General features: G+C 46.3%; 1 protein-coding gene across 2 annotated transcripts; it reads left to right on the forward strand.

Annotated features, from left to right (window-relative positions):
- Positions 1-355: 355 nt before the first annotated feature.
- Positions 356-55,917, forward strand: ATP6V0A4 (ATPase H+ transporting V0 subunit a4). 2 transcript variants are annotated; one of them, XM_054033595.1, is made up of 21 exons: positions 356-521; positions 3,180-3,374; positions 6,042-6,120; positions 9,595-9,689; positions 12,510-12,635; positions 13,035-13,129; positions 17,761-17,887; positions 18,618-18,700; positions 27,394-27,487; positions 30,383-30,595; positions 31,301-31,451; positions 31,747-31,886; positions 32,494-32,651; positions 34,145-34,238; positions 36,952-37,070; positions 40,268-40,484; positions 42,057-42,164; positions 43,918-44,052; positions 45,812-45,929; positions 48,800-48,971; positions 55,383-55,917. In XM_054033595.1, the coding sequence occupies exons 2-21, from the start codon at positions 3,258-3,260 to the stop codon at positions 55,474-55,476; spliced, it is 2,535 nt and encodes an 844-aa protein (XP_053889570.1). In that variant the 5' UTR covers positions 356-521; positions 3,180-3,257; the 3' UTR covers positions 55,477-55,917. The 2 variants fall into 2 exon arrangements, with proteins under 2 accessions (XP_053889570.1, XP_053889580.1); XM_054033605.1 differs by having other exon boundaries at positions 3,192-3,374.
- Positions 55,918-56,994: the final 1,077 nt, after the last annotated feature.

The raw sequence follows: 56,994 nt of genomic DNA on the forward strand, positions 1-56,994 counted from the left end.
CTCTCCTTGTTCCTATTTGATCTCCAGTATTGTATCTTTGCCTTAAAGCTGATAAAAAGAGATGTGTGAGAAACAGCTTGAAAGTTTTCTCTGTTTCCTGGGGATTGCTATTTCTTTAACCAATATTTGAATGAGCTTTCATTGTTTTATACTTCTCAGAGTACAGCACTTTACAAAAGTTCATTTTCGTTTGAGAGCACCTTGGAGGTGCAAGGAGGCATGGCCGATTTTGTTATTAATCACAACACTCTGCATGCTGACAAAACAGCCAACTCTTGTCACAGATCTGACATGAAAAATTTAGAATGAGCCAGACAGCTCCTGGTCCATTTCACTCTGTGATTGTTTTAGGACAAAAAGGTTCTCTTTTCTCTGGTCTAGACCAGTTCAGCCCTTAAAAGAACTAGTTTCTAAAGATATGTTAAAGAAAGAAAAGTTTACTTCCGTCCTTCATTTGCTGCTCAGTCGAGTTGGAAGTAGTTCCAGAATTCTTCAAGCTCCATAAAGAGCAAGTGATCAAGGTAAGAACGGGCATTCATATTACCTAACACGAGAATTCTAGCTAGCTAAGCCAAAATGCAACATTTTCATTGTTGTAGAACTACCATTAGAATTGTTAAGACTTGATCGGCTGTTCTCCTCCCAGCCCCGCTAAGGAAGCAGCCTACATAAAGTTTTTTGGTCATTGACCGGATGACACACATTAATATTCTTTTTAAATCAACAACTAACTCTTACAACTATATCTAAATGTGTGTACATTCTAACTATAACTTAGGAGATCACAAATGGAGTAACTGCGGATGATTGTTTAGCTATCCCTTTGTGAAACTGAAGAATTTTGAGGAAGAGAAAACTGACAGCAACTCAGATTGGGGCTATATTCCATATTAATTAAATAATGACTAAAGTAAATGAGAAACTTCTACTATGCTCATTAGAGCTGGGCAGGAAATAATTTTCCAGTCTGAAATCTTGAAAATTTTCACAAATCAAAAATCTGATTTAAAAAAAAAACCTCACTTTGGATTGGGTCAATCAAAACGTTTCCTTCTGAAAAAATGTTAATTTGAGAACGGATTTCAATCTTGACTTTTTTTAACCTTTAAAGTATATAAATTACCTACAATTTCAAAATGAAAGATGTAAATTTTGGTTCATAAATGTTGAAATGAGCTGTTTCAACAAATTGGAAACTTTTCTTTTCAAATCTTTTCAAATGGGGAGATTTGTTGAAACTGAACAATTTAGGTTTTGATGATTTGTATTTTCTGATGGAAAAAATGTTTTATTGTGAAATTCCCAACCAGCTGTATTGCTCGCATCCTATCTCAGCCATGTGAAACTGACAGACGATATATATATATTTTTAGCAAGTTATTCATTATCAAATGTTTTGTTTTTCTATACCTTAAGCTACTTAGTGAACAGGTACAGTGAGTGATGCAATGAAAGCTCAGAGGAAAAAGGATATGCATTGACTCTCCATACGAATTATTAACTTCATTGGATCTCCATAAATCAGGCCATTTAACACATTTTGTAAAACTCATCTATTATTTTTAGGGTGTTTTTTTAATGTCTTTGGTGCTTTAAATAAGAGGTGATTTGAACACCTGCAGACCTACTAGGAATAAGCATTGCAAGATTGGGTTGAAAAAGAGAGCAGGTTAGCCATGGAAATAATGTATTCAATTGCATGTTTCTTCTGGCCAAGTGATTGCTATGTTTGTGCATTGAAATTAGCTGATTACATGCATGAATGATCAGTGACATGATTATCTGCAGTTTGCATGTGCAGTTACCTAATGTAAATAGTGATAATAGCATGCACAAAGCAAATGAAAAATTGCATATACATTTTGCCTATGTCATCACATGTGCCTTATTTTGAAAATAGGCCCTTTGTGAAAGCAAGCAAGCAAGAAAGAAAGCATTTTATAAAACCAAATATTAGTATGACACATTCTAAGAAATGTTGATTTAAATTTAAATGAAAATAGATTTCCCTTTTATGATGTAAATAGTTCCTTGCTGTGTTTGCAATTGTGTTAGGAGTGAAACTGACAGGAAACAGATCAGTCTCCCTTACCTATCTATATTCAAGATGAGTTTAATGGAACAAGATGTCAGGCCTGTTGGCTCATCACTTTTGTGGACAGTACTGTGAATTTCCGTTTCAGCATCCAAACATGTTAATCACCCACGTTTGGGTGATCTGAAGTGTCCGGATCCTACACTGGGCACAGGGAGAAGAGGAGAGGGCAGGATTCACTCACCTGTTTGATGTAGAAGACCTGCAAGACTCACCTCCTATGACAAGCATGCACCCCTCCACACCCCACAGCTAAATTTCCACCCTGCCATGATGATGACTCTGCAGGAGACATGGCTACTGCCCTCAAGAGAGGAAGAAACACTGTTGTGTTTGTTGTGCTACAGCACTTCTTCCTCCCCTGCAGGTTGTGCTGTGTAGAGAGCCCTCTCCGTGCTGCTCTCCTCCCCAGGCCCACTCCTCACGCAGCTAGCGGGAGGAGGAGAACTGGAGGGACTGTGAGGAGACAGAGGATTAAAGGTGGGAGAGGTGGACCGGGCTCCCTTTCTGGATTCTCTCTCCCTGATTTTCTGTCTGGAGAGTTGTGAGGTGTAAATAGGGAGAAGCAAACTAGATGCCTAAAATTCATCCAGTCTCCCAAATGTGTTAGTAACTCGGACAAAGACCATATATTTTTATATACAGGGGTACTGACCTTTGGCTGCATTCTGCCCCCTTTTACGCCACAGGAGGGCCATGAAAGTGATGGGGGAAGCAGTTGGATCCTCACTATAAAGGGGAGGGGGGTTTCTCCTGCTGTCATAACAGTCCTATACCCCTTGCCCCCAAGCTGAGGGCTGTGTCTGGGTGGGCAGGAGGGTGCATGGCTGAATGGCTCTTTGTTCTGGCTGCAGAATGGCCTGGAGGTAGCTGTGGAAAGCGACTCCAAACAAATTAACTTGATTAAAAAGAATGAATCGCAATTAATTGCAGTTTCTTGCCATTAATCACGATTCATTTTTTTTAATCATTTGACAGCCCTAATTTTTACCGAAGGTGCAGATCGTTTTCTGGGTGCCCAGCAATTAGCTTTCATTGTATTGGCTTAATAAGCCAGCATTTATACAGCCCTTTACATTTTAAGGTTTCTCACAAGGCAAACGAGGCAGCGCCACCACCTTAATTCTCCCATCAACACTGGTGCAGAACGAGAGCGAGCGAGATGGCGTCGATGTTCCGGAGCGAGGAGATGTGTCTGACGCAGCTGTTTCTCCAGGTGGAGGCTGCCTATTGCTGCGTTGCAGAGCTTGGCGAGCTGGGCCTGGTCCAGTTCAGAGATGTAAGTAGTTACGAGAGGCTCTCGGGTAGGAATGTTGGGATATCGGCTATTAAAGGGCCACTATAAATGTGGTTGGGTCCTAAAAGATGGACCTGCTGGGACAGTGGATTAATCTGGAAGGCAGGGGCACTGCAACAATTTGTATAGTGGGGGTGCTGAGAATCAAACCGTAAACCCCGTCTATAATGGAAACCACTTCAAGCCAGGGGGTGCGGCAGACCCCCCTGCATCTCTAGTTCCAGCACGTATGCTGGAAGGGCTTGGTATAAAGACTGTAAATACCTGCCTTGCTCTAGAAAGGAAGGATGGCCTTGGGGTTAAGGCAGTGGACTGGGAGATGTGGGTTCAATTCCCAGCTCTGCCATAGACTGCCTGCAGGACTTTGGGCCAGTTACTTATTTTCACTGCACCTCAGTTCCCCATCTGTAAAATGGGGATAAAAATATTTCCATTTGTCTGTCTTGTCTATTTAGATTGTCAACTTGTGGAGGCAGAGACAGTCTGTCTATATACAGAGCACATTGAGAATCTGATCTTACTTGGACCTCTAGGCACTACTCGAATACAAATACAGTAAAACCTCAGAGTTACAAACACCTCGGGAATAGAGATTGTTCGTAACTCTGAACAAAACATTGTGGTTTTTCTTTCAAAAGTTTACACCTCAACATTGACTTAATTCAGCTTTGAAACTTTACTGTGCAAAAGAAAAATACTGCTTTTCCCTTTTTTTTAGTAGTTTACATTTAACATAGTACTGTATTGTATTTGCCTTTTTCTTTTTTTTTTTTTGGTCTCTGCTGCTGCCTGATTGCTTACTCCGGTTCCAAATGAGCTGTGTGGTTGACTGGTCAGTTCATAACTTTGGTGTTTGTAACTCTGAGGTTCTGCTATAACAATAATTACTCTGAGTTTACTGTTACACATAATACTCTTCCTTTCATTGACTTTCCAGTTGGAACCCATGTCATGGCAGGACAATCGTTTGATCGGATTACCTGAACAGTGTCACTGTCTGAAAATTGAAAGCAAAGGTTTATTTAAATGTCTGTTTAAGGCCAGATACAGTATGGTAAACAGCCACAGTCTGAACTATCTACAGTAAAGGGGGTTTCTTCTGAGAGAATTATAGTATCTTGTAAGGGGAGGCATTTGGAACTGCTGGAGTCCAAGGGTGTCTACTACCCTTCAATGCAGTCTGTGGCCACCCTCGCCCATAACTTAAAATGGAGATACGATCCATAGAGATTACATCCAAAGAGCTCTATCATAACCAGAGCAGAGACATCTTGGCTCCAGATAGAGCATTGCTTGCTGGGAATTGTAGTCTCTATAGTAAAGATGAGCAATGCAATATCTCCATGTGATGCCAATTATGCGTGATTGAAGTATATGCCCAGTGTGGTGCTTCTGCAAAAATCTAAACCCATCAAGGAAGATGCTGCTCCTCCAGTTCATCAGCTAAATCTGAGCCTGATGCCAGAAGTTAGATTCAGCTAAGAAAATCTGAACCATTTCTCTGCATGCCAATTAGGCATCATTTGCATATCCTTAAAGTCAATCCCTCTCACCCACCTAAATCACATGGTTACCCCTGGTGGTTTTCCAAAATGGGTATCTACAAGAACATTGTTATAGGAGAGCAAAAACTGCAGCATGAGATTTATCTGTACAAGGAAGAGACTATGAAGCATTTATACATGCTTGAAACAGATTTATTGGTACCTGCCAGTAGTGAATGGCATAGCGACTGAAATCTCCTTGGTGAATTAGCAGACCAAAAGGGTCTGCTATGGGACATGGAAAATTCATGAGTATTTTTTCTGCAGTGGTGCTGTTGGTAGCAATGGTGGAAACTGTACTGCAGACAGGGGGCAGTGGTTAATGTCTTCCACCGGTGGAGCTGCATCAGTGCAGATAAATATTTAGTAATTTGCTTAGTGTAAACAAGATATATGGAATGTGCCTCACAAAATTACACCCCAAATAGTTTCACCTGTGACATTGGCATGTACATCCTCAAACAGAGGTTTGGTTATTTAAAGAAATGAGAGGAAAGAGGATTCAGAGTTTTGTTCAGGAAAATAGCAAGTCTTCCATTGCTAGGACACCAGTTCATACCTAAGTGAGGTCAGCAGTGGTGGAGAATAATTGTCTGATGCCTGTTCAGTGGCACTGGTGACACGAGATCAGGGATCTTGATTCAATTCCTCAGCGGCAAGTGGCCCATTGCACTGTAGGGAAGAACTCTCCTTTGTCAGGATAATGGGCAGGCTGTCTTGAGTGAATCATTGGCTGAATTCTGTGGTCCCTGTTATGCAGGATGTCAGACCAGATGGTCCCAATAGTACCTTCTGGCCTTAAAATCTATAAAATCCAGGAAGTCTTTTCTACGCCAGCTCAGACCTTTGACAGCCAGCGAAGCCATGACTGAATGCGCCAAGGATACCAGTCAAGGTTGAAGCACAGTGATTGTCTGAAGAAGTTTTGTATTCCCATTGTTTGTGTGGTGCCTGTTGTGTGGCTAGGAGGCTACAAGGTTCAGTAATATGCAAAGGCAGCATCTTTCACCAATGCTAATATACAGTTAAACTAAAAGTCACCCAATTGGCAATCTACATTCAACCCCTGGTTTGTTTGGTTTTTTGTTTGTTTTTTAATTTCTAGTTGAATGTGAATGTGAACAGCTTCCAGAGAAAGTTTGTAAATGAAGTCAGAAGATGTGAATCCTTGGAGAGGATCCTCCGTAAGTAGATGTTTGTACAACGCTACCGGCTCTAGAACAATCGTAATCTAGTATTTCAAAAAACAAAGTGTTCTAGCTAGCAAAATTGAATGGAATTTGTTCTAAAGATGGCAAAGATTTCATCAGAAAGTCTTTGTAGTTTTCATCTGAAGGCATTGATGTATTTGCATGCACCAATTAAGTGCCACTATACTACTGGCGGGGGGATGGCGACGGGAGTGTATATATCACATCTATTTTGCATATGGGTAAAGTCAGGAGAAGAGAGGTTAAGTGTCCTGCATAAAATCACATAACAAGTGGGCTGGAAATGGAACCCGGGGTCCTGATTCCTAGTCCTGTGTTCTAACCATTAGACCATACTTCCTGCAGCAAAGCACATCGTCCCAGCAAGAGATTTCTTTAAAAAGCCGGCAGGCAACAAAAATGTTTTTTTTTAAGCTGTTTTTTCTTAAAGTCATCATTTTTATGGGGCTTGCTAGGAAATGGTATTGATTGAAGTGTCCATAGGATCCTTAAAATTTCTACTTTTCTATGGTGTGAGGGGGAAATAATGACACTCACTTAGCATTTATAGTGCTAATCACCCATTGATCCCCACACACCTTGCAAAGGTGGGTAAGCACTATTCTCCACATTTTACAGGTGTCTATATTGAGGGCCAGAGAGGTTAAATTTCATGTCCAGTGTCTCACAGTGGGTCAGTGGCACAGCTGGGGATAGACCATAGGTCTCCTACCTTCCAGCCTGCAGCCATATCCCTTTTGCAAGAGGGCCCTGGATACTTAAGACAAGTGCTGCTTGCTGGGGATTAGGAGAGTGAAAGCTGCTGTTGGCTGGGGATAGTTTTTCAGTTGGTGTTAGTTGTAAGTGGGGCACATGGACAGGGACAGTATAGGAACGTGTGTTAGGGCTTGCTGTTCCTTTGAGCTATTTAAGTCAGCGGAACTGAAGGCATTCAGCACATTGCAGGGTCCGGATTTTGAAGGGCGTGCAAACAAAAAGTCAGTGGCTAAGAATATAGGGCTAGATTCACAAAAAGACATAGGTACCCTAACTGCTATTTTAGGTGCCTAAATCCCAGAATCAGGCCCCACGAGGATTCACAAATCCCCGGTCAGCTGCCACTGAACGCTGCAGGCAACGAAACTCATTTGGTGCCTACATTTTTGCATTAGGAGTTATCTCTGCCCCTGTGTTTCTGTCTCTGAGCACGCACACTGCTGTCTCGCTCTAGACATCCAGATGCCCAAGCCCCAGTGTGATGCGTGAACTGGGGGAAGATCAGCCTTCCTTCACCCAACTCACCTGTGGGGCCCAATCTGGTAAGCAGGCCCAGAGCTCACCTACCAGACTTGGCCCCTGCTGGTGAGCTCTCACAAAACAACTGGAGGGGTTGGGAGGAGGAGCTCCCTCATAACTTTTAGCCCAGTGGCTAGGTTGGTCACCTGGAATGCGGGAGACCCCTGGTTCAAGTCTCGCTCCAGCTGAAAGGAGTTGGTATTTGAACAGGGATCTGCCATCTTTCAGGTGAGTGCTCTAACCGCTGGGCTATGGGATAGTTTGATATGGGGGTCCCTCCATTTCTCCTGTTGAAGCTGTTCCACTTGCCCCCTAGCACCAACAGAGAATTCCAAGAGAGGGTGTCACCTCCCTCCAGCTTGGATTTAGGTGGTGAACTCCCTGAGAGGGGTGGGGCAAGGACACACCCCTTGCTTTGGCATCTCCCATTGGCTAGCTCAGGCGAGGAGCTGCCTAGCATGCCAGCTTTTGTGAATCCCATTCTCAGGTGCCTGTCTCATTCCTTGTCCAGGAGCACGGGCACCAAACCCAGGCTTTGTGATATCAAAGCGAGGAGGTGCAAGGTTCAAGGTGTCTAAATAAATCTATTGTATGAAATGAAACACAGGAAAAATGTAGGCTGGATAGCAGGGAACATTTGCTACAAGTGGGATCTAGTCTATTGCAGTATATTCTCCTGACATACTCCTGGGGGAATTCTGCATTACTACACATGCACATAATTAATGAGCCCTGCAGATTTCTAATTTTTTGTGCAGAAAAAAGCTTCTGCCAAAATGTTGTTGCAGTTCCACCTTTTGCACACCAGAGGGCGCTGTGGCAATAGAGCAAAGCTGAAGCTCCCCAGCATTGTGGGAAGGAGAGAGAGAGCTGCCTTCTTCACAGAGGGCTAGGTCAGGAGACAGGCTATGGGGAGACAGACAGCGCGGGGTGCTGGGGGGGTCAGATAGGGGTTCATAAGGGCTAGTGGGGGAGGACAGACTGGGACAGGGGCTGAATGGGAGTGGAGGTGCAGGGCCACATGGGGACAGGGGGAGGGAGTGCAGAGCTACATAGGGACACGGGAGTGGCTGGGTGGGGGCACAGAAACGCATGGGGACAGGAGGTGCAGAGCTACATAGGGACAGGGGGTGGCTCGGTGGAGGCACAGAGACACATGGGGACGGGGGGGGGTACAGGGAGACATAAGGACAGGGGAGTGGCTGAGTGAGGGCACAGAGACACATGAGGTCGGGCAGATATGCCTGACTGAATGGGAGAGGCTAGGGGTCAGGCAGGGTCTGCATGGGGGAAGCTCCCTAACAATCCTCCCCCCCTCCAAAAAAAAAAACCTTGTTCCATACTTTTCCCACCCATACACAACAACCCTACAAGTTCACACCCAGGCTCCTTCCCAGCAATGTACTTCCTCTCCCTCAGTGTCTCCGTTACCTCTGACTCCCCCAAGCCTTTGCACTTCTTCTGAGGGGTGCGGGAAATATGGTTCTGTACTGTAGTTTAAATGAATTATTACTCAGAATTCTGTATTAATATGCCTAGTAAGGAATCTATTTGCCAAAAACCATTTCCTTAATCTTTTTTGTGGTCTGTATTGTTACAGACTTACTTGCTGATAGGTATTTTGAAATAAATGACCAAAAATAATTGAAACGGGTGTGATTATGTTGTGTTATTTTGACAAATAAAATATGCAGAATTTTGTGGAAATTTGAAATATTGTACGCAGAATTTTAATTTTTTGGTGCAGAATTCCACCAGGAGTACTGAGGGAGGTTGGAGTAGCCTCACCCCTTGAGGATTTGAAACTGTTCTGGAGAAGCCTCTGGATACTATATTGTAAGGAACAGCAGGCTGGAGAGCAGGCACAATGAACTAATGATCATTTTCCACTGCCGTGTCTATGATTAGGTTAGCTTCGTACTACAGTCACGATTCCCAGGTGTACTCAATTATCTCCTCTGGAGAAGGAGCAGCTTCCTTGCTGCTGAGGGAAGCTCCAGGGAGCCAGATTCTTGGGTGTCGAAGAGTTCCACAAATATTTGGTGAATCTCCTAGAATAAGTGTCAAATGACATTTGAATACTGTGATCATATGTCATGTCACATTCGGGTCACCACCGCAGGCCCTGTCAGTGACCCCCAGGGAAAGCCTAACAGTGCCTTTTCCGTGCAGGCTTTCTGGAAAGTGAAATGGAAAATGAGATTGTGATCTTCAAACCTGAAAAGTATCCTGAGACCCCCCTGCCTCGAGAAATGATTGATTTGGAGGTACAAAATTCTACCCTGCCTCGGGGACATATGGAAAAAGATTGGGCAGGGGAGGCGTGAAATTACATATAAACCCACATATTTAACATATCAGGAAAACCATGTGGGTCCCAGAAGTGGAGGAAAGTGACTCACCAGTGGCAAATTCTCATGAAAAAACAATGAGGAGTAGTTGTGGCACCTTAGAGACTGACAAATTTATTTGGGCATAAGCTTTCGTGCACTAAAACCCACTTCATCGGATGCATGCAATTGAAAAAAACAGTAGGCAAGTATATATACACAGTACGTGAAAAGATAGGAGTGTACCGTATTGTGTACAGTAACGCCTCACTTAACGTTGTAGTTATGTTCCTGAAAAATGCGAAATGACGTTAAGCGAATCCAATTTCCGCATAAGAATTAATGTAAATAGCGGGGCTTAGGTTCCAGGGAAATTTTCTTTGCCAGACAAAAGACAATATTATATATATATATATATATATACACACACACACAAACAGTATAAGTTTTAAACAAACAATACTGTACACAAAAATGATGATTTTGAAGCTTGGTTGAGATGGTGAAATCAGAAGGTGGAAGAGGGTGGGTTATTTCCCAGGGAATGCCTTACTGCTAAATGATGAACTAGCAATTGGCTGAGCCCTCAAGGGTTAACCTGTTGTTGTTAATGTAGCCTCACACTCTACAAGGCAACACGAATGGAGGGAGGGGAGACAGCCTGGCAGACAGAGACACACACCATGTGTGTGTGAGAGAGATGCACATTGCCCCTTTAAGTACGCTGACCCCACTCTAAGTACATTGCCTTTTTAAATAGACCAGCAAGTTGAGAGGGCAGCTGCTGCCAGGAAGCTCCCTCCGTCCTGAGCCCTGTCATGTGTGTCCCCTGCCCCCGCTCTATGGAAGATGGGGTAAGTGGGGTGCAGGAGCAGGGGGGAGGGGGACACCCTGGCATTAGCCCTCCTATTTTCCCCCTGTACAGCAAGCAGGAGTCTCCCGGGAGTAGCTCCAAGGCAGAGGGCAGGAGCAGCACAGGGCAGTGGGGGGAGGGACAGCTGAACTGCCGGCAATTGGTAGCCTGCTGGGCGGCTGCCTCACAGAGGACTTAGGGAAACGGGGAGCCGATGCGGGGGCTGCCGGTCCACCCTGGTTCCAAGCCCCCACCAGCTAGCTGCAACGGGCTGCTTTTCCTGCAAGCAGTGGACAAAGCAAGCAGCTGTCAAATGAGCATTGCGTAACTTTAAACGAGCATGTTCCCTAATTGATCAGCAACATAATAACAAAACTACGTTAACTGGGACGACTTTAAGTGAGGAGTTACTGTATATATACACCTGCCTACTGTTTTTTTTTCCACTCCATGCATCTGATGAAGTGGGTTTTAGCCCACGAAAGCTTATGCCCAAATAAATTTGTTAGTCTCTAAGGTGCCACAAGTACTCCTCGTTTTTGCTGATACAAACTAACCCGGCTACCACTCTGAAAATGCTCATGGGTTAGCCATGTTATTCTGTAGTTGTGGCACAACCCTGTGTAGTAGATTAATAATACTGTATTTATATATCACTTCCCAGACACAGATTGGAGTGCTTTAGTACAAAGGGGAGTTTGCATAATGATCCCCATTGTTACAGGGGGGAAACTTAGGAACAGAGAGGTTAAATAACTTGCTCTCTCACATACCCAGTTAGCGGCAGAAAATCAGACTCCTGACTTCCAGTCATGTATTTTCTCCACAGAGTTGATCAGAGACAGAATTTATTTATTCCAAGCCTCCTGGTGTACTGGAAGGGTCTTCTGAGGTTTAATCCACGTGCTCTTCTTTTTTAAAATGTTTTGTGTCTATAGACTTCCCCTTTTATACCATTTGTTCCCTACTCTGTTTTGACTGCCAGCTAGGTTAGTAGAAGCTTTTACCAGAACACCAGGGCTGCTTGCACTGACATGAAACCTGGTGCTGTAACCACTACATTCAGGGCTGGATTATTTCTTCTTGAAGAGCTGACAGATAGGTTGAAACATCTGACTGTTTTAGCACATTGACTACAGCTGGGATTTTCAAAGATCCTAAGGGAGGCAGGCAGTTCTTTTAGACCCCTTTGAAAATCCCAGCAAAGGCCTATTCATGACCTATTCCCAGTCATGAAAACCCCCATGGTTTCATAGCAAAGAATAGCCTTTTGCCATGTTACTTTTGTCTGTGGAGATTAGCAATGATGATTGGAGGAAACCTGATATGTTGAGCATTGGTAAATGGGTACCTCAAAGATTTAGATCCTATTCTGCAAGGGTGCCATGAGCCCTCTATCCCCATTGAAGTCTGTTGTGAAATCTGGGAGTTGAGGCTGTTCTGAACCTCGGAGCTTGTATTCAGCACCTTGCTGGTTTGGGCTATGATGTGTCCTAAAAGAATCCGTTGACTCAAAAGCACAGAATTTGTCTGCTCTTAGTCCAACTGGAAATGAAGTTTACAAACTGATTGGTTTTAATCAAGATTGACCGTCACTGTTCGTCTGAGACGAGACCATGATCTATCTTCACGTAGAATGATGGTCTGCTGGCTTGCCTAATTTAGTGCCTAAATATAACTTTGAGTCACTGCATGTAACAGAGAGGGTGGCAGGGGGAAGGTCAAAGGTTTGATAGCTGTGTACATATACCTAAACAGACGATGCATATTTTAAAATGTTCATTGCACAATCATACGTGTCTGCCCATATTATTTTACAGTCCTTTTGACAGGGATGTGGCAGCCTGTAAAAGGATAACTGGGCCTGTCTTGCATCTTTCCTGTTTTGTTTTGGTTGTAAACAGACAGTTTTGGAGAAACTGGAGCGTGAGCTGCAGGAAGCCAATCAGAACCAGCAAACCTTGAAACAGAATTTTCTAGAACTGACTGAACTAAAACATCTCCTGAAGAAAACTCAGGACTTCTTTGAGGTGAGAGTTCTTCAGATGTGTTACTATCTGTCCACTTTGTCCTTCTTTCTTTTTCGCAGAGGGGTTGATAAATTTTTAAGTTGTTTATGCTTTTGGCTTTATTTTTGAGGGGGGTTAAAAAGACTCCAGATTTTCTTTATTGCAGATTTGAGGTCAAATTTTCCAAAATGCCTTGGTGAACCTAAGGCTCATTGGGTCTCAGGCTTCTCAGTGCCTAAATCTCATGGGCCCCTAAGTCACTTAGACACTTGAAAATTTGACACTTGGTCTAGCTCTCCGTAGAAAACTGTCTTCAGACAAACAATAGCAACAGTAAAGATGTCACAACAGTTAAACCTATTGGAATATGTTAGTGTTTTTAAAATAATTTCAAAAGAAAATGATGATTTCTGCTTTCAGACAGAAACCAATCTACCAGATGATTTCTTCAACGAAGACACTTCTGGTCTGTTGGAATTAAGAAGTACTCCGGCTGCAGTGGCTGCAAAGTTGGGGTCAGTGTGGCTATAGACTTATAGCTTTAATAAGGCCAGTGCAAATATACCCTTCCCTTTTACTTCCACCAGCATTAATAAGCTGGTTTCAGCACCGTGACCCAGTCTTAGGCTACGTCTATAAATCGATCTCTCGGGGATCGAATTATCACGTCTCGTCGGGACGCGACATTCGATCCCCGAATCAACGCTTGTACTCCACCAGGGGAGGTGGGAGTAAACGCCGTCGACGGAGCCGCGGAGGTCGATTTGCCGCCGTCCTCACAGCGGGGTAAGTCGGCTCCGATACGTCAAATTCAGCTACGCTATTCGCGTAGCTGAATTTGCGTATCTTAAATCGACCCCCCCACCCCCAGTGAGGACGTAGCCTTAGAGGTTTGCTGAATTCAGTTCCTATCTTCAAATAGATTAGTACAGGCTGCTTTTCAGTCTCTTAATTGTAACTCATTGATTAAAATGAAAGCAACATTAGTGTTTTGAAGGAGACAATAGATGATTAAAAAACTGATCTTTATGGCTCAGAGTATTGCTAAATGGGATGGACAGCCTTTCAGCTCCAGGTCACTGGTTCAAATGTGCCTAGTGACTGAAAATCACTGCCAGCTGTTGAGTGGCCTCTGGGAAACTTAGTGAGGAAAGTGGAGGGGAGCATATATTCTGACAAGTGAAGTGTTAAAGTGCAATTAGGCAGGCCAAAAAAGAATTTGAAGAGCTACTATCAAAAGACACAAAAAGGAATAGCAAAATTTATTTTAAATACGTCAGAAGCAGGTAGCCCACAAAACAATCAGTGGGGTCACTGAACTATCAAGGTGCTAAAAGAGCACTCAAGAAAGTCAAGGCCATTGTGGAGAAGCTAAATGAATTCTTTACATCAGTCTTTACTGCGGGGGATGTGAAGGAGATTCCCGCACCTGAGCCATTCTTTATATGAGACACATTTGCGGAACTGTCTCAGATTAAGGAGTTATTAGAGGAGCTTTTGGAACAAATTGATAAATTAAACAGTAATAAGTCACCAGGACCAGATGGTATTCACCCAAGAATTCTGAAGGAACTAAATATTAAATTGCAGAATGTCTAACTGTGGTATGTAACCTATCATTTAAATCAGCTTCTGTACCAGATGACTGAAGGATAGCTAATGTAACACCGATTTTTAAAAAGGCTCCAGAGGTGATCCCAGTAATTACAGGCCAGTAAGTCTAACTCCAATACAGGTAGATTGGTTGAAACTATAGTAAAGAACAGAATTATCAGACACATAGATGAACATGATATATTAGGGAAGAGTCCAATACGGCTTTTGTAAAGGGAAATCATGTCTCACCAATCTATTAGAATTTTTTGAGGTCAACAAGCATGTGGACAAGGCTGATCCAGTGGATATAGTGTACTTGGACTTCGAGAAAACATTTGATAAGGTCCCTCACCAAAGGCTCTTAAGGAAACTAAGTAGTCATGTGATAAGAGGGAAGGTCTTCTCATGGATCAATAACTGGTTAAAAGATAGGAAACAAAGGGTAGGAATACATGGTCAGTTTTCACAGAGGAAAAAGGTAAATAGTGGGGCCTCTCAAGGATCTGTACTGGGACTAGTGCTGTTCAACATATTCATAAATGTTCTGGAAAAAGGGGTAAACAATGAAGTGGCAAAGTTTACAGACAATACAAAATTATTCAAGATAGTTAAGTCTAAAGCAGACTGCAAAGAGTTACAAAGGGATCTTACAAAACTGGATGACTGGACAACAAAATGGCAGATGAAATTCAATGTTAATAATGCAAGTAATGCACACTGATAATGCACACATAATCCAACTATACGGACATAATGATGGGATCTACATTAGCTGTTACCACTCAAGAAAGAGATCTTGGAGTCATTGTGGATAGTTCTCTGAAAATATCTGCTCAATATGCAGCGGAAGTCAAAAAAGCGAACAGAATGTTAGGAACCATTAGGAAAGGGATAGATAAGACAGAAAATAGCATAATGCCACTCTGTAAATCCATGGTATGCCCATACCTTGAATAATGACTTCACTTCTGGTTGCCCCATCTCCAAAAAAATATATTAGAATTGGAAAAGGTACAGAGTAGGGCAACAAAAATTATTAAGGGTATGGAACAGTTTCTGTATGAGGAGAGATTAATAAGAATAGGACTGTTCATCTTAAAAAAGTGACAACTAAGGGGGGATATGATAGAGGTCTATAAAATCATGACTGGTGTGGAGAAAGTAAATAAGGAAATGTTATTTACTCCTTCTCGTAACACAAGAACCATGGGTCTCCCAATGAAATAATAGCCAGCAGGTTTAAAACAAACAAAAGGAAGTATTTCTTCACACAACGCACACTCAACCTTTGGAACTCGTTGCCAGGGGATATTGTGAAGACCAAAAGTATAACTGGGTTCCAAAAACAATTAGATAAGTCATGGAGGATAGGTCCATCAATGGCTATTGGCCAAAATGGTCAGGGATGTAACCCCATACTCCGGGTGTCCCAAAACCTCCAACTGCCAAAAGCTGGAACTGGACAACAGGGGATGGATCTACAATAAATTGCTCTGTTCTGTTCATTCCTTCCTCCCGAGTCCCGCTGCCCGGGGGTGAGAACAGCCAGCCACCGCCTGGCCCCGCGGGCCGCCCCCCTCCTCGCCCTACCACCCGACTGAGTCCTGCCTGCTCGGGGCCAGGCCGGACTGTTACTCACCCTGGCCCCACGCTTCCCCTGCGTCTCCCGGGCCTCCCTCCAGCACTTGCGGAGGAAGGGTTTTTTTTTTTGGCCCCCCCCCGCCCCGCCCCCCTCCCCCCCCCCGCATTCCTTCCAAATATCGGGACCGTCCCGATATTTCCTTGTTTGTCCCGCGTCCCGACCGACATGCGGTCGGGACACTGGACAAACAAGGAAATGCCCCGGAGCCTAGAGCCCGGAAGTGCTCGCACCCCCCCCCCCCGCCCCGACTCCGCCCCCTCCTCCCCCGATTGGCTCCCTCCCCGAATCCCCGCCTCTTCCCCGGGCTCACCATTCCCCCTCCCTCCGCAAGTGCTGGAGGGAGGCCCGGGAGACTCAGGGGAAGCGCGGGGCCGGGGTGAGTAACAGTCCGGCCTGGTCCCTTGCAGGCAGGACTCAGTTGGTTTGGTAGGGCGAGGAGGGGGGCGGCCCGCGGGGCCAGGCGGCGGCTGTTCTCCCCCCCGGGCAGCGGGACTCGGGAGCAGCCGCTGCTGTAGCTCCCACTGCTGCGGGGGAGGAAGCGGCCATGGCGCTCCGCGGCTGCGGCGCCTCCGAACCCCCCGAGCCGGGGCCTGCTGCGGGGACCCAGCAGCGCGCACGCTGGGCCCAGCCCCTGGCCAGTCGCGTCTGGGCTGCTGCCCAGCTGGTGCTATCGTGCGGCGGCCCCGGGGTGGAGGCATCGGCCGCCCAGCCCCGTTCGTTCCCCTGTGGGACGGGGGGGCTGGGGCCGGCTGCCCCCACTCCAGGGCCGCCGCGGGATAGCACCAGCTGGGCAGCAGCCCAGACGCAACTGGCCAGGGGCTGGGCACAGCGTACGCGCTGCTGGGTCCCTGCAGCAGGCCCCGACTCGGGGGGTTCGGGGGCGCCAGAGCCGCAGCCGCCGAGCGCCATGGCCGCTTCCTCCCCCGCGGCAGTGGGAGCTGCAGCAGCGGCTGCTCCCGAGTCCCGCTGCCCAGGGGTGAGAACAGCCAGCCACCGCCTGGCCCCGCGGGCTGCCCCCCTCCTCTCCCTACCACCCGACTGAGTCCTGCCTGCTCGGGGCCAGGCCGGACTGTTACTCACCCTGGCCCCGCGCTTCCCCTGCGTCTCCCGGGCCTCCCTCCAGCACTTGCGGAGGAAGGGTTTTTTTTTTTTGGCCCCGCCCCCCGCCCCGCCCCCCCTCCCCCCCCCCGCGTCCCGATATTTGTCTTGGGTGATCTGGTCACCCTACTTTGCAGCAATGTTGACCAAGACAAGTCACGTTCAGCACTGTGCAGCTAGTCATGGTTAAATCCCCATACAGTGGTGTTTTGTAAAGTAGGCAGTTCCTTAGTGGCCCTCATGATAGCAAGATTGCCTTGGGTCAGGGCTTAGTTACTCCAGCCTTGGGCTAGATTAAGACGGCGAGAAAGCCGGGAAACTGAACTCTGCTCTAAACCTTTGACCTCGTCAGGTTGAGGGCGAGGTACATTGGTCGGTCAATGTGATGAAACTCACATGCCCTGCCTGTGCTGTACTGGCTGTGTGTATAGAGAGTATGTCAGTTTCCAGTGCGGTCAGCCATGTGCCTTTCACCATCACTATATCCGCTTCACATATTTAAGAAGAGAATGAACCTTTTTCTCTCCCTCCCTCCCCAGTCATGAAACAGACAGGTGGGCTTATGCCCCCCTAAAAAGTTAGAGAAAAGTGAATAGATTAAGAAGTAAGATCTGTGCTTGAACTTCTCTTAATATAGAGGCCTCAACTAACTACAGCCACACCTGTAGCCAGGGTCCCAGGTCGGATTTGAATATAAATACAGTCTAACATAGACTATGGAGCCTTAATGATTATACAACCCAGTGTGGTACATGTTCAAAAATATTGAAAATATGCCTGCCATTTATCTGCCTTGTTAACACTGCCTAGATTCACAGCAGGGGTGATAAAAAGGGAAAGGATGGTGCCTTTTGAGCGTTTACTGTGGAGAGCCTGCAGGGGAAACATCTATTTGAGGTACACTGAAATGGACACCGCCCTGGAGGACCCTATTACGGTAGGTATACTCCTGCTTCACCTCTTCCCACTTTATATGCGCGCTCACGCACACCTTTAGAGAAACCCAAACTACTGCCATGATAACCCTCTGCCACTCTACTGTATCTGCCACCTTAGTTAAAACTGGGGTTCAAAGAGACTAATCCATATAGTAAGAGACATGCTGGACAAGTATGGGGCTGGGAGGCCCTCTTTAAAACACAACAGATCTTTGTTTTCCCCATTCTCAGTTGTTATGATCACTGTTGCCCATTTGGCCTGAGCAGTTTGCCAATAATCAGGGCCTTGTAGGGCTGTTTTCAATAGGATGAGGACTCATTGTCAGGTACATTCTTGGTGTATTCTTGTTTATTTACGAAAGTGTACACAAAGTTCTGTGTCCCTGAACACAGTAGAAACAAACAACAGTTTTCTTGCTCAGAAATTTCCAAGTCTGTCCCTCCAGCAAGCTCTGTGCCCAAGAAGCCCTGTTCTTTGCTTCCTCTGAGGGTTACACTTATGACTCCTGCTGGCCTTCTGTCTCCAGTATACACAGCCTGCAACAGATATTCTAGCCCTTGTGTTTGCAGCCAGGGGAAACCCTCTGAACAGCATTTTGTGTTCTAATTATTGTTCCTGGAAAACTATTAAAAAAATGCTCTTGAAAGAGTGACTAAAAATCTTCCCTTTTCAGAACTGTGCTGTATTTTGTTATGAGCATTTTAAAATCTGCTTGCATTGCTTTTCAGAAGGAACAGATGAAAAAGAATGTGTTCATTATCTTCTATCAAGGAGAGCAGCTCAACCAAAAAATCAAGAAGATTTGTGATGGGTAAGGCAGGCTGTTGAGAAAGTAGCAATGACTCTTTCGGGGGTGTTTACTTGGCAGGATTGGCTAAAGGAGACTGGGAGTAGAGATTATTTCTCAACACTCCGCTGTCAGCTCTATCAATTTGCTCCATCCTGCTTTTCAATTCTGCTGTGTCTAATAATAAAAATATATGTCACTTTGGCATTTTAAAATTAAGGCCCTCAGTTTTCCAAAGTGACTAGAGATTTCAGGAGCCTCAATTTCTAGCTTTCTAAGAGGATACCTTAATGGGCCTGGATTTCAGAAGGTCTCAGCACCCATGCTATGAAAATCAGGCCCTTATTAGGGTGTCAGAAGATGGGAACTCCAAAACTGGGGATCCCTAAAATCTCTAGTCATGTTTGAAAATTTAGGACAAATTTTATTAAGCTTCTGTTTAAAGGATCTGGGGCTATATTTTTAATAAACATTTCTATACTCAATTAACTGCTGGCCTCTGTGCTAGTCTCTTGAACTGGTGTCGAAAGGAAACAGCAAAGAATACAAATTAAAATCTTAAACATTCTGTCTCATTCCCAGTTAAGCAAACTTTAAAAAAAACTAATCAGGTCTGAATACTGTGTTACTGTTTTATAGCTCTCAGTACTGATGGGCTTTGTATTGTGTAAGTCAGATTTGATTAACGGTCACTGAATCCGTTTTCATACCTAACCCCCCGCTCGGCATAGTTAGCCGAAGTCTTAAGGCTGGCAGATTTTTGCACGGATGACTCCAAGAAAGAACCCTATGTGAGAACCAGAACTGACCATACCTGACGCAGCCATCTGGTGGGTGGGTCTTTTCCTTGGTCCCTAGGCTCAGTCAGGACTGGATTGGGAAGGGGAATTTTTCCAGCAAAGGTCTTTGACTGTGGCGCTCCAGCTTGACCTTTAAGATCTGCTCCTGCATAATTGAAATCCATGGGAGTTTTGCCCTTCACTTCAATGGGAGCGGGATCAGTCCCTTACTGGCTGCCTTTACAACATGCTGCAATAAGCAACAACAAACATTTCTCATGTACGTAACATGGCAATGACTATGCCTGAAGGCTTGTCTATGCCTGGGCTCTCACCGGTGCTGCTGCCCAACCCATTGTAGAACCAGCGGGAATTTTTCAGAAAACAATTTTAGTAGATATAAGAACCATCATCATTTCGGTTGTCAGTGCGGATTGAACTCAGGTCCCCAGAGCTAAAAGCGTGAACCTCTGCCCCTTGAATAAAAGGGCTGCAGCTGGGAGCCTAAGGGAGTTAGGTACTCAAATCCTATTGGAATTCAAAGGGAGTTAGGCACCAACACCTATACCCTCTACCTGAGAGCTGAAGCAGACTCCTCCTTTGTGGGAAGCAGACACTGAGCAGTGGCTCTGTGGACATGCCTGTGGGTTCTCCTAATCCTGGTTAATTTAAAAGTAGAAATGAAGTTGGTGGTGCTATTGTAGTCCCTAAAAAGCATTTGCTCACATCAGAAACCCAACATCATCAGTGCACAATTAAGCACAACCATTAACGGTTAATATTCTGCAGAAATCCTGGATTGGAATAGCAGGACTTTTACAGGTCAGAATAAGCTTTGATTGGGGGAATAGTATATGGAATGCTTGCACATCCCTCACTTGCAATATGCTTGGCTCTGACTGATAAGATTAGTCTGCCAATTTCATGAGCATTAATCCCATGCACAATTTTTTTAAAGAGACGGAGGGGTTGGAGTGAGGAGATTTTTCCCTTTCTCTTAAGCTGGTAGCTGCCTAGATGCTAATGTGAATGCTAAAATGGGTTTATCAGTGTAAGGGTTCCCTGCTGAATTCTCCTTCAACTTTCATAGATGTCTGTCATTACAGCAAAGGCGATATTTAATATGCAAAGGGGCTGTTAAACGATCAAAGTAGCATTGCTGTGATAATGTGCAAAATGTAGGAACTCTACAGCACGGTGGAATAAGCTTTCAAGTTTGATTAAAAATACCAATTAAAAGATGGGCTAAGAGCTCTGAAGCATAAGAAGCTGGAGATAATTAAGCAGGGCTAGTAACCCTGGGATTCTTTTGCAGGATGGTTTGTGGTTAGAGATCCTGTTCAGAGTGGGAGGCTAGGTAAAGATATATTGTTGTGATTATAGAGCAGTGGTTCTCAAACTTTTGTACTGGTGACCCCTTTCACATAGCAAGTCTCTGAGTGTGACCCCTCCCCCCCAATAATTAAAAACATGTTTTTATATATTTAACACCATTATAAATGCTGGAGGCAAAGCAGGGTTTGGGGTGGAGACTGACAGCTTGCAAACCCCCATGTAATAAACTTGCGACCCCCTGAGGGGTCCCAACCCCCAGTTTGAGAACCCCTGTTGTACAGGGCTCAAATACACTGCTGTGTGTTTTGTTAAATTTGCCACTGTTCTTCCTCATGTATGGGCTAGAACTGATTCTGGGAAACATACTATGACATGCCTTGAGACCATGATGTAACACGCATTTCTAAATGTCACGTGCTGTCTTTTAAAATGATCAATGGAATGGTCATTGATACACCAGCTGATAATCTGACCACGTATCTTTGTGTAAAAAAAGAAGCATTCTCTTCTAGGCGTTCTTTTTCAACTGTTTGATTCATGGCGCCATAGCTCAATACAACCTTTGTGACATCCCCTGAAATGACAGTGATGGCATGAGCACTAGACATTATGCCATCACTGCATGAATCAAACAGCTAATGACTGAGAAATCTGTGTATAGGTAGAAGCTATCATGTTACCTGACACTCATTTATTTTAAAAAAAGAACAGGAGTACTTGTGGCACCTTAGAGACTAACAAATTTATTAGAGCATAAGCTTTCGTGGACTACAGCCCACTTCTTCGGATGCATATAGAATGGAACATATAATGAGGAGATATATATACACACATACAGAGAGCATAAACAGGTGGGAGTTGTCTTACTAACTCTGAGAGGCCAATTAATTAAGAGAAAAAGAAAAAAAACTTTTGAAGTGATAATCAAGCTAGCCGAGTACAGACAGTGTGATAAGAAGTGTGAGAGTACTTACAAGGGGAGATAGTCAACGTTTGTAATGGCTCAGCCATTCCCAGTCCTTATTCAAACCGGAGTTGATTGTGTCTAGTTTGCATATCAATTCTAGCTCTGCAGTCTCTCTTTGGAGTCTGTTTTTGAAGTTTTTCTGTTGTAATATAGCCACCCGCAGGTCTGTCACTGAATGACCAGACAGGTTAAAGTGTTCTCCCACTGGTTTTTGAGTATTTTGATTCCTGATGTCAGATTTGTGTCCATTAATTCTTTTGCGTAGAGACTGTCCGGTTTGGCCAATGTACATGGCAGAGGGGCATTGCTGGCACATGATGGCATAGATCACATTGGTAGATGTGCAGGTGAACGAGCCCCTGATGGTATGGCCGATGTGATTAGGTCCTATGATGATGTCACTTGAATAGATATGTGGACAGAGTTGGCATCGGGGTTTGTTACAAGGATAGGTTCCTGGGTTAGTGGTTTTGTTCAGTGATGTGTGGTTGCTGGTGAGTATTTGCTTTAGGTTGGGGGGTTGTCTGTAAGCGAGGACAGGTCTGTCTCCCAAGATCTGTGAGAGTAAAGGATCATCTTTCAGGATAGGTTGTAGATCTCTGATGATGCGCTGGAGAGGTTTTAGTTGGGGGCTGAAGGTGACAGCTAGTGGTGTTCTGTTATTTTCTTTGTTGGGCCTGTCTTGTAGGAGGTGACTTCTGGGTACTCGTCTGGCTCTGTCAATCTGTTTTTTCACTTCAGCAGGTGGGTATTGTAGTTTTAAGAATGCTTGATAGAGATCTTGTAGGTGCTTGTCTCTATCCGAGGGATTGGAGCAAATGCGGTTATATCTTAGAGCTTGGCTGTAGACAATGGATCGTGTGGTGTGTCCTGGATGGAAGCCTGATAGAAGCAAGGTACCAAGCAAGAAGATGGTTAACTTGCAGGGATTTCCCTGCAGTGATGTCACACATTTAAACTATCTCCTTCAATGAGTCCTTCCTTGAGGGATCTCGCGCGGTCGGGATCCGGCTCCTCCGCGGCGGCGGGGGTAGTAGCATTCCCGGGACGGTCTCTCCTCGCCAGCGGCTTCTCCTCCCCGCCGGGCTTCCTAGACTCGCCGGCCCTCAGCGCTCGTGGCCGCCGCGGCCCCGTCCCGCCTCCCCGACGCTCTCGGCTCAGTAATGGCGGCCGCTGAGCCTCCCCGGCTCTCGCTTCGCTGACGGAGTCTCTCTCTCCCCCTAACTTTACCTCAGCAGCTTCCCTGCCGCCGCGCGACTCCGCGCTCCCGAGGCCCGGCCGGCTGCGCGTGCGCGGGAAGAACCTCTTCTGCTCCCGCGAATTCCCTGGGAAGCTGGGCGGAAGCGCGGAGCCATTACAAACGTTGACTATCTCCCCTTGTAAGTACTCTCACACTTCTTATCACACTGTCTGTACTCGGCTAGCTTGATTATCACTTCAAAAGTTTTTTTTCTTTTTCTCTTAATTAATTGGCCTCTCAGAGTTAGTAAGACAACTCCCACCTGTTTATGCTCTCTGTATGTGTGTATATATATCTCCTCATTATATGTTCCATTCTATATGCATCCGAAGAAGTGGGCTGTAGTCCACGAAAGCTTATGCTCTAATAAATTTGTTAGTCTCTAAGGTGCCACAAGTACTCCTGTTCTTCTTTTTGCGGATACAGACTAACACGGCTGTTACTCTGAAACTTGTCATTTATTTTATGTAGTTAAAAATGTTATCCACTGCGAGAGCCTCGTGAGATGTGTGTCTTGTTTTGTGAGGGTCCCAGTGAACAGGCCAGAAAACCTGTCAGTACACTACATGAGTGTAACACAAACTACAGCCTGCTCTATGTGTAATTTTTGTATTGGTATAACTGTTGGTGTGATTTTTTTTTTTAAACTGCTATCATTATACCAGTACAACCCCCTACTGTGGTTAGTTATTCTGGAATAAAGGTGTTTTATGCCAATATCGCTTATTCCCCTTCCTGTACAGGAATAAAGCCAAGTCTACACTTTGCGCTACAGTGACACAGCTGCAGCCTAGCACTATAATGTAGACCATTCCTACATCAATGGAAGGAGTTTTTCAGTCTTTGTAGGTAATCTATCTCCCTGAGTTGCAGTAGGTAGGTTGATGGAAGAATTCTTCAGTCTACCTGGCTGCGTCTACACCTGGGGTTAGGTCGGCTTAACTGCAGCGCTCGGGGGCTTTTCACACCCTTGTGCAATGTAGCTAGTTCAGTCTAAGTGTAGACCAGGCCTCAATTATATTGGTATAAGCACATTCACACTGGTATGGCTGAATCCAGATTAGGGGAGGTGTAGACTTTTGTGTGTGGACAAGGCCTTAGTAATGCAGACCGTGCATTAACTGTAACTATCCCTGTACAGGTTTCAGAGTAGCAGCCATGTTAGTCTGTATCCGCAAAAAGAACAGGAGTACTTGTGGCACCTTAGAGACTAACATATTTATTAGAGCATAAGCTTTCGTGGGCTACAGCCCACTTCTTTGGATGCATATAGAGTGGAACATATATTGAGGAGATATATATACACACATACAGAGAGCATGAACAGGTGGGAGTTGTCTTACCAACTCTGAGAGGCCAATTAAGTAAGAGAAAATTTTTTTTTGAAGTGATAATCAAGCTAGCCCAGTACAGACAGTTTGATAAGAAGTGTGAGAATACTTACAAGGGGAGATAGATTCAATGTTTGTAATGGCTCAGCCATTCCCAGTCCTTATTCAATCCTGAGTTGATTGTATCTAGTTTGCATATCAATTCCAGCTCAGCAGTCTCTCGTTGGAGCCTGTTTTTGAAGTTTTTCTGTTGTAAGATAGCCACCCGCAGGTCTGTCATTGAATGGCCAGACAGGTTAAAGTGTTCCCACTGGTTTTTGAGTATTATGATTCCTGATGTCAGATTTGTGTCCATTAATTCTTTTGCGTAGAGACTGTCCGGTTTGGCCAATGTACATGGCAGAGGGACATTGCTGGCACATGATGGCATATATCACATTGGTAGATGTGCAGGTGAACGAGCCCCTGATGGTATGGCTGATGATGTCACTTGAATAGATATGTGGACAGAGTTGGCATCGGGCTTTGTTACAAGGATAGGTTCCTGGGTCAGTGTTTTTGTTCAGTGATGTGTGGTTGCTGGTGAGTATTTGCTTTAGGTTGGGGGGTTGTCTGTAAGCGAGGACAGGTCTGTCTCCCAAGATCTGTGAGAGTAAAGGATCATCTTTCAGGATAGGTTGTAGATCTCTGATGATGCACTGGAGAGGTTTTAGTTGGGGGCTGAAGGTGTTTTTTCACTTCAGCAGCTGGGTATTGTAGTTTTAAGAATGCTGGGCTGTAGTCCACGAAAGCTTATGCTCTAATAAATTTGTTAGTCTCTAAGGTGCCACAAGTACTCCTATTCTTCTTTTTTTAGAGATCTTGTAGGTGCTTGTCTCTATCTGAGGGATTGGAGCAAATGTGGTTATATCTTAGAGCTTGGCTATAGACAATGGATCGTGTGGTGTGTCCTGGATGGAAGCTGGAGGCATGTAGGTAAGTGTAGCGGTCAGTAGGTTTCCTGTATAGGGTGGTATTTATGTGACCATCGCTTATTAGCACAGTAGTGTCCAGGAAATGGACCGCTTGTGTGGATTGATCTAGGCTGAGGTTGATGGTGGGATGGAAATTATTGAAATCATGGTGGAATTCCTCAAGGGCTTCTTTTCCATGGGTCCAGATGATGAAGATGTCATCAATGTAGCGCAAGTAGAGTAGGGGCATTAGGGGACGAGAGCTAAGGAAGTGTTGTTCTAAGTCAGCCATAAAAATGTTGGCATACTGTGGGGACATACGGGTACCCATAGCAGTGCTGCTGACTTTAAGGTATATATTGTCCCCAAATGTGAAATAGTTGTGGGTGAGGACACAGTTAAATCAGCAAAACCCTGTCAGTGTGAACATAGGTTTATTGATATAAAAGTGCTTCTACTGGTGTCGACACTTAGACTGATATAGGCCAGGTCTACTCCACAGGCTTCTGGTGGCACAGGTGTGTCAGTCAGGAGTGTGAAGAAGTGTGGTTCCTGACCAACACAGCTGTGCCAGTGAAGCTCCCTGTGTAGATGCAATTACAGTGTCAAAACGGCTTTCACCAGTATAGCTTGTTTCACTTGGGGGGTGGTTTTACTATACAAATTGCAGTTTTGCTGGGATAGCTGCATTCATGCAAGGAGTGCTTTGCTGATGTAGTTTACAACTATAGCTATCCCAGTATAGCGCTGCTAGTGTAGGCCTGGCCTCAGTCTACAATAACACACAATACTGTACATTCTCGATTTTAGTTGTTTACACTAGCAAATAAATATGGAAAATATATGATATAGACTAACATTTTCCTCAATGATGGCTCTTAAGCATTGCTTAGTCACAGCTCACTGACTGGGGATATGCTGATTTTGCAATTGTGATGCAAAGATAAAAGTGAATGGCTACTGTAAGGACTTGGTGCTACAGGGACATCTATTGGCTGCTCTGTTACATGACTGACTTTTCAGAAACTGCATTAAATGCCCCAATAACAGCTAAGCGGGTGAAATGAGACAATCACTATGCTCTTGAATGAACTCACATAACAAAATGATACACACAAAAAAGACAAAAACACCTGACTGCCTGTCGGTGAACAGTTTTTTCACAAAGCAATCGCTCTATATCTGACTTCTCCGTCCTCAGCCTCAAAGGGAGCCTGCACAACGTCTTCAAAAGATGAGCCTGGGAGCTTAAATTCATGACTTTGCTAGACACTAAAAATCATGGCCTGAAGAGAGAGACAGGGTTATGGCCTATTACCACAGTCTATAACCAACTAGTGTTAATCGGCCTCTTCACCTTGAATGTTCCCTTCAACTATGTGTTAACTACTTATGCTAAACAAGCTGTTCCACTTTGCATTTAGCTGTGACACTCTTGAGTACATTTCCCAGACCTGAAGAAGAGCTCTGTGTAAACTCGAAAGTTTGTCTCTCTCACTAGCAGAAGTTGGTCCAATGAAAGATATTACCTCACCCACTTTGGCTTTGCAGAAAATGTTATTTTTGTCACTTTTTAAAATCCTTTCCACTAAGGCTAGGTCTACACGCCAGCCTATGTCGGCAAAATGTGTGTTGCTCAGGGCTGTGAATATTCCACATGAGTTACCCCAACGTAAGAGTTTCTGTGCACACCGCTACGCTGGCGCGAGAGCTTCTCCTGCCAACATAGCTTATGCCACTCACGGAGGTGGGTTTTTTTATGCCGACTGGAGAGCGCTCTCCTGTCAGTATAGAGAGTGTCTTCACCAGACGTGCTTCAGCGACACAGCTGTATCCATTCAGTTGTGCCGCTGCAGAGCTGTATGTATAGACATGGCCTAAGGAAAATCAGGTACCTTAACTCACAGCACAGAATGAGAGTCCCATTTACTGTTGGATTGAGGGAGATTCCTATGTATAACTGCACTTCAGCTACAGTGCCAGTGCATCTCAGTGCATGAAGTGGAGATGGGGACCAGTTTTCAACTAAAAAGCGTGTGCAAATAGTCTTACAAATAACTGTGCATAGCAACAGTAAGTATGACTGTGTCTTTTCCTCCTTCTTCATACTAGGTTTCGTGCTACAGTATATACCTGTCCAGAGTCTGCTGCTGAACGTCGAGAAATGGCCGATGGTGTGAACGCAAGGATTGAGGATTTAAACGCAGTAAGTGACACTACTTTTATTTAGGCCCTGATCCTGTGACTGACTGCGTGCAGACAGACTGGCTCCTATGGTCATGGGGAGCCCAGGTGACAACTGTAGGGATCCACACACAAGTAGGGGTCTGGCCATGTACAGTCACTTCAGGATCAGGGTGGTGAGGGGAGGATCCAGGAATAGGTAATCATGGAATCATAGAACTGTAGGGCTGGAAGGGACCTTGAGAAGTCACCTAGTCCAGCCACTTGCATTGAGGCAGGACCAAGTAAACTTAGACCATCCCTGACAGGTGTTTGTCCAACCTTTGCTGCTGGTAAAATATATGTACCACATTGCATCATCATGTATGTGCCACATACGTGACAGAAAATTTTTTTTTACAAGTGTTTTAGAGAGTTTTACACATTTTTATTGGAACTATTTTCGTGTGTGCAATAGCTTTAGCAGAGGATGGAGATCTCAGCTCTCATATACAAACACTTTGCCCCCTGGTCCAACTGTATAGGGATCAGAGGGCACCATAAAAACCTTTAAAAATACCTGAAATAACTTTTCTGTACCTAAAATGGCTGATCTCTCAGATCCTTGGTGTAGTAACAAGTCCTGAACCACACTGGAAAGCCAGGGAACTCCCTTTTCCAGTGGTATCCACCTCCTGTTTCTAACTTTGAAATCTCAACCCTTAAATCTCTGACAGCGGCAGAACTGAAAATTGCCTCTGGCAGGTGTAATTTTGTGGGGAAAAGTCCACATTTGAGGGGAAATAAGGAAAAGTTTCTTTGGCAGGTTCCTTTGGGGAAAAGAACCCAGTGGCAGTTGAATGACGAGGCTCAGAGATTTGGAATGTTAGCAGTCGTCCTAGTGAAACTGGCTGAGCAGCTGAGTTGGCTAACGGCACGTGATAAATTGCATAACCGTGTGATATATTAAAAATCCATGCGTTTGTGAGATAATTTATCCTACACGTGACCTTTGCTATTAAAGGGCCTGATCGAACTCACATTGCAGTCTGTGGAAAGACTCCCATCGGTTTGGATTGGGCCTTTAATCTATTTATTTGACTGGTTAGTTGGCATTGACAATGTCCTAAATAGTCTATGAATTCTGTTGTCTTTGAATCATGCTGAGCTTTCCAAAAGTCATTTGTTTGGATTGCTTTGACTTTTGTCACCCAGCCCCTATTTAGACCCACGTTAACCTGTAAGGCAGGATGGTGGCATAGTAAGGATGCGGGGTACGAACTAGGCGTCCAATTCTGTGGCCCATGCTCCACTTTGTGAGTAGTGCTGCTGAAGTCCGGATGGGGCCCTGAAAGAGTGCTGTAGTTAAAATAAAACGCTCCCACCCATTTATAAAAACACGGATTTTCCTCTATTTGAAAATGAGACCGATGCATTGGGTGTGGAGCTTTGGTTTTTATGTTGTGCAAACTTTCTGTAATGCTGCTCCGTGCAACATAGTGGGCAGCCCTCATTCTCTGTCCTTGTTCCAGACCGTCCCATCTAGCAGTTGGAGACGCAGACATTTATTTGACTTGATATCATCCCCTTTCTTAAATGCTCATGTCAGAGTGACCCCCCAATGGTCTCACTGCTGACTAGCCAGCTGGTCAGGATTTTGCTTTTAATTCTGCTTGCCTCAGCCAGCCAGACTCCTCTCAATGCTTAGCTATGGAGGCCTTCTTGAGAGAGACCGAACTAGGGCCTGATCCTACATCCTACAATTAATTAAGAGAAAAAAAACTTTTGAAGTGATAATCAAGCTAGCCCAGTACAGACAGTTTGATAATAAGTGTGAGAATACTTACAAGGGGAGATAGAGTCAATGTTTGTAATGGCTCAGCCATTCCCAGTCCTTATTCAAACCGGAGTAGATTGTGTCTAGTTTGCATATCAATTCTAGCTCAGCAGTCTCTCTTTGGAGTCTGTTTTTGAAGTTTTTCTGTTGTAATATAGCCACCCGCAGGTCTGTCACTGAATGACCAGACAGGTTAAAGTGTTCTCCCACTGGTTTTTGAGTATTTTGATTCCTGATGTCAGATTTGTGTCCATTAATTCTTTTGCGTAGAGACTGTCCGGTTTGGCCAATGTACATGGCAGAGGGGCATTGCTGGCACATGATGGCATATATCACATTGGTAGATGTGCAGGTGAACGAGCCCCTGATGGTATGGCTGATGTGATTAGGTCCTATGATGATGTCACTTGAATAGATATGTGGACAGAGTTGGCATCGGGGTTTGTTACAAGGATAGGTTCCTGGGTTAGTGGTTTTGTTCAGTGATGTGTGGTTGCTGGTGAGTATTTGCTTTAGGTTTATGCTCTCTGTATGTGTGTATATATATCTCCTCAATATATGTTCCATTCTATATGCATCCGAAGAAGTGGGCTGTAGTCCACGAAAGCTTATGCTCTAATAAATTTGTTAGTCTCTAAGGTGCCACAAGTACTCCTGTTCTTCTTTTTGCGGATACAGACTAACACGGCTGTTACTCTGAAACCTGTCATCCTACAATTGTTGCCCAAAAACTCCTGAAGGTGTCATCGAGCGTTGAAGGTGCTCGGTGTCTGCAAGAAATATCTCAGCCCCTTTTAGGACCAAGCTCCCAATGAGCAGAGCTTTAAATTTCAGGGGTCAGGAAAATGTGCCTTGCAGTATCAGCTACTGAGCTGGAATTAACAGGAATGAAGCTGCGATTAAATCCCCCCAGTATGTCAGCTTTCCAGAGATTGACAAATTGCGTCCATGTTCAGACATCTTTGAATGCTATTATCGGGCGTTTGGCTGACTCATACTAAATACTTGCAATCCTTCCCCAGGCTTCCCTAAAATGCAGCTGAAGGGCACCACACCAAATACGTCCCCGTTGCTTCACTATTGCTCCTGCTTTGCTTGCAGGTGATCACCCAAACGGAATCACACCGCCTGCGACTGCTGCGCGAGGCGGCTGTGAACGTGTGGACTTGGGGGATCAAGGTGAAGAAAATCAAAGCCATCTACCACATCCTGAATTGCTGTAACATTGACGTCACCCAGCAGTGCGTCATTGCCGAGATCTGGTTCCCAATGGCTGACTCCGGCAGGATAAAAAGAGCTCTCCAGCAGGGAATGGTGAGGGGCTAAGTGGGTTTCCCAACCACTTTTTATTGGAGCCCCCTTCTTGCTTCGGAATGGACTCCCAGGACCCACCGTAGCTTTTTTCTTTTGCCAGTTTTTTGGTCTGTCCCTCTCTTTTCTCTCTCTCCCGTCCTTTACCTCGTCTGTTCTTATTTTTGGCTCTCCCGGCTCCGGTGGCTCCTGTCCTCATTCCCTGACCGAGAGATGCTCGCAGCTCAGGCTGGGTGGGAACATCCACGGGTGCATCTGGGGACATCCCTGGGCCACATGTGCTCTCGTGGCTGAGCTAAGCTCTGCGTTGAGTTGCTCTGAGCACCCAGCAGCATAAGGCCCACTCAGAGAAAGGAGGAGAGGTGGGTGGCTGTCATGGAGCTGTCTGCCCCTTCACTTGCAGCTGTGGGAGCATGTTTGCCTCCGGGAAGTGAGCAAGGTGTAGGAATGCGGAGTTCTGCCCAACAACACTGTGCCCCGAGTCTGCTGGGGCTAGTCTGTCTATCCCATCTCCTGAGGGGACCTGCTTTCAAGGTTGGGAGACAGTGGGCTAAAGGGGTGTATAATGCAGACCTGTTGGGCAGGGTTCACTAGCCAAATACTATTCCATGGGCGAGGTTTCTTGGCAAAACAGCATGACGTGACTAGTAAGAACAGGCTAATGTTCACCCCCACCATTTCACGTCCATCCTTGTCGCCTGTTTGCAGGAACGTAGCGGCTCTACCATCTCTCCTATCCTGACTGCAGTACAGTCTAAGATGGCCCCACCCACCTTCAACAGAACCAACAAGTTCACTGCAGGCTTTCAGAACATTGTGGATGCTTATGGTGTGGGAAGCTACAGGGAGATGAATCCAGGTAAAAAGACACATGGTTTGTTGCAGCCTGAAGATGAGATCCTGCCAAGGGCATGGGTCAGCGGGAAGGGCCTCTGGTCTCTGACCACACTTTGTGATCCAAAACCATGTATGTCACAGCGGAACCAAATTCTCTGCTGGTGCAAATTAGTTCAGCTCCATTGACTTCAGTGGAACTGCACCCCTTTCCACATGGCATAGAATCTGGCCTTCTGACCCTAGTGGTTGATTTAAAAAGCTGATTCCTGTTGAGGTCTTTCAGTGAAACTGAGCTCCTGTCTGTCTCCTTCCGTCAGCTCCATACACTATAATTACCTTCCCCTTCTTGTTCGCGGTGATGTTTGGAGATTGTGGCCACGGTGCTGTTATGCTGGGCTTCGCCCTCTGGATGGTCACTAACGAGAAGACACTTTTGGCCCAGAAAAGCAATAATGAGGTGAGTTTCCTAGGGCTGAATGCATCCTGCCAGCCTTGCAACGGGTTCCAAAACTCTTACTCAATGCTGAAAGCATCTAAACCCCAAAATGTTAAATGAATTTTCTTCTGTAAAACTCAGAGGAGCTAAGAGGCCAAGCTGTTTGGCAAGTAGTTCCTCTGCCTAATAATAACACAAAGGGCCAGATCGCCCCAAACATGCTCTAACTTTACACCTGCAGTTTCACACACCCACATATATGTCTGTACAAAACTGTAGCTGGCATTTGTATGTGGGCAAATTGAGCCTAAGTTTTCAAAAGTCGGACCCTAAAGTCAGGCTCTTAAATCCACCTTTAGGGATCTAAGTAAGTGGCCTGATTTTCAAAAATGTTGAGCAGCTAGCAGCTCCCATTAATATCGCTGGGTGTCCAACACTTCAGAAATTAGGCCATTTCTGTAGGAACATCTTATCCAAGCATGAACATCTGGAAATACAGGGAGTGAGTGAGTGAATGAATGAATGAATGACTCTGTAAAATAATTCCTCTCTCGGGGCATGGTGCACCATGCGAGCATTGTTTTGTTGTGTGATGGTTGCTTACTCTCCCTGAATTCTTCCCTTGCAGATTTGGAACACCTTCTTTGGTGGGCGCTACCTGATCCTGCTCATGGGCATATTCTCCATTTATACTGGCTTTATCTACAATGACTGCTTCTCCAAATCTTTCAACATCTTCGGTTCTTCCTGGCATACCCGCCCCATGTTTAGAAACAACACGTGGAAGTAAGTGGTAAATGATGTAAAAACAAAAAGGAAGATGACACATAATGGAACAATATTTTATTCCATGGGGATTAAAAGAGAGACCTGCTGAGGATGCATGTGAGGCTGGGCTGAATCCCTGGGGTGAATTCATGTGTGAATGAACCAGGCTGTGTGACTGAATTCACATTTGGACAAATCTCATCTCAAAATCCAGGTCTGTTTTAACAGATACTTAAAATAGCTGCTGACTTGGGGAGGGGCCATCATAGGCATAGTGGACTCCATCACCCCAGCACATGGAAGTATGACCTGGCTTTCCCATTCCTCACCTCTCTCACTCCTCCACTTGCCTCTCACTGCGCCTTCCCAGCCCCCTTTTATCCCCGGAGCCTGCCCTGCCCCCTTTCTCTCCTCCCCTGCCTGTACACATCCCCATATCACTATAACAGGGTTCAAAAAAGAACTAGATAAGTTCATGGAGGATAGGTCCATCAATGGCTATTAGCCAGGATGGGCAGGGATGGTGTCCCTGGCCTCTGTTTGCCAGAGGCTGGGAGTGGGCGACAGGGAATGGATCACTTGATGATTACCTGTTCTGTTAATTCCCTCTGGGACACCTGGCCACTGTCAGAGGACAGGATACTGGGCTAGATGGACTTTTGGTCTGACCCAGTATGGCCGTTCTTATGTTCACTATTCGGCTTCATGGTCAGTATCCGAGAAATATCAAGGCCCAATAAATTCCTGGGCTGAGATTCTTTGATGTACCAGAACTCTCATGCTCCGGGAGCTTGGGAAGCTCTTGCCATAACTTAAACAGTGTTGGGGGCCTGTCTAAATTATGGCAGCCTCCCCTTGGCTGCCCTATGGGCCGCAGTACTGCCTGGAACCTCTGCAGAACTGTGTGCTAAGGCTCCAGTCCCACCTCCAGTTCTGCCACCAACATGGTCCTTATGATGCTAACAAGGGGGATCCTGGAAGGCAGATTTATGAGTTTTCCTCAGTTCCTGTTCTGGGGGACCCCCACTCCTGTCCAGATTACAGGGCTTTTAGAGCCCCTTTATACTGCTCCCTCCAGCTCTTTTACCTGGTGTGAAGGGGCTGGAATGAGGGTGAGGATCTTGCCCCTAGTATCCAACACATCAGGGATAGGTGGATTTCAGACTTTTCAATGACCATGTGAGCAATCAAAGTGCTGGGACTTTCCCAAATCGTTCAGATGCTACCTTGATGTGTTTCCTCCCAGACCCATTGTAGCTGGAATAGGAGTATCAGGCCTTGTATATCCAGCATATACATGTATATACACACACACACACACACACATACACACATACACACACACACACACACACACACACACACACACACACACAGCATATGCACACACACAATGCCACTGTAGGCCTTGGGTAAACGAAATGTTTAATTTTGTAGTACTTAGCACTCTAGATAGAGAAACACCTCAGGCTGAGGCAGTAAGAAACTGCCTCTTCTCTTTTCTTTTGTAGTCCACATGTTCTTGAAGAAAATCAAGTATTGCAGTTGGATCCAGCAGTCCCTGGAGTCTACTCAGGAAATCCATATCCGTTTGGAATTGATCCGGTAATAAAATTCAGTTGGTCCAAGATCTTTAGTTATATTCCCTCCCCGCTTCTACAGATCTAGTACATCAGCTGCTTGTGTATTGCCTTCAAATATGCAAGCAATCCCTCCCGAAGCCACATTGGCCACCTCCTGCTCTTTGCAAGTCCATTATGCCTTAGTTATGGAGTCTTTTAGGGTGCTCATCTTCAGCATTCAAGATTTGAGTACGATATTCCTTCCCCTCATGCCATGACCAATAGATAGAGGCCGTGTGGTCTGCAGGTATGTGCATAGATTTGGCACTTGGGAAATTCTGAGTCTAATTCTTGCTCTGCCTGTGAGTCAGTGGATTTAATTTACCCATCTGCATAAGGATGATGATAATGTGTACCTATCTATCTCATCATTTTGATTTGAGGATTAACTCCTTAATGTGTGCACAGTGATTTGAACATTTAAAGCACTAAAATGTAAAGATTATTAATGTCTCAAAATTTGAGGTATTGAAATCTAATACCCCATCGTTACAATTTTGTGAGAATCTGTTTCTTTTATGCTGTGTATGAAATTCGGTTAGCACCAAGTGGTCACTAGCACCAATCTCCCTACTTCCCTTTCAGTCTCATCCAGCCTGCCCTTGTTGGTAAAAGAGCTAGATGTGATTTCATTTTCAAAAGACAAGGCAAAGAAACCCTCAGTTAGTTCATAGCTGCACAGTAACATATGAATGTCCTAAGCCCAGACCTGGAAGTGTAGCTGAGCAGCATTCACTGCAGTTCAAGAAGTGGCGTTAAAGTGGGTTTAAGCCACCTGTATGTTCCCTCCCCCACTCCTGGGACCATCTGTGTCCACTCGCTGGTGTAAATTAGAAGAGTCATACGCTTTTATTTACTCTGGCTGCTAATTCTCCCAATGGGCTATACTGGCATCCAAGGATGTGGGGGGAGGAGGGCATAAGTGGACCATGGGCATATTCCACTGGCTGGGCATAGAAGACATTACAGTGGCTTTATGTATGCCATCTGAGGATTCCCCTGCACTCTGGTAACCCACCAGTGGCTGGGTCAGCTGGCTTTAGGGCAGGACCTGGGCTTTGCTGCATAATTATTTTTAGTTAATTGGATTTTATTGAAACAAAGCAATTATCCCAGCTGTGTCATTTCACTGGAATGTAGATGTGCAGCATACAGCAACGTGAAAGCAGCCAAGAATAACTGTGATGAGCCCAGCAGGCCACTAGATGGCAGCTTTTCTCTCCAATACTGTACAGGTTTAGCTGAAAGTTCTAACAGTAATCCTAACAATGAAAAAATGGACAATGCCACACATTTCTTAGTGTGTTTGCAGGGTTGTTGTAGTCGTGTCAGTCCCAAGATGTGAGAGAAACAAGGTGGGTGAGGTAATAAATTTTATTGGACCAACTTCTGTTGGTGAGCTTGAAAGTTTCTCTCACCTCAGCAACAGAAGATGGTCCAATAAAAGATATTACCTCACCCATCTTGTCTCTCTACTTTTTTAATATGAACATTTCTATGGGATTTAACCAGTTCACTCATTATAAAGGCCTGGCTTGTTTTTTTTGTTTAAAATACTTTTGTGCAGAGTTAGCAGGATGGTATGATGCCTTTATACCTTGAAGAGAAATAGTCACCTTAGATTATGAGATCTGACTATACTGGGGTCTCCTTCAAAATGATAGTATCTCCTAGTCTAAAGCGTTTGTAGAAGGTGCTATGTTATTAGCTAAATAAGTAAATAACCAGTATGTTACTTTCCCAGCAAACCTCCCTTCCCACCCAGCCTCCCCCCCACCCCCCGCTCCTTTTTATACTGTATCTCACATGTATTGCCTTAAGAGAAAAGTTCCAGAGGAGGTATCTCCTCAACATCCTCCACAGTGAAAAATGAGGCAAATAAATTATTTGAATTACATGCAAGGTACTTTTCATCCTTAATTTCTCCCTCGGTTTCAGGTAGTCCAATGAACCCTCCGATTCTCTTACAGGCTTTCCTGCCTTCGGACCTGTTTCAATGGTTTCCATAACCGTAATGGTTCAGTTGCCTCTTTAAGTGGTGACCAGAGCTTTCTCTCAGTTTCATGCATGAGAATAGTCTTTCTTGAGTTGAAATGAGCACATGTTCTATGGATCACTGTTTCCTCCAGCGAACATGGATACCTTTTTTTAAAGTGGATGAAGGCAGAAAGGAGGTTCTCATTGCTATCCACCTCTGCTGTCGAGAGCCATCACAGTCCAGTGGTGCTGGAACAATTTTTATAGTGGGGGTGCTGAAGGTGGAAACTATGTATTTGGGTTGTTATTACTACTTCAAGCCAGGGGGTGTGGCAGCACCCCTAGTTCCAGCATCTATGGCACAGTCTAGTAGCTAGTGCATGACACTGGTCAGATCGGGGTTATAATAACAGCTCTTCCACTGGCCTGCCATGTGCATGATCTTAGGTGACTTCAGCACTCTGCCTCAGTTTCCTCATCTGTTTAAAAACAGGATAATAATTATCTTGGAAATCTTTGGGCGAAAAGCTTTATATAAGTCCAATGTATTATGAGCCAGACTTAGATTTCAGTCATTTGGGATTGTTCAAAGTAGAACTAGCAAAAGGCGTTTGATGGCATTTGAAATTAATGGTCTAATGATTTTTCACCTGTTATTATCAAAAGAATTCCTGAAAATCCTGCTCTTTTTATCTATTTCTCCCTTCGCTTTTCTGAAGATCTGGAACATTGCTTCAAACAAGCTAACGTTCTTAAACTCCTACAAAATGAAGATGTCTGTCGTCATGGGGATTACGCAGATGGTCTTTGGGGTCACACTCAGTCTTTTCAACCACATGTAAGTGCAATGGTCTCACACGTGCCTTTTAAAGGTTTGCATGTGTTGCTGCTCTGGGTTACTGGGCATGGACTCTAGGCCTGTTGCTGTTGCTCATGAATAGGTTCGTGTCTTTAACTCCTTCTGAAGCCTGGGCACCGCACCCTAGTCTGGTACAATGGAAAATCCTGATAAGGATCAAGTGTTGGCTAGAATATTTTATCCTTATCAGCAAGTGATTCTTACGTACTTATGTTTTATGTATTTTCCACGGCCTTAGCTTCCACTGAACGAGATTTGCATTCCTGGTCTTCAGCCTTGCAGAAAATTCTCCCCAGCCCAACGTTCCCTCTACTGTTCACTTTTATACCACAGCTATCGCTGAGTCAGGGGTCCCAGTAACCGCACACTTGTCCCTCAGCCTAGTTGCAACATGTTTTAGTGCGACTGGGACCTAGCGATGTCCCTGTAAGTAGGCGAAAGCCTTGGACTATTGTTTGTATCACAGCCTCCACTTAATGTAGACAGGGCTTTAGAGAAAATAAGGCCCAGAAGCCTGTAGGAAAACAGGTTGGAAGTAAGGTACGTCTGCACTTCACAACTGAGTCAGAGGACCCATGTACAACATGGTTACAGTTTGCAGTGCCAATGGGACCTTAGCTGGTGCTCATATATCATGACGAACACAGTATGAAAACCTAGCTGGGTGAGGAGATAGAACTGTGTCCCATCACAGGTCTAAGGCTCATAAGATATGGTAGTAGCCACAGGAAGGCTATGCATAATGGGACCAAGGTCCCGTTTTGGTTGGGACAGTCCTCTTTTTAAACTCTGTCCCGGCTGTCCCAACGTTTTTGACAAAAACAGGCATTTGTCCCGTTTGCTCTTCCCAATTGATCAGGTGGCAAGAGTAAATGAAAGAATGCCCAGTTTACGGAGGAATGTTGGGGGGGAGCAGTGATGTGAGGTGCTGGGCAGCGGGACTTAGGGGGGCAGCTCCAGCAGGCCTGGGGTTCGGGTACTCAGCCCCAGCCGCAGGTAACATGGGGTATGGAGTTCTGGTGTGTGGGGGGGTCAGCCCCAGCCCCAGGCAGTGCGGAGCTCGGGGAGTGAGCCCCAGCCCTGAGTGGCATGGGGCACGGAGCTTGGGGGAAGGGAGGGTCAGCCGCGGGCAGCAGGGGTGTGGTCAGCTCTGGCAAGCCCTGTAAGCACGGGGGGGAGGGTGGCTCTGGCGAGCCCCATGGGCACGGAGGAAAGGACGGCTTGGGCGAGTGCCATGCCATTTCATTTTTACTTTAGGAAATATGGTCGCCATAGCCATGCAGCAACCCTGCTGACCATGCCAGTGCCCCACACCCGCACTTCACCCACATAGAGACTGATTCTTCGGTTTAGTGCAGGTGAAATGAATTTTGCCTCTAATGCAGATGGGCAAGCCCTGTGCGTTGCTGCACATCACTGCTCCAATACATTGCTGCAGCTGAACCAAGTGCAACAGGTCACCAGTTTTCACAATCTCTTCTTCGTTAGGGTTGTGGCTTTTCTGCTGAGTGGGGTGTGTGTGTGTGTGTGTGTGTGTGTGTGTGTGTGTGTGTGTGTGTGTGTGTGTGTGTGTGTGTTCTTGATTTCACAAAATATTTTCAGAGATACAAAAGTGCAGTTAATTTTAAATGTAGAATCTATAGCTTTTTTTTTTTTTTTGCTAAAATCTCTCTCTCTGGGCCTGATCCAGAGCCCATTATAGTTAATGGAAGTCTTTCCATTGACTTCAGTGGGCTTTGGATCAGGCCCTATATGTATAATACATCCACAAAGCCCAGACTCTTTTCTGGGAACGAATGGAGGTTGTGTAGTGGACGAGGATGCCTATAGGATTCTCATTTGCTGAAAAGTTGGAAGGTGCATGGTGAATGAAGCAGGGAACTGCAGGAAGAGAAAGGCTGGTCTCATAGTTAAGGCAGTTGAACACTCCCCTGGACAATTGAATTCTATCCCTGCCTCTGCCCTATTGTTCCTATGTGATGCTGGGCAAGTCCCTTAAATCAAACTTTTCCCAGGTGGCCCCTAACTGTATATTCCTCATTTTCGGCGTGCCCAACTTGAGACCCTGGGTCTGATCTGCAGAAGTGCTGAGCACTCACGGCTGTAACTGCAGTCAGTGGGAGCTGTGCTTTGAACACAAAGGGTACATCTACACTTACCTCCGGGTCCGGCGGTAAGCAATCGATGTTCTGGGATCGATCCCGGAAGTGCTCGCCGTCGACGCCGGTACTCCAGCTCGGTGAGAGGAGTACGCGGCATCGACGGGGGAGCCTCCCTGGCGCATCTGGACCCGCGGTAAGTTCGGACTAAAGTACTTCAAATTCAGCTACGTTATTAACGTAGCTGAATTTGCGTACCTTAGTCCGAAGTGGGGGGTTAGTGGGGACCAGGCCAACGTGTTATATAAAGCTAAGTACTGTGAAAAGTCAAGCCCTGTATGCCTCTAAATGGGCACCCAAAATTACTGGGCACTTTTGACTTTAATCTGTATGCCTCAGTTCCCCATCTGTAAAATGGGGCTAAAAACCTCTTGCCTCAGAGGGGTGCTGTGAAGATAAATTCACCAATGCTTGTTAGGAACTAATGTAATATGATGAGTGCATCATAGAAAAGCCCATAAGGAAATTAATAGTTCTGCATTCAGTGCAGGGTGTGGATGGTATGCAATAAATAAGGCCTGGGGTCACACAGGGAGGAGAAAACAAAACATTGAATAATGCTCATTCAGTGAGCACCACCCATCCTGTGCACTGAATGAGGCAGGGATCCTACAGAAAAATAGTATGTCATCATATAACTAAAGCCTATATCATGCACACACACAAGGGGAGTGAATTACGGCTTCACAGGTAACCTTAATTCTGGCATTTCCTAATATTTGCTACTTTAACATTCTTTTAAGGTACTTTTTAAATGTAATAATCTATGCTCAGATACCAGAATGATGGGCAAAATGTAAGACCTGAATAGAATATGTGTAAAATAATATTTATATCTAAATAGTACCTTTAATCCCTAAGGATGCCTAAGTCACACATTTCTCCCTTGTCCATCCGTAGCTGTATGATGCTAGTTTCATTTTTTGGAGACTAAATGATGTGCTCCACAGTCCTAACCCAGTGATCTTGTCCCGTGTGTGCCGTACCAATCCCTTTGGTGGGGTTCTGTCTTTCCAGCTACTTCAAGAAAACCATAAACATCGTCCTGCAGTTCATTCCAGAGATGATCTTTATCCTCTGCCTGTTTGGTTACCTGGTCTTCATGGTTATTTTCAAATGGTGCCACTTCGACATCCATGTATCCCAGAAAGCACCGAGCATTCTCATCCACTTCATCAACATGTTTCTGTTTAATTACAACGATCCTACAAATGGCCCCTTATATCCACACCAGGTATGGACTCGAGTATTTTTACACCTAGCTACTTACCCCAAGTTTAGAGAGCCGTTTCAGCCCAGCTTCATTAACTGGTGTGTGCGGGCCCCAAGCTGTGTTAGTTTGAAAATTAGACAGGCACTGGTACAATAAGCAGGTTAGACCCCAAACTGGTCCTACCCTTCAAACAGTTCAAGTCAGTTGAGAAAATTTCTATGGGTCAAATTCTGCCCTCTGTCACACCTCTGTGTGCAGTGGGTTGTGTAGGGTGGAATTTGGTTCTAGTGAAAGCAGTATCTCCTCCTAAAGTCTAACCCTGCTGCCATTTTGTTCCGTAAGAGGCAAATCCTGTCTCCAGGCAGCAAAATCAATGTTGTTATTGGGGAGGCCCCCAGGGGCTCAACTTCCAGGTGCCAGGCTGGCTGCGGAGGGTTGTTTTCCTGGAATTCAGGTTGGTGAGGCTGGCTGCGGAGGGTTGTTTTCCTGGAATTCAGGTTGCTCCGGTAGTGAGGAAATGGCCTAATTGCTGACCCCAGTGATGACACGCTCAAGGCTGGGAGAGTGACTGTGGAAGCGAGGCGCTGTAGTGCTCTATTGTCTTGTGTCAAGTATCAGAGGGGTAGCCGTGTTAGTCTGAATCTATAAAAAGCAACAGAGGGTCCTGTGGCACCTTTGAGACTAACAGAAGTATTGGGAGCATAAGCTTTCGTGGGTAAGAACCTCACTTCTTCAGATTTGAAGAAGTGAGGTTCTTACCCACGAAAGCTTATGCTCCCAATACTTCTGTTAGTCTTAAAGGTGCCACAGGACCCTCTGTTATTGTCTTGTGGTGACTCCGTTTTTAGGGCTGCTCAGAAATTTTTTGGCAAAACTATTTTTGACATAAAACCAGGTTTTGACAAAGCAATTTTCCCCCCAGAAATGTCTGCTTTCCTCTAGAATTTCTGATTTTTTCATTGGAAAAGCTGAAAACTCGACATTTTTGGCTGAAAACTTAAATGTATTTGTTTTCGGGCAATTTTTGATCAAAAATTATTTGGTTTGGAGGTTCTCTACTTTTAATGAAAAGTCAAAATAGAACTGTTTTCCTACCTGCTCTGTCCATTTGGTCAGATAATACATGAGAAGATGTATTTGAAAACTCATGCTGGTTTCAGAAAGTCCAGCTGCGTTCTTTCTGGCTCGTACATACTTCATCTCTAATAGGGAAGGCTCTGCAGGACAAATTCTGCCCTTAGTTACATCTGTGCAACCCTACAGCATTCTGAGATCAGATTTCTGTCCTGCAGTTTGGACTCAGTTACCAAGACTGTTGATGATGCCTGAGATGGAATAAACTCGCTCTACAATAGCTGTGTAGGGTCTGCAGTGTTAACAGGAGTGCAAAGGAGAGTATGTGCTTATTTTTGTCACCAAGCAAGCAGACGACACTCTGGAAGCACACAGGGAGCAGATCAGTTGAGTGAGAAGGGGCCATTTTTACTGAATCACTTTTCTGACCATAATTGCACTTGAAAAACTTTAAAAAAAGCTTTTGTGATGTCCCTTTAACAGATTTCCCCCCTTCCTCTCCCCTTTGGTCTCTTGTAGGAAGAAGTCCAGAGCTTTCTGGTCATATTTGCCCTGATAGCTGTTCCCTGGATGCTTCTATTTAAACCTTTCATCCTCCGAGCCAATCACCGGAAAGCTCAGCGTATGGTAAGGGCACAAGTCAGTGGCTGCATTCTGAAGTTGCAGACAGCTCTGTTTGCGGTGGGATGGGGGCAGAGCTGAAGATTAGAAGTGGGATTTTCCAAAGCACTCAGCCTAGGACCTAACTCTGCTCCCCTTGAAGTTAATGGGAGTTATTTACCAGTGACTTTGATTGGAGCAGAGTTAGGCCAACACTGAGCGTTTTTTAGAAACTATATCCGAGCTCAGAAGCAGTTAGAAAAAAGTAATTGTGAGGCCAGTGGTCTGGTGATTGCCTCAGTTCCCTGCTGTGCTCAGTTCACAATCACTGCTATGACTGATTGTTTGCGCCGTATAAACTGGGAGCAGGGCAGAAATGGTGCTCTCAGGGAACATATACAGTACCTGGGGAAATGCCTGATTTAAAAGTGATTGATTTGAAATAACACTTTCCTCCTTAAAAGTGTTATTTATCTCATAAAGCCCCTGGTCCGACTCTGTTGCACATAACAGTCAAAGCTGCTTGTGAATTCTGTTCTTTATTGCATTTGTTTCTAATGAGTTACTTTTCTTGGTAGTTAGATGTGACTGGAGTATCTTTTATCTGGCCCAGATGTTTTCATTTAAAGAGAGATCAGCTGGTTATGCTAAGTGACCTTTTCCAGTCCAGCAACTCAGAACCTATCATTTGTCCTGTAACTTCTTACTGTGTAACTCTTCTGGGACTTTCAGGCAGGTTTTACATTGTTGACTCCAGCTTCTGCTTTATGCCAATAACATTTGCTATCTTTCCTCCTCTTTCCATCTTTCCCCCCTATTCCAACCAATGATTTTCATATGTCAGCTGCCTGATCCGATCTTAGATTTTGCCAGATTCATACAGCTCCAACAAAAGGCACTCTTTGTATGACATTCAAGACAACTCTGAGATAAGCAGGCATAACAGAGATTACTGGTGCAACAGAACAAAGCACATTATTATGAGACCTTTCCTACAAAACCTATTGGAAGCATTAAAGAATGCCAGGGTACGTCCTAAAAAGCTGCTGCATCCGTACTAGAATGAAACTTTTATTGTGCCATATATTAAGTTTGCTGTAGGATTCTTCACATGCTCATTTATGGTCTTTAGAAGCATGGATCAAGTCATCCTGTATGTATTATAATGCTATGCACTTTGATGATGCTCCACAAATACTGGTTATGGAGCGAGAGAGTGGATAGCCTTGAGATTTTGCCACAGGATATAGGTCAGGAGATCTGGATTCTATTCCCAGATCTCGCTCTCGGACTTACTGTGTGACCTTGAGTCTCCGTGGGCCTGATTCTCTCCTCTTGCTTATAACCGCGTGACTCCATTGGCTACAACTATTCTTGATTTGCATCGTGTGATTGCAAGGAGCAAATCAGGCTTTCAATGCCGCAGTGTCCTCATCTGCCCAATGCAGATGGTATCCCCCTGCTTCACAGAGGAGTTGCAAGTCTGAAGCTAGTGCATGTAAATTATGTTGGAATCCTTGGCTGGAAGATGCTCTAGAAATTAAAGTATTTATTTATTCCTAGTGATGGAAGCAGAAATTCACTCTTTCTCTAGTCTAATAAATGTCTGACTGTTGCTGAAATCACCATTACGTCACATATAGTCTGTGCTATAAATATATAGGGGATTTATGTACTGCATACGTATAGATATAGTTATATAGTGCATCTATTGACCTGTAGGACCATTAAGACAATTAGAATAATACAAACCTAGCCACTCTCTTTTCCTTTTTGAAAGCTCCAGACACCAGCCATTTCAGAAAACCCTGCTGGTGACATTGAAGTGGAGATCATTGACTCCAATCACGCCAAGAAAGCTGGTCAGGAAGACCATAGTGGTGGCCATGGGGGACATGATGACCATGATGAAGAGGTAGGGAAATCAGAACATTAGAAAGGGGGAGGAGCAGCCCTCATGAATCCTACCTGCAAGGCCAGACTGAGGTCTTGGAATTTGCCTGCAGCCTTTTTTCGATTGTTTCAGGGAAAGCTCTTGAACCAGTTCCTTCTAAGAGAAGAGCCCCCTGAACCTTAACCCAATGCTCTGACCAGATCTGAACCTAACTTTGTTGAGATTCAGACAGGTATAACATTCCCTTTCGCTCCTTCCGCTCCCCATCTAGAATTGTTCAATTTCATGCCTCACTGAGTTTATATCATATCATAACATACTTCCTGTGGGAGAACCTGTTCTTTTGTATCTTTCCACCCAGTTCTGTGAATCCATGAGGTTCAGATTTTGAGGCTAAGCATCAGAGATTTTGGGTGTGAATCTAACTATAGGAACTTCTAGACTAGATCAGACTTAAGGCCCATCCAGTCCCATACCCTGTCTCTGATATTGGCCAGTACCAGCTGCTTCAGAACAAGGCATAAGGACCTTGCAGAAGGCAGATGTGGAACAATCTGCTTCCCATATAAGTCTCATCCTGCTCTCTAATTATTAGAGTTGGCTTAAGCCCTGAAGCAGAAGGTTTAACATCTCCCCCTACCTTCTAAAGTTTTGCCCGTCACAAAGGTCTGGTTTACACTACAAACTTATATCAGTATAACTATGTCGCACAGGGGTGAAAAAAATCCACCCCCCTCAGTGATGTAGTTATACCGACCTAACCTATGTGTAGACAGTGCTATGTCAGCAGGAAAGCTTCTCCCGCTGACATAGCTACCGCTCTTGGGGAGTTGGATTAACTACACCGATGGAGAGCTCTCTTTAGAGCATCTTCATTAAAGTACTACAGTGGAGCAGCTGCATCGGTGCAGTGTTTTAAGTGTAGACTTGCCCGAAGGAAAAGCAGTTATCCTGGCGGAAAAAGCACAGGAGTGTTCTGCATTAAAAGAACCTGAAATCTGGAGAGGAAGGTAAGAGCAACTAAGATAGTGACAGAAATTGGGCGTTATTCTGAATATACTGATCCAACACCCACTTAACACAATAGAAAGACTCTCATTGATTTCAGTAGTGTTGGATCAGCCCCTTTGTGCTCCACATTTATTTCAGGGTTGCACCCTTGCAGCCTGTAACGTGCGTGCGTGTGTGTGGGTCATTAGGCCTGATTCATTTGAACTGGGGGAACCCAGGATATGTGCCTCTGGCAGCAGACATTCTGTCTGGAGTGGGGTTCACAGCAGTCCCAGATACTTCAGGGGAATGGGGTTCATAGTCAGCTGGCAGTTTGGGAAGTGGGATTGGCTGGCTGAGGGGGAAGCTGGCGCTTAGGAGATTCACTGATTCAGTATATGTCCCCAGAAGCATCTGCCAGCAGGTTTCCTGTGCAGTTCCACCCATAAATTAAAGCTTCAGTTTTTAGGGGAGCCCAAGGAGGACCGTGGTAATCTCACGGTCACTCCCCGCCAGGAGTTAAATTGTAGGGTTGTCAAAATATGGGGTAGTTCTATAGCAGTTGCCTCAAGTTGTCTTTCTTCTGGGAATGGTGGGCTGGGAAAATAAAGGAGGAGGAACAATTTTCAAACCTGTCCTTTTGACCTGTGAAGTACCCATGTGTTGCTCCCCTTGTAGTGAAGAGGAGAACGGAGACCAATGTGCAGCAAGTTCATAGGCAGCACTGCTCTGTTAACAAACAGCACTAAATGAGCATAAGTGAAGCAGCTTCATTTTTACATCATTTCAGTTCAATTTTGGCGATACGTTTGTCCACCAAGCTATCCACACTATTGAATACTGCCTGGGCTGCATCTCCAACACGGCATCCTACCTCCGGCTGTGGGCACTCAGCTTGGCTCATGCACGTGAGTTATCGCTCGATGGTCGTTATTATTCAGGTAGTGATCGTGAAGGGCTTCTACAAAAAGGATTTTATTAGAGCTGGCTGGGAATTTTTTGGCAAAAAGTTTTTGGTGGAAAATTTTGGTTTCCACAAAAATCAACATTTGCCCACAAAAAAATTGATTTTGTCAAAATTTTTTGATTTTCCATCAGGAAAATCAACCCAAATGTCAACCCAAATGAACATATTTTGGTTTGTCGAACAAAATCAAAATGTTTTGTGGCAGTTCAATCTGTGTTCACCTAAGCTGCCACAGTATGGGGCACAGGGCACTTGCAGGTTTAAACTAGTATAAATGGTGGATTCTCTGTAACTTAGTCTTTAAACCATGATTTGAGGACTTCAGTCACTCAGCCTGATGTTATGGGCCTACTACAGGAGTGGGTGGATGTGGTTCCGTGGCTTGTAATGTGCAGGAGTTCAGACTAGATAATCATGATGGTCCTTTATGGCCTTAAAGTCTGAGTCCCTCTGGTGTCTTCTAATTGTGGTGCCTCATGTCCCCGCTGTGGCCTTGGCTCTCTGGCTGAACTACTTTTCCCATGATGCACTGAGGTTTCCTTTCTGACTGAACCCTCATGGTCCATCATGGGAAGATATAGCACATACGGGGAACCCAGCCCATAAAGGAGAATGAGCGCACGAAGCACCAGAATTACAACTCCCCATGAGTTGTCCCCATGAGGGCAGCTCAGGCAGACACAGATTATTGTCAAACTGATGTGAAAAGAAATACTTTGATTCTGTGCAGCAAATAAAAATGAAACATTTTGATGTGGGAATAGCTAAACATTTCATTTTGATCTGAAATTTTCCAGTCAAAATTTTTTAGCACTCTCCATTTCATGAAAAAATTTGATATGTCAACTTTTCATCCGGATTCGTGATGAAACAAGTGTTAAAATATCAGAATTCCCTGCAGGACAGAATTTCTGTGTTGTTTTTTTTTACCAACTCTAAGTATTATTATATATTTATTATTTATATTTTTGTGGCACCCAGGAGTCCTAGTCATGGACTGGGGGCCCCACTGTGCTAAATGCTGTCCAACACAGCACCAGACAGACAGACCCTGCCCCCAAAGAGCTTAAAATCTAGAAATGGGCAACTACAGAAGGAAACCTCTGAGTGCAGAGATCCCTGGATTGGAAGGGGTGAGCTGCACTTCCCCTTATAACATCCTTGTTGGCACATAAGTGAGTCTAATAGGACTTAATTAGAAGCCAAGTCACACTAGCCTTTATACTCGAGATAAAGTGATAAAAAGTATAAGAAGCTTGGGTAAAAGGATGACATGCACTTAAATATATGGGTAGCCCTTTTATGAACATCTGAAAACCTGTTTTTCTTTTAGCAGAGGTGTTCATCACAACTATTGGCACCTAAAATGATACCCCATTCATCTGAACTCGTACATCAAAATATAGTTTAAGGATCTCTCTGTACTGTCCAAGGAGACAGAAGAAGGATGATCCAATGGTTAGGATGCTAGCATGGACTGTAGGACAGCTCGATTCAATTCCTTGCTTTGCCACAGACTTCCTGTGTGACCTTGGGCAAGTCACTTAGCCTCAGTTTCTCATCTGTAAAATGGGGATAATAGCACAGATGTGTTGTGGGGAGAAATACAATGAAGATTATGAGGTGCTTAGATACTACAGTCAAGAGGGACATGTAAAAACTAGGACTGTTGATTAATCGCAGTTAACTCACACGATTAACTCAAAAAAATTAATCGCAATTAAAAAGCTTAATCGCACTGTTAAACAATGGAATACCAATTGAAAGTTATTAAATATTTCTGGGCGTTTTTCTACATTTTCAAAAATATTGATTTCAATTACAACACAGAATACAAAATGTACCATGCTCACTTTATATTATTATTTTTTATTATAAATATTTGCACTGTAAAAATGATAAACAAAAGAAATAGTATTTTTAAGTTCACCTCATACAAATACTGTCGTACAATCTCTTTATCACAAAAATGCAACATACAAATGTAGATTTTTTGTTTGTTACATAACTGCACTCAAAAACAGAACAATGTAAAACTTTAGAGCCTACAAGTCCACTCAGTCCTACATCTCGTTCAGCCAATGGCTCAGACAAACAAGTGTGTTTACATTTACAGGAGATACTGCTGCCTGCTTCTTATTTACAATGTCACCGGAAAGTGAGAACAGGCGTTTGCAAGGGACTTTTGTAGCTGGCATCCCAAAATCATAGGATAGAATGGTCAGAGAAATAATGCTGAACCCCAAGAGAACCCACCTTTTACATAGGCACCTATTGCCACAGGGATCACAGATCTTAACCTTAGCTGGAGATCAAGTAGACACTCAGTAGTAAGAAAGGGAACTGATTTTGACAGTAAGGATGAAATGCAAAATCATAAAGGACACTCCTGGCATCCCACTGACTGGGGGACCAGAACTACTACAATGGCACAAACTATTATAACTCTGATAAAAACAAATGGGAGATCTCAGGAGGAAGCAGCCCAGATTTCTCTAAAGATCTCTGGCAGGTGCAGCCACACACACAACTCTGCAAAGGGACATAGAGCCAGATCCTCAGCTAGTATAAACTGGCAGTGCTCCACTGGAGTCGATGGGGCTCTATGAAGGACCAAGACATTACACCTCAGCTGCACTATATACCCACTTCCCATTACTTCTACATACAGCTTCCCTTTAGGGAAAGCATTGAGAATGATGGAGCACAGAACAAATGGATTGGTTCCATCCACCGAATGGGATGGGCGAATGGATTTTACCATTGTGACGGTTGAACTGTTCTTGCTCTCCCTCCCTGCTTGCTTTGCAGAGTTATCAGAGGTCCTCTGGACCATGGTGATGAACATCGGACTCAAGAACAGCGGCTGGGGAGGACTTATTGGGGTCTTCATCATCTTTGCCATCTTTGCAGTTCTGACTGTAGCTATTCTGCTGGTCATGGAGGGCCTCTCTGCCTTCCTGCACGCACTGCGCCTTCACTGGTACGTATTCTACCAGAGGAGTCTGTCCTTCACGCTATGGAAGCCTTTTCTAGTGCACTTTCTGGGAGACGAGGGCACACATTTTACTGCAGAGAGTCCATGATGACGGGTGTGGAGAGGGGCACGGGTGAGGGCATGTACATACCTAATTAGAGAGTGAGACTGTATGCCTGGGTAGATGCTCATATTTGTTACAGGATGTTTTCTATTCACAGCCATATTATTGTACCTCAGGCTTTTGCCCTAACACTGCTCGCTATTGCACTTACCTGTTTGAAGACGGGCAGGCATGCAAAAATATGTAAACAGTCAGGTGAAGTGGCCTAATGGAGACCTGCAAACTCATGTCTGTTGGGGAGTAGCTCATGTTTCTTCTTTGAGTGCTTGCTCATGTCCATTCAACTTAGATGTCTGCGCTCGCCACATGCACTGGTGCCAGAAGTTTTTCCCTCACCACTATCCGTAGGGGACCTGCTCTGGCGCCCCCTGGAGTGGCGCACACATGCCGCAGTATATGGGGTGACGCCAGTTCTCCCCACCCTCAGTTCCTTCTTGCTGCCAGTGACGGTGCTAGAACTGTTGCTACTTCAGCTAGTGCTGTTGCTGCTCATTCATACAAACTAGTTATCTCTTGTATTATAGTGTATATTGTTTTCTGTTAGTGTTTATAAATCCTTAGCTAGAGTTAGAGACTTTGTAGGTCCCGAACAGGACTCTGCCTCGGGACGGGGCCCCGATCCCCGGGCTTTAAGACCTGTGATCGCTGCAAGAGACCCATGCTCGTTAGTGATCCACACAGCAGTTGTCTGCGTTGCTCGGGCAAAGGACACATTAGTGAGAAGTGCAAAATTTGCAATTCCTTCAAGCCAAGGAGTAAGAAGGAGCGTGATGTTTGTTTAAGAGCGCTTCTTATGAAGTCGGCCCTCACCCCACTGGAGCAACGCTCAGACTCAGCACCGACTTTCATCACAGTGCCCCACCGGGACCGTTCATTAGCCGGCACTGGTCCCCATGCGTGTCTTCAACTAAGAAGCCCAAGAAGGTGGTGCGAGGCCGATCTCCAACCTCCCACAAGGGAAAGGATAAGACTGGGTGTGAGCAAGGTCCCATGCCGGGCAACTCTTCACCCACGTCAGGATCTCGGGCCCAAGCTCCTGTGGAGCGTTGTAGCCCAACCCGTTCCCTGCCAGCTACCCCGGATAGCGCCAGAGGCCTCCGTCAGCTCCAGGTGCCGTCCATGCCAGAGGCCCTGCAGGTGATGCAGGAGATCATGTCCCTCCTGGTGCCGCCCACACTGGCTCTTGCTGTTCACCGGTCACAGGATAAACCCACATTCGAACCACCACGGTCCCCACCTCAGGAGGCACCGTTCCCAGTCATGGGGGACGTCCCGCCAACACTCACCTTCCTGTAGCCACCACGCATCTGACCGCAACAGGGAGACACCATGCAGCCCCATTCGGTCCCCGGTCCTTGGGCACAGGCAGAGTGGCTCGAGGCGCAGCTCGCCGGTCACTGGGCGCAGACCTTTGGGGGCATGCACCCCCTTGCAGGAGTACCGATCCTGGTACCACACCATGTGCAGGTGCTTCCCGGCATCGGGCCCACTCTGACTCCTGGTACCGCTCCTTTCATCGGAGCGGTGCTCAACTCTGCCTGTGCCAGGGTGTTCTGGGCGCTGGAAAGATTCAGGGCACTGACGGACCTCATCGTGGAAGTCTCCGCATTTCCCCTGACCGCGGCCAGGGTTTGCCTGTGCCTACTAGGTCACATGACAGCGTGTACATATGTGGTGTGCCGTGCCAGGCTCCAGATGCTACCCCTGCAGCTACGGTTGGTGACAGTCTACTCCCAGTCCAGGGACCACCTGGAAAAGGTTGTTATCATTCCCACAGCGGTACTTACCTCCCTGTGATGATGGACCTACCCTGAGAAAGTCCTGAAAGGAATCCCCTTTAACAGCACTCATCACACAGTCGAGTTGGTTTCAGATGCCCCAGATCTTGACTGGGGGGTGCACTTTGGCACCCTCCAGACCCAAGGTATGTGGTCCCAAGAAGAAACGACACTACACATAAATGTCAAAGAGCTCAGGGCAGTGCGTGGAGCATTCGCAGTCTTCCTATCTCACCTGTTGGGCAAAGTGGTCAGAGTCTTGATGGACAACACAGACTCAATGTTCTACATCAACAGACAAGGAGGAGTCCAATCCTCTGCCAAGAGGCACTCTGTCTTTGGGACTTCTGCCTCAACCATGGAATCCATCTAGAAGCGTATCACCTTCTGGGTGCCAAGAACACGCTAGCAAATCACCTAAGCAGGGACTTCTCCTCTCACCACGAGTGGGTGCCCCACCCGGCGGCAGCCAGCATGATCTTCCAGAGGTGGGGAACTCCCCAAGTGGATTTGTTCACCACCAGGCAGAACAAGAGGTGCCACGGGTTTTGCTCCAGACGGGGTCTGGGCAAGGGCTCGCTCTCTGATGCCTTCCTCCTGCCGTGCGGGAAGCCTGATGTATATGTTCTCTCTGATTCCGCTCATCAGCAAAGTTCTTGCGAAAATCAAGAGAGACAAGGCTCAGGTTATCATGATTGCCCCGGCGTGGCCTCGCCAGCAGTTCGGGATGCTATCAAGCCTGGCGGCGATCCCTCCATGGCCCCTGCCGAACTGACCGGACCTGCTGTCACAGGATTACAGCCGACTCTTGCACTCCAACCTCACGTCCCTCCACCTATGGCGTGGATGTTGCGTGGCTGAACCCTGAGGAATGGGCTGTTTGGAAGGGTCCACAAGGTCCTTGAGAGTAGAAAGCCCTCGCCTAGACAGACTTACCTGGCAAAGTGGATGAGGTTTTCCCACTGGGCGGCCGAACGGGCCATCTCCCCTTCGCATTCTTCGGTGCAGTCGATCTTAGCCTACCTGCTTCAGTTGAGGAACCAGGGCCTGGTGCACTCTTCTATCACAGTGCATCTGGTGGCCATTTCTGCCTTTCATCTGCCCATGTAGGGGCAAACGGTGTTCTCCCATGACATGACGATCAGGTTCCTCAGAGGTCTCGAGAGACTTTTTCCTCGAGTTCGGTCCCCGGTCCCTTGGTGGGATCTCAGTTTGGTTCCGTCCAGGCTCACGGGCCCACCCTTTGAGTGCACATGTTCACGGCCCACTATGCCATCATGCAGCAGGCCAGGGATGATGCTGGGTTTGGCAGAGCGGTGTTGCAATCGACACATCCGTGAACTCCTACCCGCTTCCAAGGGTACCGCTGGGAGTCACCTAAGTTGAATGGACCATGAGCAAGCACTCGAAGAAGAAAAGACCATTATCTTTTCTGTAACTGGTGTTCTTTGAGATGTGTTGCTCATGTCCATTCCACAACCCACCTTCCTTCCCCACTGTTGGAGTTTCTGGCAACTAAGGGTGGGGGGAACTGGCGACACCCTATATACCGCGGCATGTGTGTGCCACTTCAGGGGGCGCCGGAGCCGGTCCCTTACGGATAGTGGTGAGGGAAAAACTTCCAGCACTGGTGCATGTGGCGAGCACACACACACCTAAGTTGAATGGACATGAGCAACACATCTCGAAAAACACCAGTTACGGAAAAGGTAACTGTCTTTTGTAAGCTGCTTCCTGGTGGTGGAAGATTTAGTGTTAACTCACTGTTCCACCTGCACTCAGAGGTTCAGACACTTTTCTAAGATCTTATAAGAACTCAGACTGATATGTAAAACAAATCCAATGCAAGAAAAAAAACAAAACCCTCATTGGCCCTGGAGTTCTCTTGGAGGGCTTGCGTTGTGTACTTTCCATCACGTGACATTCCATCCCTGACCACACAATACAATCAGCAAAAACCAGCTTGTAAAGCTTGGAGTCACTTGATATGGGGCTGGAGGGCCTGATAAGTTTGCTAGCTCAGATTCTATTGTACTGCACGAAGGAGTGAACTTGGCTGCCCTTGGTGGTTATCAAAGCTCTCTCGGATATTAGGTTTAGTGTAGGAACAAGGGCCTAGTTTTCCCTGCTTCCATGATACTGGTGATTGTCCCCTCACTGACAGTGTTTTCAGACTGATGTATGAGAGGGGCTGTAAAGGTCAGTGACTCTTCTGAATTCCTTTTGCGCCACAGCCGTTACTCTCTTTCAAAAGCTTTACTTTCCTCCTTGTACCCCCAACCAGGGGCTGTCCTTAGGCATACACAGAATACGCAGCTGTGTAGGGCACCATGAAATCTGGAGCACCAAATTGCCCCAAATTTCATGGTGCCCTAGGCAACTGTGTGCTGCATATATGGCAGCACCAGCCCCGGCGACCAGCCCTGTCCCTCAGCCGGCCCCCCCTGCAAGGGGCAGGGCCGTCCCTAGGGGAGTGTGGGGCCCCAGACAACTCCATCCGCCCTGCCTCTTACCCTTCCCCCCTGCTCTGCCCCCGGCCCACCTCCATTCCGCCTCTTCCCCCAGCGACCCCGCACTCACCGCCGGCGGCGGGAAGCGGAGCAACCCGGCCCCAGCCCGCTCTACTCTGCCAGTTCCTAGCCGCGGCGCTCCGTTTCCTGCCACCGATGAGTGCAGAGAGGTTGGGGAAAGGATGCCTCCTGCACTCACTGGTGGCAGGAAGCGGAGCGACATGGCCCCAGCTGTGTTGCTGGGAGGGGCAGGGGGTTGGGGAAAGGTCCCCCCACCGCACTCACCGGTGATGGGAAGCGGAGCGCTGCGGCTGGGAGCTGGTGGAGTAGAGCTGGATGGGGCCGGGCTGCTCCGCTTCCTGCCGCTGCCAGTGGGAGGGGATCCCTTTCCCCAAACCCCCTCCCCCGAGTGACATGGCTGGGGCCAGGGTGAGGGAAGCGGAGCGGGCTGCTCCCAGCCCCCCGCTAATCCCCTGGGCCACTCTGGATCTGTGGGGCCCCCAAAAGTTGCCCCCCAGCTCCTGCCTCCCAGGAGGGGGGGGAGGCCTGGGGTCCCACAGAGCCCCCCTGCAGGGGGGGATGCATAGGGCACCCAAATGGTTAGGGATGGTCCTGTCCCCAACCCAAGGAAGGTGGGAACCAAATACGTCAAGGGCGGTTCTTCTTCCTTTGAAATGTAGTGGTCAGTGGTGCTGTTGCTTAGGGTTACCATACGTCCGGATTTTCCCGGACATGTCCGGCTTTTTGGGCTCCAAATCCCCGTCCGGGGGGAAATCCCAAAAAGCCGGACATGTCCGGGAAAATTGGGACCGGAGGCTAGGCCGGGGGCCGCGCCGGGGGCCAGCGGTGCTGAGCGGGGTCTGGTGGTCAGTGGGGCCGAGCGCCGGGGGCCGGCGGTGCCGAACGCCGGGGGCCGGTGAGGTCTGGGGCCGGTGGTGCCGAGCACCGGGGGCCGGTGGTGCCGAGCGCCGGGGGCCGGTGGGATCTGGGGCCGGCGGGGCCAAGCGCCGGGGGCCGGCAGGGCCAAGCGCCGGGGGCCGGCGGTGCCGAGCGCCGGGGAGGTCTGGGAACGGCGGGGCCGAGCGCCGGGGGCCGGCGGTGCCGAGCGCCGGGGGGCCGGTGGGGTCTGGGGCCGGCGGGGCCGAGCGCCGGGGGCCGGCGGGGCCAAGCGCCGGGGGCCGGCCGTGCCTGGGGCCGGGGGCCGGCGGGGTCTGGGGCCGGCGGTGCCGGGCGCCGGGGGCCGGCGGTGCCAGGGGTGCTGAGCGCCGGCGGTGCCGGGGGCTGCTGAGCGGGCCGGGGGTGCTCGGCCGGGGGGCCGGGCCAGGGGGTGCTGAGCGGGCCGGGGGTGCTCAGCCGGGGGCCGGGCCGGGGGGTGCTGAGCGGGCCGGGGGTGCTCGGCCAGGGGCCCGGGGGGTGCTGGGCGGGCTGGGGGTGCCCGGGGCCGGCACCCCAGGGCCCGAGCTTGACCCAAGCTGGAGAGGCCAGACTGGGCCGCGCCTCCTCCCCCCACACCCCGCTTACCTGCTTCAGGCTTCCCGCGAATCAAATGTTCGCGGGAAGCAGGGGAGGGGGCGGAGTTGGGGTGGGGACTTTGGGGAAGGGGCGGAGTTGGGGTGAGGCTGGGGGCGGGGCCGGGGGCTGTGGACTGTCCTCCTTTTGGAGGCTGAAAATATGGTAACCCTACTGTTGCTGGTCCTGCCCCTTTCCATTATGTCAGAGGGGCCCTCAGGAAACCCTACCTCAGCCACCAGTCCAGTCCATATGCACATCACAAAGCTGTAGAGATTCCTGAAACTTGTGCATGTTTCTGACACCCACCCTCCACTGTTAGTTAAGCTCCCAATCTCTTTCTTCCTGGAGCTGCTAGATTTTTCTTCCTGACTACTTGACTTTTAAATGTTCCTTTCTTCCCTCTCTCCCCACACCCCTGTCGTCTCTTGCAAGCTCATGTAACACATTACAGTGCCTCTTGAACTTCTCTTTGTGTTTATTTTTCCCCTATCAGGGTGGAGTTCCAGAACAAGTTCTACGTGGGGACAGGTTATAAGTTTTCTCCATTCTGCTTTAAGTCTATCATAGATGGAACTGCAGAAGACTAAAGACAACTCATTGCAAAAACCCTTTACTCCCTGGACCACATTTTTCATTCCTTGAAACTGATTACACTCTGGAGTACAGAAACCTCTTCAAGTGAGCGTCATATTCTATGTAGTTAAATGGAATTGTTGCCCTGGCCTAGCACTAGGTACAAACCAGCCACTATTCTCATTAAAGGGTTAACTGTGTCATACTTTAGCAAAAATGTTAATCTAAAAGGTGACCATTTCTACTTATACAACGCTAAACTGTAAATCAGCGGAGCAACAGAACAGAGAGACAACACCCAGCATGTTGGCCAGATCCTCAGCTGGTGTACACATGCATCTCTCCATTGATGTCAATGCAGAGTATCTGGCCCTATTTGTAGGAGTCATCTGTCTACTCTTTGAGTTAAAAACAGAGGATGGCGTACTGTTTTGAAATAAATTGTTAATAATCAACTCACATGTGTTTTTCTCCCTTTGCTGTCCTGCTTTGTGTTTTTGTTTTTTAAGAAAACATTTAAGTATTGATTTAGATGAATTCCTTGGGTGATCAGATGACAACTGCATGTGATGAATCCCTGTACAAGATTACATTTCTTAATATAGCACACAAATACAATTCAAAGTAACTGAGAAAAATGCTTGCTTTTAAAGCCATACTTTACTCTGACAAAGCGCTTATTATCTTATTTGTTTCAGGGATTAACATAGCTGGATTATAGGTTTTTTCACACACTGTCACTTTAGAAAAGTGTTAAATTTGAGTCATGCAAATACAAGGACACACTAGCCATGGATCAGCAATGCGGGCCTTTGGGGTTTCTAGTTTATGGTATGCTGGATATGAGTCAACAGTGTCTGGATATGAGTCAACAGTGTGCCCTTGTTGCCAAGAAGGCTAACGGCATTTTGGGCTGTATAAGTAGGGGCATTGGCAGCAGATCGAGGGACGTGATCGTTCCCCTCTATTCGACATTGGTGAGGCGTCATCTGGAGTACTGTGTCCAGTTTTGGGCCCCAAACTACAAGAAGGATGTGGAAAAATTGGAAGAGTCCAGCGGAGGGTAACAAAAATGATTAGGGGGCTGGAGCACATGACTTATGAGGAGAGGCTGAGGGAACTGGGATTGTTTAATCTGCAGAAGAGAAGAATGAGGGGGGATTTGATAGCTGCTTTTAACTACCTGAAAGGGGGTTCCAAAGAGGATGGATCTAGACTGTTCTCAGTGGTAGCAGATGACAGAACAAGGAGCAATAGTCTCAAGTTGCAATGGGGGAGATTTAGGTTGGATATTAGGAAAAACTTTTTCACTAGGAGGGTGGTGAAGCATTGGAATGGGTTACCTAGGGAGGTGGTGGAATCTCCTTTCTTAGAGGTTTTTAAGGTCAGGCTTGACAAAGGCCTGGCTGGGATGATTTAGCTGGGGATTGGTCCTGCTTTGAGCAGGAGGTTGGACTCCTGAGGTCCCTTCCAACCCTGATATTCTATGATTCTATGGTGTGTCCCTGTTATGGCTGAGCTCAGTAAAGCTG

Source organism: Malaclemys terrapin, chromosome 1 (genome assembly GCF_027887155.1).
Source record: "Malaclemys terrapin pileata isolate rMalTer1 chromosome 1, rMalTer1.hap1, whole genome shotgun sequence".
Taxonomy (NCBI): Eukaryota; Metazoa; Chordata; order Testudines; family Emydidae; genus Malaclemys; species Malaclemys terrapin.

Coding starts and splice junctions, on each gene's coding strand:
- ATP6V0A4 (XM_054033595.1), top strand. CDS start 3,258: ATGGCGTCGATGTTCCGGAGCGAGGAGATGTGTCTGACGCAGCTGTTT. Junction 18,701..27,393: donor ATCAAGAAGATTTGTGATGG/GTAAGGCAGGCT, acceptor TCTTCATACTAG/GTTTCGTGCTACAGTATATA. Junction 42,165..43,917: donor ACCGGAAAGCTCAGCGTATG/GTAAGGGCACAA, acceptor CCTTTTTGAAAG/CTCCAGACACCAGCCATTTC.